The sequence below is a fragment of the Hibiscus syriacus genome, unplaced genomic scaffold (assembly GCF_006381635.1).
Source record: "Hibiscus syriacus cultivar Baekdansim isolate YM2019G1 unplaced genomic scaffold, ASM638163v2 tig00110331_pilon, whole genome shotgun sequence".
NCBI classification, from domain to species: domain Eukaryota; kingdom Viridiplantae; phylum Streptophyta; class Magnoliopsida; order Malvales; family Malvaceae; genus Hibiscus; species Hibiscus syriacus.
The window spans coordinates 661,470-733,558 of NW_024062687.1; the positions used below are offsets into that span (position 1 = coordinate 661,470).

The 72,089-nt window shown below is 33.0% G+C and overlaps 2 protein-coding genes, 1 long non-coding RNA gene and 1 pseudogene across 4 annotated transcripts; 3 read left to right on the forward strand and 1 right to left on the reverse strand.

Moving 5' to 3' along the window:
* Positions 1-14,967: 14,967 nt before the first annotated feature.
* On the forward strand, positions 14,968-15,789 carry LOC120119147. The gene is made up of 2 exons (XR_005515815.1): positions 14,968-15,258; positions 15,571-15,789. It is a non-coding gene; the product is annotated as an uncharacterized LOC120119147 (long non-coding RNA).
* A 16,981-nt stretch (positions 15,790-32,770) lies between these two features.
* Positions 32,771-35,862, forward strand: LOC120119136 (annotated as a pseudogene).
* A 520-nt stretch (positions 35,863-36,382) lies between these two features.
* On the reverse strand, positions 36,383-44,742 carry LOC120119112 (ubiquitin carboxyl-terminal hydrolase 3). 2 transcript variants are annotated; one of them, XM_039138997.1, is made up of 6 exons: positions 44,437-44,727; positions 43,227-43,343; positions 38,213-38,311; positions 37,843-38,031; positions 37,067-37,248; positions 36,383-36,983 (listed from the first exon to the last, which is right to left on the reverse strand). In XM_039138997.1, the coding sequence occupies exons 1-6, from the start codon at positions 44,551-44,553 to the stop codon at positions 36,578-36,580; spliced, it is 1,110 nt and encodes a 369-aa protein (XP_038994928.1). In that variant the 5' UTR covers positions 44,554-44,727; the 3' UTR covers positions 36,383-36,577. The 2 variants fall into 2 exon arrangements, with proteins under 2 accessions (XP_038994928.1, XP_038994929.1); XM_039138998.1 differs by lacking the exon at positions 37,843-38,031 and having other exon boundaries at positions 44,437-44,742.
* Positions 44,743-70,395: 25,653 nt separating this feature from the next.
* Positions 70,396-70,991, forward strand: LOC120119137 (transcription factor MYB53-like). Its single transcript, XM_039139022.1, has 2 exons — positions 70,396-70,784; positions 70,895-70,991. Exons 1-2 carry the CDS (start codon positions 70,396-70,398, stop codon positions 70,989-70,991), a joined length of 486 nt encoding a protein of 161 aa, XP_038994953.1.
* The last annotated feature ends 1,098 nt before the right edge of the window (positions 70,992-72,089 follow it).

A 72,089-nucleotide genomic window follows, 5' to 3' on the forward strand; every position in this document is an offset into this window, starting at 1 on the left:
GTAGGTAAATATGTGGATGTTAAATTATATAGGTCAATGATTGACTCTTTGCTTTATTTAACCGCAAGTAGACCAGACATTATGTTTAGTGTTTGCTTATGTGCTAGATTTCAATCATGTCCTAAGTAATCACATTTACTAGATGTTAAGGGAATCTTTAGATACCTTAAGGACACTCCTAGTTTAGGACTTTGGTATCCTAGAGACTCTAGCTTTTGCTTGCATGCATTTTCTGATGCGGATTATGGAGGATGCAAATTAGATAGGAAAAGCACCTCTGGTACTTGCCAATTCCTTGGAAATATGCTGATTTCTTGGTTTTTAAAGAAACAAAATTGTGTTGCATTATCAACCACTGAAGCGGAATATATTTCAACCGGTAGTTGTTGTGCACAAGTTTTATGGATGAAACAACAACTTTTTGATTATGGAATTGAAGTAAGTACCATTCCTATCAAGTGTTACAATACTAGTACTATTTGTCTCACTAAAAATCCCATCCAACACTCTAGAACTAATCATATTGAAATTAGACATCATTTCATTAGAGATCATGTCACTAAGAAAGATGTAGTTCTAGAATTTGTTGATACTTTGCACCAATTAGCGGATATCTTTACAAAACCTTTAGATAAAGAAAGATTTTGGACACTTAGGAGAGATTTAGGTTTAACTGGCCTATCTTCACTTAGTGTTTAAAATAATCTTGGCACTTTTAATTAGAAATGAAAAATGCCTATGAAAATAATATTTTTGATTGCATTCTTTGCTAATAGTTAGGGGGAGTTTATGATTCTTAGAGAAAATTAATTTTATGTTCAAATGTTGTTTAAAGATAAAATTGTTTGATTGAACATGATTAATTTTCAATATATGAGTTGCCAATACCACTAGAGCAAATTAATTTAGCATTTTGAGTGTTTAAAAATCAGATTTTAGCATTTTGGTGCAGAGGGAATCGATACCCTCATGAAGGGGAACCGATTCCCCCTATAGGGGAATCGATACCCCCTGGGGGTTTTGGATATAACACGGCTAGAACACCCTATTTTCTCAAACCCTCTTCTTCTTCCTTTTGCCACCAATCACTCTTTCTATTTCTCAAATCTCCACTTTGCTTCAAAACATTGATTTCTGGTCGGAATTACTTCAAATATCATCTCCTAAACCTGTTAGAATCATCAAACTAGTGCAAAAATCATCACATACTCACAAAATCTAAAAATCTTCAAGGTATTTTTTTCTAAAACTTATAGTTTATCAATCTTTGAACATATGACTAGTTTTAATTAGTTCTAGATTGAAATAGTGATTGGGCATTGATTGTTTAATGTTTAGAAACTATATTTTACAACTAATTTTATCAAAATCTCACAATTTTTCAATTAATTTTTGAATTTTCGAAATTAAAAAAATTGTTTTCAAATTGTTGTGTTTTGATTTAATTATGTTATTACTATGAAAACTATACGCATATTAATTTCAAAGCTTGTTTTTCAAACATAGTTTTTCAAAACTTTGCCCATAAGGATTGTTTTAGAGAACCTTGAAATATTAAGGACTCAATTGAGTTTTGGGATTGATTATATTGCATACATGTGTTTTAAATTGCAGGTTATTCTTTCCATTCCGATTATTTTAAATCATGTCTCACAAACGTTCTAGACCTTCCTCTAGTCATTCTAACCAACCTCCAAATCCTCCACCTATCCAACAAATTCCTAATCCTAATCCCGATGATCCAAATATGACCATTCGTAATTCGTGCTTTAATGAACCCGATCGTAGACAAAATCTCTACTTTATGTTTTGCCAATACTTTGAGTCTTACAAAATTCGGGAAGATCGAATCCCATCTCTTCAAGCCATGTTAGACATCAATTTTTGACATCTTCCTACCCTACAAGAGTGGAAATTTGATAAACTCTTCGAGCTTGAACCAATAGTTTATCACTAACTCGTTCGTATCTTCTACTCTAATGCCGTTTGTATTCAAAACCGAGATAAAACCGCAACCATAGGAATCTGATCCTATATTCTAGGACGATTCTTTCATCTTGACTCGGAATACATTGACACCACATTAGGATTAGATAATGACAAGTTAGATAATGAAAAACTAACGGTAGGATCTCAGTATAAACGAAGGGATAATACGAGTGTTTTAGATCTTCATGACCGTTTTCTTCATCTAATGATCTCTTGGTGGTTTCGACCATCCGGAGGCCGTTACTCTACTCTTCAAGCCTTAGATCTCTTTTGGCTACATTATGTCCAAAATAATCTCAAAATCAACCTTCCACAAATTATCTTTGTTGAACTTGTCGAAACCATAAATCTTGTTCCCAATAAGAAATTATGTTCATCTTTAGTTTACGGTTGTATTCTAAGTAATCTGTTTAAAAAGGTTGGGCTTAGGGTTAGTCTTGATACCTCATTTCTACTCAAAAACCAAATCAACCTCTTCTCTTTAACTAAATCGGGATGAAAGATCAATGAAGAGACTGGTCTTTGGGTTCGAACTGGTGAGCAACCTCTGGAAGCTGACGAAGCCGAAGAAGAGCCAGAGCAGCACGAGGAACAAGCACAACAAGAAGATCAAGTGCCTCTATACTTCCGATAATTTATGGAGAATCTTGATATGAGGCTCGCATCCATCGATTCTAATATGACTGCTACCAACGAGACGATGAATCGTCATTTCGACTATTTAGACTAGAGGGTCGATGCATTTTCACGTGATGTGATCAATATTTGGAAACATTTATCTCCTCCTGATCTACCGATGGACGATTAGGCCTTGTTTCTTGCTTAGCTTTATTAGATAAAATCTTCAAACTTATTGTTTTCAACATTTTGAATGCTTTTGGATTGTTTGACTTTGATTGTTGGATGTTTGAATTTGTTTGATGATTTATGGATGTTTGAACTTATATTTCTATATATTTGGTTTGGTTAAATTTATTCATTATTGCATCATTTACATCATGTTAGATATATGACCAATTTTGCCATGTAACATTGTTTATGAATATTGCTTATGAAACTAATGGCTAATATTTCTCTTGATTGTGATCTTAGCAGCTTAAATCTTTAAAATCAATTGGCTAATGTTTTTCAAAACCTTGTTTAAAATCATTTAAAGGTCTTTTTGATTTAACAAAAAGGGGGAGAAGTGTTTTAAAGTGGAGAAGTGTTAGAGTAAGGGGGAGTAATTTCAAACTTGATTTCAAAATCTTAAAATTACTAAAATGTTTTGTTATATCAAAAAGGGGGAGATTGTTGAAAACATTTTGATATTTCGATATAACAAATTAAGTTAAATGAATTTTAAGATTTTCCAAAAGATTTTCTAAGTATATTCGATATAATTATTCGAATATCAAAATATTACTCCAAATCTTTCAAATGTCATTTTTAATCCTTACTCAAGTGTAAAATTAAGTTTTAATCTCAAAATAATTTCAAAACAATTTTTAAAAGTATTTCGAACCGTTTCAAAGCCAAAAATTCCAGATTGTCTAGAGGGAACTGATTCCCCCCAAGGGGGTACCAATTCTCCCCCTGAATGGTTTGGCTCCGAGAAAAACAGAATGCTCGGAGGGAACCGATTCCCCTTGTGTAACGGTCGAAATATTTGAATTTTACACTTAGGGAACCGATTCCCTATGAGGGGGTACCGATTCCCCCCACGCTTCAAGCTGTTTTATTAATTGATTTCACACTTAAACGGCTCCATTGACTCCACTAATCATCCCCAACGTTTAGAATCAATTGAAGGAGTATTTAAACAAGCTTAGAATCCATTGATCAACAACAAGAAACAACAATCAACAAGAATCAAGAGAGAATCAAAGAGAAAGCATCAAACCTCAAGTTTGAGCATTTTCAAGCCTATTTCATTCAATATTCATTTTTGCTTTCAAGAACACTTATTGTGCTCAATTGTATTATTCTTGAGTGTTATTACTTTATTCTAGAATTGTGCAAACAATCTACCTTGTGAGGATTTCCTTGTAAGTTTGCAAATTTGTAATCTTCTCTTTGAGAAAGAGTGTTCTCAAGAATTGGGGTATATTCTTGAGGGAGTTGTAAGGTTATCTCTTTGACCTCAAAAGAAATAACAACTGAGTGAATTTGTTGGAAAATCCATAGTGTGGATAGATAAGGTAGTGGACGTAGACTTTGGTTGAGAAAGTTAAACCACTCTAAATCCACTCTAAATCCCTGTGCAATTACTTTCAATTTTCTGCAAAAGCTTCCACCAAAATTTTAATTGCCAATTCACCCCCTCTTGGCCGATTCCATCGATCAATTAACTCAACAAACAAGTTCTTATCATTAGGAACTTTTTCTCCCTTTCGGATGAGTTATTCTCATTTTGAACCCTTCCATTAGAAATGTTGATCCATGTTGCGTGTTGTGAGTACTATAAAATTATAAAAAAAAGTGTGCAAGTATACACAATCGCTCAAGTAATATAATGATGTGTGAGTATCATCTCCACAGGGATTGGTGGAAATTTATGAGTTTAACCAAAGTAAAAAACTACTAAATCTAAGTATAGTTAGTGTGACAATAATAGAGAATGTCAAGCCAATATGTATTAGTATGGATAGAATGATAGTATGATGTGGTAGAAAATGGAGATGTCATGGCAAAATATATTGTGTGTAATGAAATCAAATGAAAACATAAAGATAAAACAAAATATGAAAACGAATAGAATGAAATAACTTGATAATCCTCACACAATAAGCTACTACGGGAATGACTTATAAGAGTAACTAGGAAACTTAAGTCTAACCTCTCAAGATGATCGCATTTCTATGTTTCACTTGCCTGACAAAGTTTACTAAAAGTGCCCTATGTTATCTCTAGTCAAGGGAATCGATAGGTTAAGAATGTTATGGCAATACCTATTGGCGTTAGCATGTGCAGGGATCCATCAGTCTAACAAAATATGTCACGAAAATACCATTCAGTATTCACACTAACATCTACCCTCTCGATTGAGCACTATTCCTTTTAGTCGATTGAAATCATAGTCTTGTTTAAGGTGGATTAGGCTTAGTTACTATCTAAAACCCATTGTTTATGTTGATCCTCCTTTGTTTCTATCGAACACTAAAGATAAGATGCTTAGTTTCTCTCGAACACTAAGTATTTTCCTAAGGAATGACTACTCTCATATCTCCTATAACCTTAAGACATTAAGCACCATAAACAAAACAAATAAAATCGTAGAAAAAAATAATCATCCATTGAAATAAAAACTTAAACATCCATCGTGAACTCCTACCAAATAAAGCTATTTCATGATGGGTTCGAATCATCCGTGAAGTAATTCATAAAAATCATTCGTTCATTTCAACCCAAATCAAATGAAAATTAACAACAAAGGGGAAAGAGGAAAAAACCTTTGACGCGCATTGATGTGGCTCTCATCGACCATCACAAATTGCTTTAGCTTGCTAGCTCCTCTCTGACACCTAGCTCACCACTCTTTAGAGTTCATTAAAGGAGAGACACCACTAGAAAAATGGAGGGAAAAGAAATATGAAAAAGATGAAGGAAATAGAGAATTTTCAGCTGGAGTGTATAACCTCCCTCTCTCTCTTATGAGGTGTCATTTAACAATAAAAATATCTAAGGTATTCGTGGGATTTTTCACTCAAAATACCCATCATACCCCTAGAGTCACTTATTAGGCGTGTTGTCTATCCTCACAACTGCTAGTGGTCCCCAGTAGACGGTTATAACCATTAGACACGTGCCTTGCCAACTTTCTTTACCAGCTATCATTTCGTTAAAAATATCTTTTTATCCTTTTATATGCCAGAAATGCCAAGGCATTTATATATGATTCAACAACGTGTGATGTCATGACATTCCTTCCTAGCTCACCCTTTTGCTTGTTATTTCCTGCACATCACTAAAAACTACTTGTTCCTCCTTATACAATACCTTAACAAAATAAAATAGCACAGCCACCACAAATGCAACTATATGCATCTAAAATAACCCAAATGAACCTTTAAACAAACAATAACTTAAGTGAAAAATACCTTAAAAGTAGAATTTTTACGGAGTTATCAATCCACCTCCTTCTTTAATAGACGAACCAAGGACGAACAAGTTCTTCTCATTAGAAAGTTCTTCTCTCTTTCGGATGTGTTCTTCTCATTATGAACCCTTCCATTGGAAATGTTGATCCACCTTCTTATGTGATGGACGAACGAAGGTCGAACAAGTTCTTCTCATTAGGAATTTCTTCTCCCTCTTGGATGAGTTCTTCTCATTATGAACCATTCAATTAGAAATGTTTAGCCTATTTTTATTTTGAAGAATTTTAAACCTGCAAAAGGTTATCATATGTCATTTATATGTATTTAAAGTACCTAAAGGTAAAAACATGAAGGTTCTTAATTCTTTACTGAGATCCACTTCTTTCAATGGTAAAATTATGGACTGATTCTTTGCTGCAATCCTCTTTTTTGCACGAAGTCATGAAATAAACTTCTTGGTTTTTATTGAATTCCTGTCAGACATTCAAAACTTAATAAAAATGAATGAATGTGCATGCTCCTATTTTGCAAATGCCTAAATATGCATGCATGATGTCTAAATATGCATGCATGATGTCATTTTAGTATTGTGAGCTCCACTGTCTTGTAAATCTTTACTTTATTCTCTTTGCTGAGTCTTTATCTTTGTTTGAGTCTTCATCTCGTGACAAATTTTCTTCTTGTCCTTTAACATTTAATTTCTTTGCGTTAGCTTTTGATTATGAGTTTCTAAGTCTGAACAACCTTTTCCAACTTTCAAGATCTATTACCAATAGAGATTTTCTTGTTTGAAAATGTTTTTATTCCTCTTTTACTTTCTAAAATGCACAAAAGTTCGATGAAGAGGTTTTGAAAAAAATGTCACTTGCTTCGGGCTCACAATTGAAACCAATTATAAAACAAGACTTCATTGAATATCAAATAAGTTAATTACTCTTTTAATCTTTCAAAAATTATAGTCCTTCAAAAAATATCAAGATTAATGCTAATTTTAAGGCTTAAGTTGATTTGGGAAGGTAAAGAGTTTCGTGTTGGCTTCTTTGGTCAAGATCTAGCAGTCTTGATTATGGTGTTTATTGATATGATGAAGTAGTTATTACACTCATCTTCATATTCGAGCATGTATAAGACCACTTACTATGAAACAACTGTATAATCTTCATATACGAGCATCCTTTTAAGGTTTTTAACTTGAATTCTTCTTTGGTTTCAAGACGTCATTTGAAAATTTCTCCTTGAACCCCCTTTATTTTCCCCTATCATGCATTACAGATTTTAGAAAACCATTTACAAAATAAATTTACCCTGTGAGGCGGGATGAAATTTGAGGATAGTATCTCCCATTTAGAAATACATGTATGATTAGAAATGACTTTTAAGGCACATAATGTAGGTCATGACTCACGGTTATGAAATAAATGAATAAATAAGCCCAAGTAAGTGTTTACGGGTAATCAAACTAAGGATTAATTTATTCTGATGCCTTCAATCTTGTCTTGCCCGATTTGAATATGCTCGCAATTTGTCTTCCATTTTCTTTTTTTTAATCCCTCTAAACTGCCCATTTTTAGGTTTTCACCCTAGAGTTCATCTCTATTTTTTAATACCTTTGGTATTCCTCGACCTTCTTGATGAATCTGGATCTTTGGACCAGTTGTACTTGGTCAATCTTGTGGTTGAGGATCATTGAGTCATTTTATTTTGAGAGACTCATTGCTTGTACTTCTTGTCCTCTTCATTGATGAATTTTGAACTTCACTTTGATTTGAACACAATATTCTCTTTATTTGGAGAATGCACAATTTATTTCTTGCACTTGGAACATCTTGTGTTGCTCTGAACTTGCTTTGATATTTGAGCACTTTTTAATTGGTTTACCTTGCAGCGCCTTGTTATTGTTCACTTTATTTCACAAGGACTTGTTCTTGTAATAAAATATGGATTGATGGTATTTACTCATGCGAGCATATTTCCTTCACCTTTCCCCTAGCATGGAGGGTGATCATTGGTTAGGTTTAAATAAAAAAAAATCTAGGTTTAAATGGGGACAACATGGGATATATTTTCTCATTTTGTGAAGGGATAAATGAAAAAAGGCCGCTCATCTTTTCATACACATAAATCCTTGCAAAAGAGGTATCTCTAAGGGGATGAATATTCAAGATTAACTTTTATTCACATAAAAACAATGTAATTAATGCATGATAAAGTTATTTCAATTATTCCCTTTATTTATTCTTCTTTTCTTCATTCTTGGTATGCCCTAATTATTCAGGCTTATCTTCGAAATGTTGATCTAGGATATCCCATCTCCTTTCTCTTATAGGAATGATTCACGTAAAAATGAACATCTTGTACTCAAAGGATTTGGGATGTATTGTGGTTGAAAAATATTGGTTTTGTGTCTAAGAAGATGATGGTATGACTTTGAAGTCATATCTTTGAGGAGAGTTAATGTCATGAAAATGGTTGATTATGTTTGAGAAAGTAAGACTATGGCTTTGATGCCTTAAGGAGAGGTAAAGTCATGATTTGGGTTTTTAGTAGGAACCATGAATTATTTTGGGTAAAAATCGAGTGATTGTACTTTTAGCCATGGATGGGATACGAAAGGTCTAACCTTGTCACATGTCAAAGGTCTATAGTTATTGAAGAATTAAATGAATATTTAACTCATTTGATCCTTAAAGAACTACGATATTAGAACTTATTTTATTGTTCATAACCTTATAAGGTGGCATTTGTTTAATCATCAAACATTTTTACAAATATTTAAGTAAAGAAAGAAAGAAATGATAAAAACATGTTTAAACAAGCTAAAATGCTTTTTCATGCAAGTGCAACAACTTTTCATGATGGATACAATAATTTCTTCTTGATTCGCATAAGAGTGGCCTATTAATCACTACTCCATGCCCCTGAATTAATCAAATTATAAACCTTACACTTTAATGCCCCATAATTCTCATAGTGTTCCCTAAGCTCCCTAGTTGGTAGCTACACATTGCATTAACATCATAGTTTTTAGGAAACATGGGTTCTTTTGGCTTGGATTGCACTGGAGTCACCATGTTCTTTTCAGCTAGTGTTGGGAGTAGTTCCTCATATGTCATGAGAATCAGATAAATATGATTATTTTCACGGTTCTCCTTATGACCTTTGGTCCCATAATTAGCTGAATAAGATCCCACTATATTGATCTTAGTTATTGTCTCAACATTAGCACTACTTGTGCCCCTTATTTTATCGTCCTTGATAGCTCTTTCAATTATTTATCCACACATTACGATGTCAGAGAAACTCTTAGTGGTTACTCATATTATTTGATCAATATATGGGAACTTTAAGGTATTGATGAACATTATGGTAAACTCTCTTTCAGTCACTCGTGGATGCACTTGGGATGCAATGTCCCTCCATTATTGTGTGTACTGTTGAAAGCTTTCGTTATACTTCATCTCTATATTTTGTAGCATTGTTCGATCATGGGCTATATCATTCATGTTCTTATATTAAACTAAGAATATCTAAGCTAAATCTTTTCAATAATATATTTGAGTCTGATTTAGTTGGTTATACCACTTAGAAGTGGGTCAAATCAGACTATCTTGAAAATAGTGGATCATCAACTTATCATTCTCCAAGTGGCCAGCCATTCTCCTGCAGAACATGGTAATGTGGAACAAAGGGTAGGTGGTTTCATCGTACTTCTCGAATTCAGGAACTTGGAACTTCAACGGAAGGAAAAGGTGGGGGACCAAACTTAGCTCTTTGGTGTCAAACCCATAAAATGACTCAACAATCTCACTTAATTTTATTTTCTCCTCCAAATTCTTTAATCACTGGATGAGCTTATTCTTGGTTCTTTCTGTCTCAGATATTTTATTTGGATGCTTGAATCATTATCATAAAAATCACTAGGTTTCACTCGAGACGCAATAGGGCAATTAATACAAAAAGAAGTTTTAGCATGATATTTTGTGCGTTCTCAGTAGCAAAGAAAACATGAGGTCCAAATTCCTGATGCACTAGGGGGGCATATGAATAGGTCTAGATCTCAAGAAATGAGTAAGGTCTTCAGCAACACTCTTCCCAATGATCATATGTTTATTGAACATCTTTTCCATCTTATTCGATAAATCAAGCTGAGAGCTAGCAATATCAACCTCAATTTTAGCCAACCAACCTCTCACCTCTTCTTGCAGTTCTTTTTGCTTTTTCTCAACTTTAGCTAGTTTGTCCTCTGTTTGTTTACTCATCTTTCTTGTATTGTATGGGTAAAGAGAATTCTTGCTATTAGTAAGGGTCAGAATCACTGTGATCGAAAAATTTATCTTATCATTCGATGTTTTATTAAATGAATTAATATTATAATGCTTCAATAAAATAGGTGCATATATATGCAAATGCAGAGATGCAAGGATGTGAATGTAAATGCAAAATGCATATGGAAATGGTGTTGATCCCAGCGATGAATATCATATAAAAGTTTCATTGGAAATCAAAGTCTTCATTTTACCAAATAGTCCATTTTACAGACATACATTCGCTTGGGCTCTTGATCTAAAGTAAGTCAATGTTATGGCTTGGATCTTCGTCCCAAAAATTTATGTCCTTCAAATGCTTTAGGATGTCTTGAACTTGTGTAAAGGCTTCATTCAAAATATGGCTTATCTCAGATGATAGCCTTGTGATGCCCTCAAATCTCGGATTACCTTTTAACGATCAATTTTAATGTATCTTTCTCCTTGAACTTCTCCTTGACATGGTGCATGTTTGAGTATTGGATACTTAATTAATTTTTTTTTCTTCATTCAAAACATTTTCTATTAGATATTCAATTGCAAATCGACACCTTCGCATTATGTCATGATGAAGCAATGCAAAAATGCAAAAAATGACATAAAAACAAAAAATGAGTTAGTACGGGTAAGATAATTGATAAGATAAAATGTTATTCAGAGGTGAATATAATACCTATCCCATCATGGTATCTACCCAACATGCTTTTATTAGATAACAATAATACCTGGACATGCGTTCTACTCGATATGCTTTAATCTACCCAACATGCTTTTATTAGATAACAATAATACCCGGACATGCGTTCTACTCGATATGCTTTAATCAAGAAATTAATCTTAACCGCATAATATCTAGTTCGCATGCTTTCACTCAAAAAAATTATTGTATGAATTTAAAGCAAAGTGTAAAGGTATAGAATTATTCCTCCTTTCTGAACACCTATTTCGATAACTACTAACGGACAAAGGTTCGATAGGGATCTACCTAGGGTGATCAGTGTATGGTTCACTATATGCGTGGTTTCAGTTTTAGGGGAAAGGGTACTCAAATTGTCATTGATGTTGTTGGCCATTTAGGCTACCAAACCCTCGATCCTCACCCATTACAGGCTTCAAATGGAACGAGTTCAATTCAATGAGATCCACTTCTCTATACCCATAGAGAAAATAAATTCCCACGGTACAAGGCATGTATCTCAGAGGTTAGTAACTATAGCTCATACAAGGAATAAATTCACCATAGAAGTATAACGTTCACCCCTACTTAATTGGGATAGAACTTGGGTATAAATATTATTTCATGCGATGCAAGTGAAGTGTGTGAGGTTGAACTTGCAAACCTTTGACAAAGATAAAAACGCTTTCGAAAAGGAAAACTCAATGAAGTTGCAAACATGAATTCAAGCATCAGTAAAACTATTATATAAAGAATGAACAATAAATTAACCAATGTTTAATGAAAATGATCATAAGCTAATCTTGGACTTGAATCCACAATTTTCATCCTAAGGTAACGTATAAACGATTAACGACCTGACTCTCTAACTGTTTCTTAGTGGAGTCGTCAAGCTGTCGACATCATTTTTTATTTTATGAATAATAATATGTACAACTTTTAAGAAATGATGAATTTTGAAAAACAAATAAATCTGAAGTTGCCATCAACCTTTGGGTTAGGTAGGTCGAATACCTGAAAAATATCTTTTAAAATATTTTTAAGAAAAATCATTTTAAGGTAAAATTAGTTTGCGTTAACCAAATATTCATTTTTAAGGCCTTAGGTGTCGGTTATGTGTGGGGAAGGATTAGTAACCACAACAACGCCCAAAATTAGTACTTTATCGCTTATATGTTGATGTAGTGGTGAAATTTGTAGATTCGAGTTGAAATTTAAAATACGATTCTTTTATCGAACATTAGCTAATTTATTTCGAGTTATTTGTTAAAACCTCATATTAAATTAAACAACATACAAAAAAATATATTGTCATTATTTAAACAAAATGATGATTTCATTTTTTTATCAAATCATAATCGATTATTTTCAAGTTTACTTTTTGTTAGAATGTCGTATTGAATCGTGTTGTTTATAACAAGTTGCATTTTTCACGCCCATTCTATAAAAGACGTTCTTGAAAATTCATACGAGTGTGAAATAAGCTTAACAATGATTATTATCAAATATTAATAGTGGTGTACCATTTTAAACAACAATAGGTGGTGTTATACTATACATATAATAATATGAATGCCAAAATAAAAATAAAAATAAGAAAACATGGGTCAAATTCATAAAAGTAAAAAAAATTAAATTAAAAGTCAGATCTACTTTGATGAGAAATTACGGGGGTTGTCTTGCATTTAAACCATTGATAATATGAGAGACTAAAAACTGAAAATTAATAAATAACAGAAATTGGAATATACATCCAAAAGGGAATAAAATAAAATAAAAAGTATATAGACTAATCATGCAAATAAAGTAAATCACATGTAATGGAAATGACATAAAACTCATAAATAGCATGAAAGACTAAAATAAAATAAAATAGAATATGAAGCTCAATTTAAAAACAAGTAGAAAAGTAAGTACTGGAATTTAAAAAGACTGAAATGTAAATATTAAAAATAAAAGGGAAAAAAATAAATTGAAAATTAAAATTCTAAAATGTAAATAATAAGAAATTAAGATTAAGAAATTAATATTTTAATTTTTAATCCGGACTGTAATAAGACAGGTTGTACCCCCGATGAGTCATTGCAAGTTTGTACAATGGTTCGAATGCAAATAATTAAAGGTAGTGGTTAGTGGCATAAAATAAAAAAATAAAAAAAATAAAAGTTAGTGGTTAGAGGTTAGTAGTGTTAGAAAAAAAAGAGTCATGAGTTAGTTCTAGTTATATCAATCAACCAGATAACTGCAAGAAAAGGGGGTGAATTGGTCTTTTTAAGAATTTGGTGGAAGCAGTCAAAAATATTTTTTTTTGCACATCGATTTAGAGTGGTTGGACTTTCTCAAACAAAGTCTACATCCACTACCTTAGCATCCACACTAAGGATTTCTCAAATCCACTAGATTTTCTTACCTTTAAGGACAAGGTGTAACCTTACAAACACTTCAAGGTTTATACCCCAAAACCTTGAATACACACTCTCCCAAAGAGTAAATACAAATAAAGGAAACAAAGAGAAAATCTCACAAGGCAAAATATGTTTGCACAATTTAAGCACTCACCCAATACACACTTGAGCAAAATAAACAATGTAGCTCACAAGTGTGATTACAACAAAGAATTTGACAAAATAAGCACACAAACAAAACTTTATTGTTTGTAGGTTGGTTCAATATGTTTCTTATTGACCTTGGGAACCTTTGATCTCCAATTTATACATTCCCCATTAATTATAGTTGTTGTGGATCATTATAGTTATTACCTACAACAAAAAACAACATTTAATGATAAAAGATCGATCATTTTTCAAATAATTTAGCTGTTGTAAGAAAGGGATCAATCCTTTAAAGGAAGGGATTGATCATTTTCATTGAGGGATTGATCCTTTTGGTAAAGAGGTCGATCCTTTTACTCGAGGGATCGATCCCAAACCTACTATAATCCAAGGGACCGATCCATTGGTCAAAGAGATCAATTCTTTTTTGTAAGGGATCGATCCTTTGAGCTAGAAAAGCTTGGAAACTTAACTTTAAAGCGTGAAAATGATCAAATATATTTTTGAAAAGGCTCGACTAAGTTGAAAAACATTTAAAACATATTTTTCAAGTAAATTTGGACTTTGAATTATTTTTTATAAAATTTTGATCAATTCAATTAAGTGTAAAATCAATTTTACAAATTATTGTTATATCAAAATCTTAATTCAAAAGTTAGTTGTTAGCAATATTAGTATTTTAACCCGTATCCTAATAACGCGGATAATACCCTGGGGTGGGTCACCGCAAGGTTGTATGGTGATTTGAATACAATAAATTAAAAGTTAGATGTTTGTGGTTAGAAGTTAGGAAAGTGAGTAGTTAAAATAATATTAAAAGGGTCCGAATCATAATAATGTGGGTCTTATCCCGAATCGAGTCACTGCAAGATCGAATCAAATATTAATGCAAGTAAATAAAACAACCAACAAGTGATTAAAAAATAAATTAATAAACTAAGAGCACTAGAATCAAAATATACGAAACAAATGACAAAATGGAGACCATTTTGTTAAAACGCAGCTATAGTTCTGGGGGGTTTAATGTGATTTGACCTGACCCTATACTTCGTCATCCAAAACCCAATGGAAACAAAAGTGGAAAATGAAGAATTAAGACCTCAACTCTGCAATAAATAAAAAACACGTGGGATTTGGTGACCATAATGGAAATAAACGCGTAAAGTAGAGGGGCTTAAGCATGGTTTTCTAATTTTGTTAAACATTAAATGTACTAATAAACAAAAAATGCAAAATTATGTAATTGGGACAGAATAATTAAAATAAAAAAATGTACTAATATTTTGGGGACTAAAAGAAAATTAACCATAATTATTTTATATATAATCCTAATTAAACCTACTAAACCTAACCTAAACACTGCTTCCACATCACTTTTATTTCTTCCTCTCCAAAATCCCTTTTCACGGCCGATGCTCATAGACTCAAAACCACCGTAACCTCATTGTAGATCGACGTTTCTCTTTCACTCGTCGACCACCATGAAACCTAATACCGAGACGAAAGGAGGCCAAACACCCCTATTCTTCTTTAAACCCAAAAAACCGAGACTCCTAAACCTAAAAAGACATCTACCTTTCGGATTTATGACTCTGACGACATGCAAGCTCCACTCGACCCCGACGAGACCCTCCGATAACTACTCCGGTGACTCTAAGGTAAGCTACCTTCTTTTCTCTTATCTTTTGTTTCAAAAATAAAAAAGGAAAATAACTATTCTTTACTCGAAACCAGATCTAAAAAACACTACCTTTGAAAACCGAAATAGGCTTTTGTGTTGCTCAATTTCAGAGGAAGAAAATAACCCGTTTTCTATTGTTTTTCAAAATGGAGGGAGCGATTACAACGTTTTTTCTGAAAAAATGAAAAAAAATGGAGAGCCCCTCGATCCTTACAAACTATTCTTTTTTTGTATTTTATCCCGGTTTTCAGATTACAAAAAAAAGGCTCATTTATATAGTTATTTGCAGCAACCTTTATGGTGGGAAGGGTGACTAACAACCGAAGACGACGGAGGGTGATCAGCTAACAACCGATATGGTCAGACGTGGCATTGTAGGCATCAATAACAGAGCCCTTGATTAGGGCAGAGATGGCAGCTATCGAGCATTAAATGCCCGGGATTATGTTTTCCTAACTTTTGTTTTTTTTAATTAAAATAAGAGTAAAATATAGTAATAATTACTGAATTTTTTTATACTTACATTTAGGTTTTAATTTTTAAAATTTACAATATAATTTTTTAACATTTAGTCTATTTATAATATGGTCTCTGACATAATCGATCGTTTGATGTCGTTACACTGCCGTGAGAAGAAGATGACGTGGTAATCTCCTAACATTTAGTCTGTTTGTAATACAGTCATTGAACTTTTCAGACATTTACATTTAAGTTCTTTAATTTTTAAAACTTGCAATACAATCTTTAATTTCATTATAAACATCAAATTCTTTTTCGATCTCGAATTTAGTTTTTTGCTTCTCTCTTTTCATTTCTAGTCCAATTTTTCAATCTGGGATGCATGGAAATTCTAATATTGTTTAGTTAATCGATCAATGGAATTGGCTAAGAGGGGATGAATTGGTAATAAAAAATTTTGGTGAAAGCTTTTGCAGAAAATTGAAAAAATTTGCATAGCGATTTAGAGTGGTTCGACTTTCTCAACCAAATTCTACATCCACTACCTTAGCTATCCACACTAAGGATTTTCCACAAATTCACTAATTTGTCTTTCTTTTGAGGACAAAGAGTAATTTTACAAATCCCTCAAAAATTATACCCCAAATTCTTGAGAATATTCTCTTCCAAAGAGAACAATATAAATTTTGCAAACTTACAAGAAAATCCTCACAAGGAAAGATGTTTGCACAATTCTAGAACAAAGAAAGAACACTCAAGAATAATACAATTGAGTACAATAAGTGTTCTTGAAAGCAAAGATGAATATTGAATGAAATAGGTTTTAAAATGCTCAAACTTGAGGTTTGATGCTTTCTCTTTGATTTCTCTTGATTCTAGTTTCTTATTATTGATCAATGGTTTCTAAGCATGTTTAAATACTCCTTGGATCATTTCTAAACGTTGGGGATCATTAGTAGAGTTAATAGAATCATTAGTGTGTGAAAATAATTAATAAAATCAGTTGGGAGCGTGTGTGCATCGATGCATTGTCAAGGTGCATCGATGCATCAAGTGTAAAATTCAAATATTTCGACAGTTGGAACACTTAGTGCATCGGTGCACACTAAGGGTGCATCGATGCATAAAATGCATTCGATGTTTCAAACAAGTCTGGAGTGTATCGATGCATAAAATGCATTCGATGTTTCCATAAAATTCTGGATGCATAAAATGCATTCGAAATGGGGTGTGCATCGATGCATCAATGAGTGCATCGGTTCATCTTTTCACAAATTTGATTTTTGGCTCGTTTTTGGTTCAACATACTTTGTGAAAATTGTTTCAAAAATATTTTAAGTATAAAACACAATTTTACACTTTAGTAAGGATTGAAATTAAACTTTGAAAGACTTGGAGTAATATTTTGATATTCGAATAATTGTATCGGATATACTTAGAAAATCATTTGTAAAATCTTAAAATTCATTTAACTTACTTTGTTATATCAAAACATCAAAATGTTTTCAACAATCTCCCATTTTTTGATATAACAAAACATTTGAGTAAATTTAAGATTTTCTATGAAAATTATTTTTGAAATCAATTTTATTACTCCCCTTACTATAATACATCTTACTTCTCCCCTTTTTTGTTAAATAAAAAAGACTCTATAAAACGTTTTTAAAGAAGATTTTTGAAAAACATAGCCAATTGATTTTTGTAAATATAGCGTAAGCTGCTAAGATCACAATCAAGAGAAATGTTAGCCATTAGTTTCATAATTAAATATTCATAATAAACGAATGTGAAATGGTAAAATTGGTCATATGCTAAATGATGCAAAAATCTAATAAACCAATATAAGTTCAAAAACCAAATATATAATTATAAGTTCAATCATTCAAATTTAAACATCCAAACAACATAAACAATCCACAAACATTCAAAATGTGAAAACAATAAGTTCTAAATCCATGAAAGCAAAAGCAAGGCAAAGTCTAGTCGTCCATAGGAGGATCGAAAGGAGGATAATATGCTCGCACTTCAAATGTGAGAGCATCCATACGTTCACGCATCTCCCTTTGAAACTCAATCAGTTGAGATTCCATGGAAGCAAACCTTAGATCAAATGACTCCATAAATGATCGAAAATATGGAGAAATTTGTTCATCTTACTATGATGGTTCCGGTGTTGGCTCATTGTCTGGTACGTGATCGTCAATATCTTGCATAAGCTGTTAAAACTCTGGATCATCGTCCGTAGCTAGTGCCAGTGGAGGTGGAGCACGAGAAGAGCTAGGTGCAGGAGGAGCTCGTGAAGAACTAGCTCCCGGAGTTTGCTCAGTGGGTCTATATTCCCATTGACCCGTTACCTTATCTTGTATCCATCCGGCTTTCTTTAAGGAAGTTAGGTTGATTTGGTTTTAGAGAGGCATGGGAATGTCAATCGAGACCTTAAGTCGTAGTCGGATAAATAGATTAGAAAGAAGACACCCGTAAAATAAAGTTTCGATATTTTTGGAAGGAATGACGTTTACGGTATCGACAAGCTCACCAAAGATAATTTGTGGCAAATTAATTTTCTTATTATGTTGGATACAATGTATCCACCATAAATCTATGACTCTAAGTTTGGAGTACCTACCTCCGGATGGTCTAAACTACAAAGAGAACATCAAATGAAGGAAATGATCATGATGAGTTCGTAAGGTACTAACACTATCATTAGACTTATAGGGAGTAGCCAGAAGATCTTTTTCATTATCTATCCCATCATCGTCTAAACCGAAAACATCAGCAATTGTTTTTGAATTGATAAAAATGACTTCTCCTAAGAGATAGGATTGTATGCCTATGGTTGCAGTTTGACTAGCATTTTGAACACAGATCACATTTGAGTAAAAAATGCGAACTAATTGTTGATAGACAATGGGTTGAATTTGGCACAACTTATCAAATTTCCAGGAACGAAGAACAGGAAGATATTTAAAGTTAATATCTTACATTGCTTGAATGGAAGGGATACGTTCCTCTCGAATTTTGTAGGATTGAAAATGACTAACGAACCTATCATATAATTCAACTCTACGATGATCGGGTTGGTTGAAGGAAGAGTTAAGAATGGTTAACTCGGGTTCGTTTGGGTTTGGATTTTGTGGTGGAGGAGGAATAGGAGGGAGGTTTGATCGACTTGAAGAGGACCTAGGTCGTTTAGGGTTTAACATGGTTTACGGATAAGTAACATGCATATTTAAAGCACATGTATGCAATCCAATCAATCCCAAAACTCAATTGAGTCCGTAATATTTTAAGATTCTCTAAACCGAATCCTAATGGGCAAAGTTTTGAAAACTATTTTGAAAACAATGTCTAAAAATTTATAGCATGTATAGTTTTCATGAAAACAACATAATTGAATCAAAAAACATCTAAATTAAATCAATGATTTTAAAAATAATATAATTTTTTTATTTCGAAATTTTCAAAAAAAATTAAAAAAAAATGAGTGTTTTTGACGAAATTAGTTGTAAATTTAGTTTCTAAACACTAAATAATCAATGCCCGATGTAATGTTCATCCTAGAACTAATTAAAACTAGCCATAAGTTTAAAAATCAATCAAACATGGGTTTTAGAAAAATTTACCTTGAAATTTCGGATTGAGAGGAATATGATGTTGTTTTGCACGATTTAATAATGCAAGTATGATTTGGAGTTGAAAAATGATCAAAATCCGACAAGAATACGTTGATTTGAGGCAAAGAAGAGATTTGGAGTGAAAAGAGAGGGAACAGCCGGTTTGAGTAGTTTTAAGGGCTTTGAGAGAATGAAGAAGAAATAGGGTTTTAATACCCAAAACCCAATAGGTGTATCGATGCACTGCTGAGTGCATCGATGCACATTCAAGGAGTGCATCGGTGCACCTTCATGGTGTATCGATGCACATTCATAGGATGCATCGATGCACTGGATAGTGTACCAATGCATTATGCACAAAATATCAAAAATTTGTTTTAAACACTTAAAATGCTAAAATATTTAGCTCTAGTGGTATTGGTAACTCATATATTGAAAATTAATCATGTTCAATCAATCAATTTTATCCTTAAACTACATTTGAACATATAATTAATTATCACCAAAGATCTTAAACTCCCCCTAACTATTAGCATAGAATGCATTAAAAATGTTATTTTATAAGCATTTTCAAATCTAATTTAAAAGTGCTAAAATTATTTTAAACACTAAGTGAAGATAGGTCAGTTAAACCTAATTCTCTTCTAAGTGTCCAAAAACTTTCTTTGTCTAAAGTTTTTGTAAAGATATCCGCTAACTGGTGCAAAGTATCAACAAATTCTAGAACTACATCTTCCTTAGCGACATGGTCTCTAATGAAGTGATGTCTAATTTCAATATGCTTAGTTCTAGAGTGTTGGATGAGATTTTTAGTGAGACAAATAACACTAGTATTGTCACACTTGATAGGTATGATACCTACTTTAATTCCATAATCAAAAAGTTGTTGTTTCATCCATAAAACTTGTGCACAAAAACTATCAACTGAAATGTATTTCGCTTCAGTGGTAGATAATGCAACACAATTTTATTTCTTTGAAAACCAAGAAATCAAGATATTTCCTAGGAATTGACAAGTATCGGATGTACTTTTCCTATCTAATTTGCATCCTCCATAATCAGCAACTGAGAAGGCATGCAAGCTAAAGTAAGAGTCTCTAGGATACCAAAGTCCTAAACTAGGACTGTCCTTAAGGTATCTAAAGATCCTCTTAACGGCTAGTAAATGTGATTCCTTAGGGCATGATTGAAATGTAGCACATAAGCAAACACTAAACATAATGTTAGGTCTACTTACGGTTAGATAGAGCAAAGAACCAATCATTGACCTATACAATTTAACATCCACATATTTACCTCCTTCATCTTTGTCAAGTTTTTTTGATGAGCTCATTGGAGTGGCATGAGGTTTCCCGTTTTATAGTCCAAACTTCTTGAGCATATCCTTGACGTACTTAGCTTGATTGATGAAGATGTCATCTTTTCTTTGCTTGATTTGGAGTCCCAAGAAAAATGAGATCTCCCCCATCATGCTCATCTCAAATTCACTTTGCATTAGCTTAGAAAATTCTTGGCAAAGAGCATCATTACTAGAGCCAAATATTATACATCAACATAAATTTGAACTACTAATAAATCTTTACCTTTATGATTTAAAAACAATGTAGTGACAACCCTCCCTTTTGAAAAACCTTTTTCAATTAAAAAGTTTGACAGTTTTTCATACCAAACTCTAGGAGCTTGTTTTAAACCATAAAATGCTTTTGTCAATTTAAAAACATGATCTGGAAATTTTGAATTTTCAAAACCAGGAGGTTGTTCCACATACACTTATTCTTTTATAAAATCATTTAAAAATGCACTTTGAACATCCATTTTATATAGTTTGAATTCATTGAAACATGCAAATGCTAATAACATTCTAATTGCTTCCATTCTAGCTACGGGAGCGTATGTTTCATCATAATCTATGCCTTCTTCTTGAGTATACCCTTGAGAAACAAGTTTAGCCTTGTTCAACAAGTCTAGCCTTGTTCCTCACTATGTTACCACTTTAATCAAGCTTATTCATAAATACCCATCTAGTACCTACAATAGATTTATTACTAGGCCTTTCAACTAATTTCCATACTCTACTTCTCTCAAATTGATTTAATTCTTCTTGCATAGCCATTATCCAATTTTCATCATTTAATGTTTCTTTAATATTCTTAGGCTCTATGCATGAAATAAATGCAACATATTTACATATATTTCTAAGTGAAGAACGAGTTGTTACCCCTTTGGATGGATCACCTATAATTTCACCATCCTTGACATAGATGTACTCTCTTAGGAAAGATACTTCCCTTTCTTCAATGGTTGGATTCTTGAGGGGATCGTGAGTTTCCTTATCTTTCATTTCTTCCTTTGATGATGGTTCTCCAACGTCATGTCTAACGTCATTTGAATTTACAATAAGTACATCATCATTTATACAAGAATCCTTCCTCGGAAGGGGATTATCATCGAAAACATGTATAGACTCTTCTATTACTAAAGTTCTTTTATTAAATACCTGATAAGCCTTAAAATTTATGGAATAACCCAGAAAAATTCCTTAATCACTTTTAGCATCAAATTTGCCAAGATTATCTTTACCGTTGTTTAAAACAAAACATTTACATCCAAAAGGATGAAAATAGCTAATGTTAGGCTTTTTTATTTTTGAAAATTTCATATGGAGTTTTCTTTAAAATTGGCCTAATCATTACTCGATTTATAATATAACAAGCGGTATTTGTGGCTTCCACCCAAAAATATTTTGGCAAATTGTTTTCACAAAGCCTAGTTCTAGCCATTTCTTCTAAAGTTTGATTTTTCCTATCAACAACTCCATTTTGTTGAGGGGTTCTAGGTGCTGAAAAATTGTGACTAAAACCATTAAAATTACAAAAATCGATAAATCCAAGATTTTCAAATTCAGTGCCATGATCACTCCTAACATTAGTGATGGAGTAACTTTTTTCATTTTGGATTACTTTTGAAAACGTGATGAAATTTTCTAATGCTTCATCTTTAGTACTTAAGAATAGAACCCAAGTATATCTAGAATAGTCATCTACCAAGACAAATACATATTGTTTTCCATCCAAGCTAGTAGTTCTAGTTGGCCCAAAAAGATATATATGGATCAATTGTAATACTATACTAGTTGATACATCATTAATGGACTTAAAGGAAGCTTTAATTTGTTTTCCTTTAGCACAAGCATCACAGATTTTATCTTGATCAAATTTTAGCTTTGGCAACCCTCTTACTAAGTCTCCTTGAATTAGTCGTTACAAAACACTCATACTAGTATGTCCTAGTCTCTTATGCCATAACCAACTATCATGTTAATCCTTAGCAACTAGGCATAAATTTGTCATATCAATGGAATCTAAATGCACCATGTAAATGTTTCCTATTCTATGACCAATAAGCATAATCCGATTACATACAATGTCGATTACTTTACAACCATTAATTTCAAATATGACATTGAATCCCTTATCGCATAATTGACTAATACTTAATATATTATGCTTTAATCCATTCACATATAACACATTTTTAATTTGTATGGAAGATGTATTACCTATACCTTCAATGTAACCATCTGAGTTATCACCAAAGGTCACCACTCCTCCATTTTTGGCATTAAGCTCTATGAACCGACTCTTGTCTCCGGTTAAGTGTCTTGAGTATCCACTATCAAGGTACCACGAGTTTGAATTGGTTTCCTGTGCCTTGTAGAAATGCTCTTTTCCCTACAAACATGGATTAATTTCTAATTTTTGGTACCCAAATTCTTTTGGGTCCATATTCATTAGTACTTAAAATCCTAGTCCCCTTGGGTATTCATTGATGTAGGATATTCTTATCTTTAATAGTAATGAGTTCTTTAGGAACCCATATACTCCTAATAATTTTACCATTTAAGGTTCGTTGAGGACTTCTATGATTGTAGTTTCTAAAACTTTTTCTAACAAAGTTGGATTTTGAATTTTCTCCTTTTTCAAAACGTTTTGTACCAACTTTATTAAAAGAATTTTTAAGATCATCAATTTTTTTTGATGATCATCATGAACTTTTGAAAGTAAGTTATGCAAATCAGTATTTTTCTTTTCAAAATCATCAAGTTTGATTTGCAATTCTTTAATCTTACTTTCAAGCTCATTGTTGGTCTTGGACATAAGCCTATTTTCGTTTTTCAATTTTGAAATATCATTTTTTATTTTGAAAATAAAGTCTTATAATCCGAAGCCAAACCATTATAATCCTCTAATAACTCATCATAAGATAAATCATCTGAATTAAATGAGTTAGAGGTTACCTTATAGTTATCCCCGATGACCATCAAGCACAAGTTTACAACTTCTTGTTCCTCTTCATCGGAACCTTCCTCATCGCTCCATGTAGCCACATGAGCCTTGTGCTTCATCTTGGAATGACCCTTTTTCTTCAATTGAGGGCAATCATATTTGACATGCCCCAACTTTTTGCATTCATAGCAAATAATGGGGTCTTTCTCCTTCGGTTTATTTTTGAAGTCTTCATTCCTTTTGAATTTTCTTCCTCGGTGGGCCTGATCAATTTTCTGAACCGTTTGGCAAATAATGTCATTTCTTCATCATCTTCAATCTCTTAGATTTGAGAGCAACTCCAACATTCTTCTTCTTCCCATTCTCATTTGGTGTCTCGTCAATCTTATCGAGGTCTACCCCATCTTCAAGCATCATTTCATGAGTGAGGAGGGAACCTATTAGTTCTTCAAGGGTTAAGGACTTCAAGTTCTTAGCTTCGATAATTGTCGTCTTCTTTGATTGTCGTATTCTTTTATTGCCATGATTTTAGAAGTGAGTAAACTAATTTCCTCACAAGTTTTTCATTCGGAATGATCTCTCCATATGATTTAAGACCATTAACTATCGTTAAAAATCTATCCGTCATAGCTTTGATATCTTCATTCGGTTTCATCCTGAAATTTTCATAGCTATGAGTTAAAAGACTAATTTTAGATTCTTTTACCTCGTCCGTGCCTTAATGAGTGACTTGTAGTTTATCCCATATCTCCTTGGCTGTTGTACATGATGAAAATCTTCCATATTCATCAGGTCCAAGTGCGTAAAATATGATATGGATGGCTTTAGAGTTGAGCTGGAACATTCTTGTCTCTCCTTCACTCCATAATCTTGGGAGAGTGGAAGGTTTGATGTATCCATCTTCTATGACATTCCATGCTCCTATGTCACTTGCTTAAATAAAGTACATCATTTTATTCTTCCAATAAGCATAGTTAGCTCCATTGATGAAAGGAGGCTTGTTGACGGCCATTGAATCGAGAACGAAGTCAGAGTTTGAAGCGCCGACCATTGATGACTTGAATATCGATGTAACTCTTCCCATATCTACTCAAAAAGCTATTAAATCTTCAAATGAGTCAAGCTCTGATACCAATTGTTGAGTTAATCGATTGATAGAATTGGCCAAGAGGGGGGTGAATTGGCAATAAAAAATTTCGGTGGAAGCTTTTGTAGAAAATTGAAAATATTTACACAACGATTTAGAGTGGTTCGACTTTCTCAACCAAAGTCTACGTCTACTACATTTTTTATCCACACTAAGGATTTTTCACAAATTCACTAATTTGTCTTTCTTTTGAGGATAAAGAGTGACCTTACAAATCCCTCAAGAATTATACCCCAAATTCTTGAGAACACTCTCTCCCAAAGAGAACAATACAAATTTTGCAAACTTACAAGAAAATCCTCACAAGGAAAGATGTTTGCACAATTCTAGAATAAAGAAAGAACACTCAAGAATAATACAATTGAGTACAATAAGTGTTCTTGAAAGAAAAGATGAATATTGAATGAAATAGGCTTTAAAATGCTCAAACTTGAGGTTTGATGCTTTCTCTTTGATTTTCTCTTGATTCTAGTTTCTTGTTATTGATCAATAGCTTCTAAGCTTGTTTAAATACTCCTTGGATCATTTCTGAACGTTGAGGATCATTAGTGGAGTTAATAGAGCCGTTAGAGTGTAAAATAATTAATAAAATAAGTTGGAAGCGTGTGTGCATCAATGCATCAAGTGTAAAATTCAAATATTTTGACCGTTGGAATACTTAGTGCATCAGTGCACTAAGGGTGTATCGATGCATAAAATGCATTCAATGTTTCAAACAAGCCTGGAGTGTGTTGATGCATGGTATGTGCATCGATGCATAAAATGCATTCAATGTTTCCATAAAATTCTGGGTGCATCGATGCATGGCAGTGCATCGATGCATAAAATGCATTCGAAATGAGGTGTGCATCGATGCATCAATGAGTGCATCGGTGCATCTTTTCACAAATTTTGTTTTTGGCTCGTTTTTGGTTCGAAATACTTTGTGAAAATTGTTTCAAAAATATTTTAAGTATAAAACACAATTTTACACTTTAGTAAGGATTGAAATTAAACTTTGAAAGACTTGGAGTAATATTTGGATATTCGAATAAGTGTATCGAACATACTTAGAAAATCATTTGTAAAATCTTAAAATTCATTTAACTTACTTTGTTATATCGAAACATCAAAATGTTTTCAACAAATATAATTTTGAATTATGTGGAGGTCTTGACTTGAAATTGAGAGAAACACGACCAAGGGACTATTGGGACCATCAATGATTCAAGGTGTAAAGCTAGATACATGTAATCTCAGATCAATCATAGATATTCGTTGAAATGCTTGTGAGAAAAAAATAGGGTTAAAAATGCAGAGTTGATAAATATTACTAAGATAAACTAAATATCACTGTTGAAAGTCACCAACAAAGCTATAATTATTTTGTATAAATGACATATAATAATTTATTCAATTAATCCTTGTGGTTAATATTTTCAACTAGATGATCAAATATAATGAAATCCAAAATAGTGCCTTCACTTCTCTGCCTCTTTCGCTCACATGCACTCTCATTTGGTTTTTGTTCTTCAGTTTTCTGTCATGTAAAATTGTAAATCCAAGTAGTGCTTTGTCTTTCAGCTTTTTATTTACAAAGAAAAAATAGAGGAAGAATTGTTGAAACGCAACACCGATTACGTTTATTTCTTAGCCTCTCCCCTCACTTGCAAGAAGATATTTATTTTCTCTTTTGGGCTCTCTGGAAGTAAGCTTTTCTTCTTTCACACTTTCTCATTTTCAGCTCGTATTGTGTGTTTTTTGTTGAAATTTTATGTTTATGGAATTGTATGTCATGATTGTAACACCCATAACCCGTATAATTATACCTATACAGATTATAGATGTCACCTGAATTTCTTAAACCATTTACAATTCAAAAGTGATTTAAAATTTATTTTCTTAAAATGGTAAATGATATTATAAAAATATCATATCATATGAATCATGTTTTGTTATAACAATTTAAGGCAAAAGATTTTTTTATGAATAGTACTGTGAACAGTATCGTGAACAGTGAACAATATACCGATGCACTGCTACAGTAACGTGAACAGTGTACCCAAAACACAAATTTTTTTTCAAGGTGATACTTTAAGAAAAACTTTATCTCCTTCATGAAATTCAATCTCTTTTCGCTTTAAGTCTGCATAAGATTTTTACCGATCAAATGCCATTTTGAGATTATCTTGAATTATCTGTACTTTATCATTAATCTCTTTCAATAAATCTAGGCCAACAAGATTTCAATCTTTTAACTTGAACCAATTTAATGGTGTTTGACATTTTCTCCCATATAAAGTTTCATACTGAGCCATCATGTTTCTCAATTGATAATTGTTATTGTGGGAAAATTCTACTAAAATCAAATACTTTTCTTTTCCCATGATTCCTTTAACTCAATCATATATGCTCTCATCATATATTCTGATATCTTAATAGTACTTTCTGACTTATAATCCGTTTGTGGATAAAGTTGCACTGAAATTCAATCAAGTACCCAAAACTTTATGCAAAGATTTCCAAAATCTTAAAGTGATCTTTGGATCCCTGTCTGATATAATGGATACTGGCACTCCTTGTAATCGAACTATCTCCTTGATATACAACTTTGTATATTTATCCAATGCATAGTCTATTTGCATCGAAATGAAATGTGCCGATTTAGTTAACCGGACATTATCACCCAAATGAAATCCTTTTTATTTGATGTCAAAGGTAACCCTGTAACAAAATCCATAGTGACTCTTTATTATTTCCACTATGGAATAGAAATCAGTTGCAACAATTATGAAAGCACTTTATGCTCATCTTTTACTTGTTGGCATGTCAAACATGTAGCAACAAACTCAATAATGTTTCTTTTCATACTCGGCCACCAAAATAACTCTTTACATCCTGATACATTTTGTTCCCACCTAGATGCATATTCAGTGGACAATAATGTGCCTGAGAAAGAATATATTTCTTCAACTCATCATCATGAGGAATACAAATTCTTCCTCGATAAAATAGACATTCATCAGACTTGACTTCAAAGTCTTTAGTCTCGCATTTTTTTTACAAGTGAAATATTTTTTTAATCATCTCTCATTTTTTTCTCTTTTTTTCTTCTTCTTTTTCTTTTTTTTTCTTATTTTTATTTTTATTCTTATTCTTCTATTTCTTTTTTATATTTTTTTAGCTCTTATGCCATCTTCCGAGATAACATGACTAAGAAAAACAACTTCTGACATCCAAAACTCACACTATGATAGTTTGGCATATAACTTTTTATCCTTAAGTATTTCAAGCACAGTATGAAGATAAGCACCATGCTCTATCTTTATCTTCAAGTATACCAGAATATCATCAATAAAGATCACCACAAACTGATCTAAGTAAGGTTGAAATACTCCATTCATCAAATTCATGAATGATGCCTGAGCATTTGTCAAACCAAACGACATTACTAAGAACTCGTAGTGTTCATACCATTTTCTGAAAACTATCTTTGGAACATCTTTCTCTTCAATATTTAACCAATGATATCCCATTCGAAGATTGATTTTAGAGAAAATTGATGCTCCCTTTAAGCTGATCTAACAAGTCATCAATCTTCAAAATAGGATATTTGTTCTTGACAGTTACTTTGTTTAACTGTAGATAATCTATGCATAATCGCATAGATCCATTTTTTTCACAAACATCACCGGTTCACCCCAAGGTGAAATACTCGGTCTAATGTATCCTCAATCTAGCAACTCTTGCAATTGGTTCTTTATTCTCTTAACTCAATCACAACCATTCAATACAAACCCATAGATACATGATCAATGTCTTAATAACCATTAATATTGAATTTCACCTCTCAATATGGAGGTAACCCAAATAATAAATCTAAAAAGACATATGAAAATTCCAGAGTTATGGAAATATCATATGATCTTACTTCAGATACTTGAGTATATATCACCTTATCTACAAAAGCTATGCATCCTTTTTACATCATCTTAATCATAACCATTGTTGATATCACCTTAGTGATTATTTCACTTTTTCATCAATCATTAACATTTTTAATTTCTCCGCATTTTTCTAAATTAATCACTTCTTGCGATTATTAACCCAACCTTAATACAGAGACAACCAACTCATGATCAAAATGATCTAAAATTCGTTAATGATAATCTCATAAGATTCATTAGGAACATAAACTCCTGAATCTTTATCGGACATTTACTATTTATTCGATTAACACTTGCATCATGACCCATAATTTTTTCCACTATAATATCACTTATTATCAAGTAGAATTGAATATTTATACTTTGGAATTCCTTATTTCATTCTTAAGGAAATCTGTATAATTTTTTCCAGATCCAAAGATAATATTTTCGAACGGTTGAAACATTTTCCATCTCAAATGAAAGTCTAAATGTCCACATCGTTCAATAAGAAAACTTGATAAATTTGTAGCAATAACTTCATAGCAGTTAATGCTAAAATCAAACTATCAAGCAAATTTACTATTTTTCCTCTCACTACGAACCTGACACTTTCAAGTTCTTGAGAATCAATCTCGATCTATACAATAATTCATTGCAACATGGAAGATTAGACAATCCATTTCCGCATATTTACCTTCACAAGGTAACTCTATCCAGTTTTATGGACTTGATATCTATTCTCAATCCAACTCATAACCATTTGATTCACTATAACTCAACTATATTTAAACTTTTAACGGACAACTTATTACCGCTTATTTATTTCCTCTTGCTCAAATCAACAATGCTTTAAACAATTTAATGCTTAGCTTAAATATTTCTCACTTATTTAAGTTTACTTGGAGAAACCTCATAATCATCACTAGATTTAGAAATCTCCTCTGGATCCTCATCCGATTCGACTTTTATTATAAGTCGTTCAACCTTTTTAATCGATTCTTCCAATTTATAAACTTAATTGAAAGCTGGAGCATTTTTTCCACAAAATGGAGAAAAAATCCCTTACAACATCCACCCTTCTAAGGTATTTTATATAAGTCATGTCGGGTTCCTTTGGGTCGATTTCAATCTCGAGCTTCTTTTCAACATTTCCAAATTTCTTACATTTGTCTTTAATTTTTGACATCTGAACATAGTCGGAATCATCATATATTAGTAAAGAGTAACTTTACTCCCAATAAGCATCATCACAGTATATATACAATTATCAGTAACTTTTGACATCCTAGTGGTATGTATACACTTTTTAACTCAAAACAAACTCAGTTTAGTCCTAGAATGGACTAAACCTGTAGCTCTGATACCAATAAATATAACACCCATAACCCGTATAATTATACCTATATAGATTATATATATCACCTGAATTTCTTAAACCATTTCCAATTCAAAAGTGATTTAAAATTTATTTTCTTAAAATGATAAATGATATTATAAAAATATCATATCATATGAATCATGTTTCGTTATAACAATTTAAGGCAAAAGATTTTTTTATGAATAATACTGTTAACAGTAATGAACAGTACGATTCACTGCTACAGTACATCGATGCACTGCTACAATAATTTCAACAAAATATATAAAACTCATAAAAACTTAACTTTTCACCAATATAAAGTTACAATTTTGTTTCCAAATATGTTCAACAAAACAAATCGAACATTAATAATTACATGCCACTATCTATGTCAAAATTCCATCATAGGATGTCTTACTGATATTATAGTGTATTCATGGATTCTCGGAGTTCCTTGTATTCTTTACTCTATCCTTGGATTTTTACCTACGCGTGAAAATCATCACACGCTAAGTATATACGTAGTGAGGCAATTAAAACAATAAACAGTGTAATACAACTCATGCATGAATTTCAATGTCAAAAATAAATTCCATAAGATCATGTTACATGCATGTCCAATATTTTACCATGATCAAAATAATACAAAATTTCTTACCAATATATTTACCATTTATCCCATAAGCTCGTAAGCTTATTTTACCAATATACTTACCATTTATCCCATAAGCTCGTAAGCTTATTTTACCAATATACTTACCATTTATCACATAAGCTCGTAAGCTTATTTTACCAATATACTTACCATTTATTCCAATAAACCATAACCAAAAGTATAACTGTATGAGGAACCCGGTATAGGAGTCAAATATTGCACCGAAGTGCTGAGGTCGAGCTTTGCTCACCTAATAATGCACCGTAGTGCTAAGATCGGGTTTTACCCACCTTGTACACCGTAGTGTTTTGTACCGTATCTTCACTAGACACTTTGAGGCTTGCACTATGTGCCTTCCTAGACACTCTAGTGCTACCTAATATGCAGTTTCTAGACTCTATGACATGCCATTAATACCAGTGATCCTCAATAACATACTTGGGCATATAGTCAATTTTATTAGATCCATATATGGCAAAGTAAATTATCATAATTTAACAATGGGTCAGTTCATACCCAAAATAACATTCATGGTAAAATATCACATTATTCATGATCAATGCATTATAATTTCACACTATGACATATCAATGTCATATCGAAGTTATAAAAATGATATAAAATCATGTTGATATAAACAAGGTCGACTTATCGCAAGTCTTCCTGATGATGTATAAAACATCAATGTATAATTTCATGCATGTATTGCACTCACCTTGACACTTTATATCTTTCAAAATATGTGCCTCACTATTGTCCACAGTAAACACTTTCTATACTTGACTTGCTTCACTCGCAAATCAATCATGATCTGTATAAATCACAAATTCATAATGATACATATGTTAGTATTGTACTAACATAAACATATCCCAAAATAACTCCATAATATACTTGAAACTCATTTTCTATCAAAATACTCAATACTCAATAATTATTTTTAATATTGGAACCAACTTTTCCAGTTTATATAAAATGGTTCTTCTCAATTTTACCACTTAAAATTTCAATACAAAAATTCCAGTATTGAAAGTATTATCAACCAAATACCCATACAAAGACATAATTACAATAAACACTACCAACAATTCGAAATTTGCATTACAATCACCAAACTTTCTAAACTTCCCAAAATAATCAAATTTCACATTCTTAACACTCATTTTAATTCCCAAACAATAATTTCCAGCATAGTACACCAATTATATAACACTTACACAATAACCCATCAAATTTCCAAAATTGTCGAATTGATCCCTAACTGTTCAAAAATTACAAAATGGTCCCCAAATTTTTCTAAGGCTTGTAGAATACTTCCTTAATCATTTCCAACCCTTATATAAATTTTCCATAATATTTCTCACTCAAACAATCCATGGCCGAAACTTAAAGAACAAGTTTTAGAAAGATTAAACATGTTCTAATCATCATACATGCTTGAATATGAATCTACTAGCTCAAGATTGTATTATTCTTAGAGATGTTTTTTTATAGTTGGTTATGACTTAGAGATAAGTATGAGTCAATATCTTTTTAATGATCTCGACTTATTTGAAAATTTAAAGTTTTTATTTGAATTAAATATTTTATGATTTTTTTAACAAATTTGAGTTCAATTTAAATTTTATAATTAAAATCTGTCTTATATCCTAATCTAAAATAAATATTTTTCTCTATTTTTATTAAACAATTAGATAACAAAAACAAATATAAAAAGAGAGATTTACATTTCAACAAAAAAAATAATTAATGCAAGAAATATATACCAAGATGTTATAGAGCATTGTCATTTCTATGTCAAATATCATTATTTTAACTAGCACATATATCTCAAAATGTAATTTATAAACTATATATATTATGCAAATAAGAAATCTAACAACACACAACTAAGAAATAATGAAAAATAGTTTGCTCAGTTTTCGACACATTTTAAATATTTTAAAAAATGAGGGAAATTAAAGAAAGCACGTGTAGTATCATGCAGTATATTTCACCAAACTGAGAAACAGTTGAGCTCGTGGGTGGGGTGATCGCTTGTTCTAAACCCAGAGTACATGGCAAGCTTAAAGAACAAAGAAAACAAGTCAGGTTCTCGATGAAAGCAAAGTGAGTGCCAACCTCGATTATGGAGCGCAGAGTCGGAAAATCAAATCCTCTTCACCATCTTTCTCCTTATTGCCATCATTCCATTTCCCCTATTCTTCTTCACGCCTCCCTTTTCCTTTTGAAACCCACTTCTTCTCACTCCTCGCTTAATTTAATTTGAGCTTCTTATATCTTTTTCCTTCCTGTTTTTTTTCCCTGCAGTGTACTGTCCGGATCGCTGCTTGTTCATTCAATCGGTCATGGTTTCACAGCAGTTGAATCCTGATCGTCCGTTTCTTCAGGCTGGCTTGTTTCTCAACGACAAAACAGTTCCTCCCTCGTTTGTTTCATCCATTTCACTAAAGACCCAGAAATGTTTTGTTGATAAAAACGACAATGTGTGTTTTGTGTCTTGTGTTTTGGGTGGTCGGAAGATTTTTCAAACTCTGTGTGGTGGCGGCGGCAAAGGGGGCTGGTTTTTATCGGTGAGTTTGTCGAGGTAGGAAGGGTATGTTGGGGAATCAGGAGAAGATGATGAGAATTTGGAATCAGCGAAAATAGTTGAAGAGGAGAAAGAGAAAGAGAAGAAGGGATCAGGTGCTTTGAATACCACCAAACATCTCTGGGCTGGTGCTGTTGCTGCTATGGTTTCAAGGTTTTGGCTCCCCCTCTCTTTTTTTTCCTATTCATATTTGAGTTTTTATTTTGTTACTTGGAAAAGATATGCGATTATGAAGAAAATAATGGACGATTTGTTTGTGTCTTCAGATGGAACATTAAATGACAAAATTTTGATGGCAAATCTTCACTTTCTTAGACTTTTTTCTGTTTTGATATGTTTATTTTTGCTAAGTATGAAACAGTATGACCTGATTACTGTGAAATCAGAACTCTGAATTATAAGTGTTGAAATCATACAACAGATTGAGAATTGTTATAGCTGGAAGAAAGGAATACAAGTTCTTATTTCTGGGAAAATTATTTAGAAGAAAACGAGTTGATAATCTGATATTGTTTCAAAGAGCATATTCATTTTCAATTTTAATGTTGAATCCAAAGCATTACCGAGCACAACTAGTACATGATGGTGCAGAAATGGATTGATGGTTTTACTTATATGTTGTACTTTTGCATCTCCTATGTTTCAAAGATTGTACCTTAACTGCTTGCTATGTGGTTCTGATTGCTGAATTATTATCTATCGAATCACAGTTTGTAGCTCAAAAAGTTGCTTGCTTTTGTAACAGGACTTTCATTGCTCCGTTGGAGCGATTGAAATTGGAATACATAGTTCGTGGTGAAAAGAAAAAAAAAATCTTTTCAAACTTATTAAATGGCTTGCAGCCACAGAAGGGTTGAAAGGTTTTTGGAAAGGGAATTTCCTCAATATTCTTTGCACTTCCCCTTTTAAGGCTATCAATTTCTATGCTTATGATATTTACAGAAGTCAACTATTGAAATTGTCTAGAAATGAGGAAGCCACAAATTCCGAGAGGTTTCTTGCTGGTGCAGCAGATGGGATTACTGCAACTTTGCTCTGCTTACCAATGGATACTGTATGTGACAACTTCAGACTTAGTTATTTGATTACATATTATCCTTCCCTTTTTTGTATTGTGTGTGTAGTTTGATTCGGGTTTGGGGAATTTTGTGGATTTTGATATTCTTGTTTTGAATGATTCTTAGTGTGTGTTTTAGATTTGGCTGCATGATCTGATGTGAAGCAAGGATGTGACTGAAAGTAGCATACTTCATTGAGTTTACTCTACTTGCCCTTATAAGTAGCGTTTGTACAGGAGAAGGTCCTCCTCTCGATAGGTCCCACGGATTCATTACGGCTTAATTTTCGTTGTATTTTACAGTGATATCCTTTTCTGAGATTTCATATGACTCCATGATTAAGCCGTCCATCTCTTCTTTCATACATAGGTGCACTTTTAAAGAAGTCCATATACTTTATTTTGCATAGTAACACACTTGTTTTAGGCACATATTCAGAACAAAGTAATAGTACGACTTTGCTGATTTTAGTTTTACTGCCAACTTCTTCACAAAAGTTATTGTAGATGCAAGTGGGCGGCAGGTTTAGTTTTGTAAATACTGTCCGCGCATAACACATCTGATGAAATTGTTACGATCGTGTCTCATTTCTTCAACTGATTTCAGTTGTATTAGATTCTTTCCACTTTGACGTTGTATGCCTTATTGAGATTTTCTTTCTTCTACTATCCCACGTGTTTCGGAAAAATAGATCTTCTATGTGTACCCTCGTAACTCCCTTTCCGATACACTTGGTTACGATTGAGATGCTATTCAATTAGGGGCTCGTCTGGAGTAATTTTTATTTGTCAATCTAGGTTGTGCTGTTAGAATTTTTTTCTTTCTTGATTATGGTATGCGGAACTGCTGTCCTGTTAAAAATATTGCTAAGCGACTCTGTATTTGCTAATTACAGATAAGGACAGTAATGGTAGCTCCAGGTGGGGAAGCTTTGGGTGGGTTGATCGGTGCTTTTCGGCATATGATTCAGACTGAAGGGTTCTTTTCTCTTTATGAGGGACTAGTCCCCTCGATAATTAGCATGGCACCTTCAAGTGCACTCTTCTATGGTGTCTATGATATATTGAAGTCGACCTATCTTCGCTCACTTGAAGGGAGAAAAAGGATTCAAAACATGAAACAAGGTGGTCAAGAACTGAATGCATTTGTACAATTAGAATTGGGACCCCTTTTTCTCATATGTATGGGGTAAGGGGGAGGCAAGATAGTAGGCTACCCCCAACACCAGATTGAGAGCAGCTTCCGTAAGAGACCTCCGAATTATGAAATGTCCTCCGTGGGACTCGATCCCACGACCTCAAAGTTAAGAACCTTGTGTTTTACCAACTGAGCTGGATGGTCATTTCTGTGTATATATATATTGGTTCAAATATTTTCTATGTATAGTAAATCACCCTTGATTCACCAATTCATTTCAGGTATAACCATCAGCTGCCATAAGTTACTTGGTTTACGAGTTCATGAAGATAGTTCTAAAGGTGGAGCCGGCATAGACATTTGATCTGCTCGACCTTTTTCGGATTGGGTGCGACTTTGTTATCGATTAAGGCTGGGGATGTTCGGATTGGGTGCGAATTTGTTATTGATCAAGGCTGGGGATGTTCTCTTTCTTTTTGGGGGGGGTAAAATGAATGCCTAAGGCATCTTCAGATTTACCTATTCCATCCTACAGAGACAATAGATGGACGATAACCAATCTTATTTCTTAAAGTTAATTGAACATGATTTTGTTCAAACTAACCATATTTGGATTAATTATGGAATCAACTTTTGTTATGCTTAAGGTAAACATTGTGTTGTTGCGGCTATATGTTTTTATATAATCAAGGATTGTAAAAGGATAATTGAACAAACCATTCTTCAGAGGAAAAAAGGAAGGAATTTTTCAGATATATATTCTGAATGTGGAAATGTAAGCCCACAAAATTACATTAGAGGGTTTCCGAAAGAGCAGTCAGCTCTACTACCATATCAAAATATGTGAAAGTCTCCAATGAATGTACCAAAATGTATAGGTCAAACTCTCCTAAGACCTACATTGTAATTACAGGACATTCAAAGCTGCTAAACACAACTTATCTATCTCCTCATTTGCAAAATAGCCTTCTTATTTCACATTTAATGATTCTAACATATATGCACAGCTTGTCTATTTGATTCCTTTTCAACTGTTTCTAAACAGTAACTCATGGTAAAAAGAAAATCAAAACCTCTTCTCAACTATTCTTGTTTGCACCAAGACTTTCGTAGAATAAGATATACCCATGATCTGTATTGCTTGAATACTCCTGGGCAGACCCAAAAAATGTCTGAATTGCTGACTCATCGATCATCTCAACATTTTCATCATCAAAAAATAACCAGTGGTTATGACTTTTCACCAGGCTAACATAGTGCCCGTGGTTAGGTCCACTTCCCACATGAACAACCACAGCAAACAGAGAATATTCTGAATCTGCATCTTCCACAGTATTGCTCAGCTTCAGCTCAAGCGGGAAAACCACACGATAAGAGAGCTTCTTGTACCGGCCGAGCTGCTCAATGTACTTGAATCGCTTTAAATGGATGACCAGGATGTGAGGAGGCTTCTTTATCTTCATTCTCTTCTGTGCTTCTTGCAAGCTGCAACCAAAAAAATAAACCTGATCTGAAACTGAAACACATCAACTGATGCCAAAAAAAAAAAAGATATAAAGTTAAATTACCTGCAGCACTTGTCACAGAAAAATTTGTCCTCGGCGTTCAATGTCTCAGTAGAACTAAAATTTTTCAAACAGCTAGTTATTGAGCTGTTTTGTTCAATGTCAAGGCTCAAGTCAAAGAAAGTTTCGTCTCTTGCTGTCACTGTCTCACATCGCAAGCACCTAGTCTCATTGGTAAGTATTCCCTGATTCAAGTTGGCCCATGAGAAAATGAGGTTCTTCCATGTCAATGAATAAATTGGCAATTAAACAGCATTCATGCTCTACAAAGCATAGTCAACAAATAAACAATTAAAGTGAAAAACCTGATGATAGCCACCATTTCCTTGTTATCTTATGGTTTGCACTTTACAGTTTACAGATGACAGATCATAATTGAAAGAAAAGGAAAGCAGTACTGAAAGTATCAATAGAAGATGCAGTGTAGATAAAAGGACACACAAAAGAGGTTTACCAATGATGCAATGTCCTGCAGCATTTCTAGATAGTATTAGTAATGCTTCTATTTAATTTTCTGTCATTGCACAGATTAGTTTAATTTTTCAACAACATACAGATGCTTTGTAGACCTAGTATTTTTCTTACAATTATAGAAATGTCACTTATCCAAAAAGGATTTTAGATATGCCGCTTTGATTTCCAGTTACATTGTAGCTTAAATATAACCTGAGCAAAGAAATACTTGATTTCATCTATATTTCATGCCAAGCAAAGTAAGTAAAGAAAAAAACAAGAATGATTAAGAATAATGGAATACAGTACAAGACTAGCAAAAACACCTGAAAATTCTTATGTACCCATGTAACCAGAGGCTCTTTTTGAACACCTTTTGCCTGAGGATTCTTTGGACCATTTGCAGTCTTTTCAGGTTGTGATGAAGTTTCAGCCTCATTTTTTGCTGTTCGAGCCTCTTTCTCCAATATGTCGACAAGTTCATTCAGCAAAAAGTTCAAGAACTCGTGAGCATCCTACCAAGAAAGAGAGAGAGAGAGAGAGTTATTCTCCTCCGCATTTTCCATTGAAGAAAATAAAGTCAATATTTGGTTGACATTATAGGAAAAGGCTACTACATTACAGTAATTGAAACCTTGAATAAGCCAAGGAGATGGTGAATTTAGAGGAAGAAATAAGGTAATTGATGTCTAATACCTGGTGCATATAACTACGGAAAAGCTCATTTTGTTTCTTCAATCTCTGTACAAAGCGCTTTGGAGCAATGACTCCTGTTTTCTTCTTCTGCGAACTTATCTAAACATTATGAACAACCAATAGTTAGTCACAGTAGTAATCAAGTACAGACCACATATGTGACACAGGTACCTATAGGAGAAGGTGAAAGATTCACTAGTCCAACTATAACATTAGCTAGAAATAGAAAAAGCATCATCTTCCCAAGTCCCAACAAATTTAGACCCCAAAAATATTCAAGCAAAACACTTTTCTGGGATCTAAGCAGTTTCCTAAATGCAATTATAGGAGTATCAAACGATACCCTTCAAAAAAAGGAAAGAAAAGAAATAGAAAAGAGATATGAGTGATATTTTGCATAGGAACAAACACAGATCATACATAAAAATGCACACATTTTTCTTTCTTCTATGAAACCAGTAACTCATGCAAATTTTGATTGGAACTTCTAGTAATAAGCTAGTTAACAACAATATTAATCTTCATTTCCAATCACGTCCTAAGTCATCATGAAGATTGTAGGAATTATAGAAATGAGCTGTCAAGAGATTCTGTAATTATTTTCTATTTTTCAAATCCCTTATTTCAAGGGATTACATCTCCTAGGATTAGTATATTTCCTAACTTAGAGTTTCTTAGTTTAGAGGCATAATTTGTATATAAATATGTAATATGTTTCTATTGAAAGTATGCAAGAGTAAAATAATAGACTTGACTGTTTCCTACAGTCTGTTTTCTTTCTATAGTCTGATTTCTACATGGTATCAGGTTAGAGCGATCAATCCGATTTCCGCTTCTCTTTAAATCAATTCCTGTTCAACTCTATTTCTTTTCATGGCTAATCGGGATCCCTCATCCGAAATCACTTCCCAGACCAGCCCATCTCAAACTGTTTTTTCAGATTTCAGATTTTCAGTGCAGCAGAGGCAAAATCGCCTCTGGTGTGAACATTGTAAGAAACCAGGCCATATGATAGACCAATGTTGGAAGCTGCACGAAAAACCAGCCGACTGGCAGCCCACACGGTCCAGGTTTCAAAAGGAGGCCCATATTCCCTCTCAAGATGATTCCTCAAGCAGTTTTAGCAAGAAACAGATAAAGGAGCTGCAGCAGATTTTGAGCAGTATGACAGCCAAGCCTACCAATGTGACTTATACTGCTATTGATGGAAATAATCCATATGCTTTCTCGGTACAATAGATAATAACTCGGGTGCATCAGATCATATGACGGGAAATATTGATCTCTTGGAGGAATATAATGAAAGCAGCTTACCAGCTTCTATCAAAATAGCAGATGGCTCTCTCACTACAGTCAAAGGGAGTGGTTCTGTTACATTAAACAAAAATCTAATACTTCATAATGTCCTCTATGTTCCTAGACTTGCATGCAATCAGCTGTCAGTCAGCAAATTAATTAAAGATTCTGGTTGTAATGTTGTGTTTGGTATTGGTGGTTGCATTTTTCAGGCACAAGACTTGAAGAGGGTGATTGGCAGTGCTAGGCTGGGCAAAGGATTGTACACCCTTGGAGGAAAAACATCTCATAATCATGCCTTATCCAGTGCTCTTAGGAAACCAATTTTATCTTCTGATCTCAATACCGATAAAATTATGTTATGGCACTCTAGATTAGGTCATCCTAATTTTTACTCTCTTTCCAAAATGTTACCGAACTTATTTATAAATAAAGATCCATCTTTGTTTTCCTGTGAAATTTGTCAAATAGCCAAACACACCAGAAAACCATATATTGCAGCCAAATTCGAACCATTGTCCATCATCCATAGTGACATTTGGGGTCCTTCTGTCAAAAGTATTTCTGGGTATAAGTGGTTTGTGTCTTTTATAGATGATTACTCTAGGACAACATGGGTATTCTTAACGAGAGAAAAGTCTGAGGTTGAGTCTCTTTTTAAAAGTTTTTTATCAAAAAGTTGAAACCCAATTTGACACAAAAAATAAAAATTCTGAGGAGTGACAATGGGAGTGAGCATTTGAATAAAACTCTTGGGTATTTCTTTAAGGAAAAAGGCATTGTTCACCTTACGTCTTGTGTCAACACACCTCAACAAAACGGGGTAGCAGAAAGGAAAAATAAACATCTTCTAGAGGTTACTAGGTCTCTTCTGTTTGCTGCTAATGCTCCTAAGTATATTTGGGGGAAAGCTCTTCTTACAGCCACGTACCTCATCAATAGAATGTCAAGTAAGACTTTAGATTTCAAAATTCCTACTAAGGTTCTGTTTCAACTTTTTCCCCATTTTAAACATTTAAACTCAAGTATTTCTCCTCGGGTGTTTGGGTGTACAGCCTTTGTTCATATCCACAACAGAGGAAAATTAGATCCTAGGTCCATAAAGTGTGTGTTCTTGGGCTATTCTTCGAGTCAGAAGGGTTACAAGTGTTACTCACCTTCCACAAAAAAGACATATGTCTCCTTTGATGTTACATTTTTTGAAAACCAACCTTATTTTTTGGGAACAAAATTCAGGGGGAGAGTTACAAGGAATTTCAGTCTGTTCAAACCAATAGTTCTTTACAGCCTATCATTTCTTTACCTATTACTGTCTCTCCAAAGCCGGCTAGCATAGTTCCAGTTTCTAGTGAGGGTGATGGGAATAACCTAAATAACTTTGATGAATTACCTTTCTTCTTACCTCAGAACTCTAGTCCGTGCAAAACCCCTTCCACCACTATAAAAAATGCACCTAACAATGACCCTGAAACCATAACTCCCCATCCGAAACAACTCAGTGTTTACTCAAGAAGAAGGAAAGATGTTGCTGAAGAAATCAGTCAGCCTAGCATTCGCCAAGAACCAAATTCGGATCCTGTTGCATCTGAAACAGAAGGTAATGATGGTTACCAAGAGGCTACTACTGTTGATCTTGATGACTTTCCTATTGCTATTAGGAATGGGGTAAGAAAATGCACTGCTTATCCCATAAATATGTTGCATATGGGAAATTACAGCATAATTTCAAGGCCTTCACTGTCAGCATTAACAGTGTGAAAATCCCAAGAAATGTGACAGAAGCATTTCAATCTCCTGAGTGGAAAAAGGTTGTGGAAGAGGAGATAAAAGCGTTGCAAAAGAATAAGACATGGAGTTTGACAGATTTGCCAGAAGGGAAGAGAGCTGTTGGATGTAGGTGGATATTCAAAGTCAAATATCATTCGGATGGGAGTGTGGAAAGATACAAGGCAAGGCTGGTTGCTAAAGGTTTTTCTCAGTCCTATGGCATTGACTAACAGGAGACTTTTGCACCGGTTGCAAAATTGAATACCATCAGAATATTGTTATCAGCAGCTGTTAACATGGACTGGAAATTGCATCAGCTGGACATAAAGAATGCTTTTCTGAATGGGAACCTTGAAGAAGAAGTATACATGGAGGTCCCCCCGGATTAAAAGGAAAGGTCACTAAGAAAACTGTGTGCAAGCTCAATAAATCCTTATATGGCTTAAAACAGTCTCCCATGGCTTGGTTTGATCGATTTGCTAAGGCTATGACACAAAATGGTTTCAAACAAAGCCAAGCGGATCACACATTATTCAGAAAAATTACACCGAGTGGTAAGATAACCCTCCTAATTGTCTATGTAGATGATATGATTATAACTGGCAGTTATATAGAAGAAATAGAAAAGCTAAAGATGAATCTTGCAAAGGAGTTTGAAACCAAGGATTTAGGGAGTATGAGGTATTTCCTGGGTATGGAAGTTTCAAGGTCCGAAGAAGGGCTGGTCATAAACCAACGTAAGTATGTTTTGGATCTTCTTGCAGAAACAAGGATACTCGACTGCAAACCAGTTGAAACTCCAATGGAGCCAGGCTTGAAATTTTGCAAGGACCAGACTGGAAATCCAGTAAACAAGGAAACCTACCAAAGGTTAGTTGGGAAGTTGATCTACCTTTCACTGACCAGGCCTGATATTGCATACTCAGTAAGCATTGTCAGCCAACATATGAGTGATCCTCGAGAAGAACATTTGGAAGCTATTAACAGAATTATAAGGTTCTTGAAGTTTACCCCAGGAGCTGGACTTATATTTAGAAAAAAATCAAGACAGAACATTGAAGGTTTATACGGATGCAAGCTGGGGAGGTGAATTAACTGATAGAAGGTCAGTTAGTGGCTACTGTGCTTACGTTTGGGGTAATTTGGTGACTTGGAGAAGTAAGAAGTGCTGAGTCAGAGTTTAGAGCAAGCTGGGGAGGTGAATTAACTGATAGAAGGTCAGTTAGTGGCTACTGTGCTTACATTTTATTTACGAGAAGGTCAACAATGGAGTTGCACAACTGCAGTACATTCCGACGAAGAAACAGCTTGCAGATATCTTCACCAAAGCCCTTCCACGAGTAAATTTGATGAGCTGTCATTCAAACTGGGTATATACAACATATATACACCAGTTTGAGGGGGAGTGTAGGAATTATAGAAATGAGCTGTCAAGAGATTCTGTAATTATTTTCTGTTTTTCAAATCCCTTATTTCAAGGGATTACATCTCCTAGGATTAGTATCTTTCCTAACTTAGAGTTTCCTAGTTTAGAGGCATAATTTGCATATAAATATGTAATATGTTTCTATTGAAAGTATGCAAGAATAAAATAACAGACTTGATTGTTTCCTACCGTCTGTTTTCTTTCTATAGTCTGATTTCTACAAAGATGATGTGTTGAGTTTTCATACTTCTAACCATTGGGCTCATAGTGTTTTCAATAAGTGGATCATTCTTGAAAACCAAGATCAAAACATGACATTGCAACTTATGTCCAATATTTTCATAAAAAAGAAACTAATGCTGATATTTGATCTGGACATCATTCAAAAAATGCTTTTAATTTTTGAAAACACACATGGCAACACCACTGGCTAAGACAAAATACCACCTTGGCAGGAAAAAGCAACCTGCTGACTCTAAAGAACAATTGCTCGTCAATAACACTACATTTTTAGCAGAGTTTTACCTGTGTAAACAGATCAGCCAAGCATATCAGTAGATTGTCTTCAGTATCAGCACCATTTTTATAATTTGAATAATATTCGAGCAGCTGTTCACGAAACGGGACACAAAAGTAAAGTGCCTGAAAAAAATGAGAAAATGAAATAAGACATTGGTTGAAGCTGAGCAGGAATTGTTTCCCATAAATTTTAAATACAAACATTCAACACTCAACAATATATCATAAAACGTTTAGAATTACCAAATGCTACTACTTCCCAACTCGAGCAAAATTAATTAGAATGAAGTGTCACCAAGGATCTCAGATTACCAAAGAACAAATGACAAAAGAAATGTTCACAGGGACTAAAGAATTTGGTAATGAAAAGTTGCAGTTGCATTCATTCAGATATGATTGTTCAGACAATTCAATGTTGGGTGATCCAAGTAAACCTATCAACCCTGCATAAAACTTCAATATCTAATAGCTATCATACCAACATAAGTTAACCTAATCAATAAATTTCACAACGCTTGCCTTTGCAACAATCAACCAGCTTAAACGAATAGAGGAATAAAAGCAATATTAAAAGTATTAAACATGAGCATGTATAATGAAATCTGAATTACAGAAGCAGTTATGATGAATAACATAATCATTTAGTTTAGCATTGACATCGAAATTCCAAACACAGGACAGCTTTCCTTTTGAAATATTAGTTGATAGCTGTCATGACCAACATTAGGTCCACACCATCTCAGCAAGCTTATCTAAAATGTAAACCTTGCAATTTCAAACTACATTGTTGTATGCCAACTGAATGCATATACAATATGCAATTACACAATAAATTAACAGCTAAACGGGAAAGAGAGAGAATCAGATACATGCAATTCACTTCAGGGTTTCTTGACAAATTGACTTGCTTCCAACAGCTATCACAGAGTCAAACGCATTAGTCAAAAAGGTACACGAATATATAAATGCTGCAGCAATCAAAATGTGGAAACATTCATACTTGCAAAGAAAATAATAAGAAACATGTACCGTGACATATTTGCATAATGTACGAATAATAAAAAATTGTTCAATGCTTAAAATTAAAAACCAATCAAATTCAAAGTATTGGAACTAACATAAACGAATGGATTCAGCATGATTTTCAGAGTAAGAGAAAGACAAATCGAATTAGATTCAAAAATGAATTGTAAATGAAAAAATATATATAAAGAACCTGCAACACGCTGTTGCAATAACAAGTGTTGCCAAAGTTTTCAAGGCCAAAATATCTTTCGCCTTCAGGAAACTGGTCGCCCAAAGCTTTCTCAAGTTTTGAACCCGCTGCACCCATTTAATAAAATTAAGTCTGTTTACAACCTCGAAATCGGATCTTGCTCCGACCGATTCAACTCAATGATTCTCTCTCAGTTAACGAGTGGCTCTATCTCTGTTGCGTTTGATTAGAACAATGGAATCGTTTTAGGGTTTGGTCGGCTGAAGGATGGTTTTTTTTATTCCCGTTTGAAGAAGTGAAAATGAGGCAAAGAAAATTAGTTTTATTTTCTTTCTCTCCTATTTTTAGAGAATTTATTAGAGAAGATAGATCATATTCATAGAGGGAGAAAACAAAGCGGAAGCAATGATGGCACTGCCACCGGCATAGATTTTGTTTTACACACTAATATAAATAATAGGGTAAAGTATATAAATGGTCACTAAACGTTTCAGATTCTTGCATATATGTCTCAAAACTTTTAAAACTTATACAGTCACCAAATATTTAGTTCGTTTGCATTCTGGTTCCCGACGTAACGGACGTTTCAATGCCGTTAGGGTAAATTACATAAATAGTCAATGAACTTTTCAGGCGCTTGCATTTAGGTCCCCCAACTTTTAAAACTTGCAACACAATCATCAATTACATTCTAAACCCAAAATCCAAAATGCTTCAATTACATTCTAAACCTCAAATTTAAAATACTTCAATTATATGCCCAACCCCAAATTCATAATCCATTATCAAAATCTACCATAACAAACCTAGCTTGAATTAGTAGCCCTAAACCCTTAAAACATAATTATTTTGAAAAAAATTAACCAACTATAAGTAAATAATAAGTGATTATGTTGGGTTTAGGGTTATATTGGACCTAAATACTCAATTCAGTTTATAAAATAGTTGACTCAAAATTTTTTCGATATGAGTTTATAAAATTTAAATTAAATCGAATTGAATTGAATTTTCAAGTTTCTGTTTAAATTTAATTATAAATATTTATCATATTATAATATTATTTGATTCTAACTCTATTGGGATTCTAAAGAGGCTCAATTGAACAACCGAAAAAGTAAAAGAGGTTAATTGATAAAATTTGTTTAGGGAGTAAGGAGAGAAAAATATAAGATAATGAACACAATGATTTATAGTGGTTCGGCTTCTCAAATAAGTCTACCTCCAATACATTAGCTCCTCAATAAGGATTTTCTAACAAATTCACTAATTTGTTCTTTCTTTTTACAAGATCAAAAGATAACCTTTACACTCCCTAGTTTTTCAATGGCTAAACTAAAACCAACCCCCTTTTACAAAAGGAAAGATAGTGTAAACAAGAAAACCCTTACAAGGTAGGTATTTACAAATTTAAGCTCACTAAAACACAATATTTACAAGAGAAATGAAAATAAGAATGGAAAACTCTTCTCTTGTGTTTGAAGGCTTGGATAGGTGTTCTGACCTTTCTTAAAGTATCCTCAACTTGTATTTATGTGTTGGAATGTTGTTGTGGTTGTTTCTAGCTGTTGGAGGTGGTTTAGAGATGTTGGGGATTAATTTTCGTGCAAAATAAAGTTGCTCAGAATAGAGGGTACCGATACTCCTAAAGGAAGTATCGGTACTACCTTTGTTATATTTAAATCAACTAGCCATTACTAGCCGTTGGGGCCTGATGGTATCAATACTACTATATAGAGTAGTATCGGTACTCCTTTGGGTATCGGTTCTATTTTTACATTATGGAATTTGAGCAATACTGGTAGTATCGGTACTACATAGTGAGTATCAATACTTCTCTTACCTTTGGTATCAGTATCATATGAACAATATCAATACTACTTGTCCAGAAAATCATTTTGTGCTCAATTCCACTTTTAAATGGACTTTGAATAAATTAAATTCAATTCCAAAAACATTTTGCCTTAAATTATTATATCAAAATATAGTTCAACAATCTCCTCCTTTTAGATATAACAAAACATTTGAAAAATTGTTTTTGGCAAAACTCTCTCTTAATAAAATGTTTAATGAAAAAGATATCAATTGTTGGAAATAAAAATGAAAATGTTCAGCTCCCCTTTTTCATTAAGAAATTGAATTTTTCAAACCTATACTTCTCCCCCTTTTTGTTAGATCAAAAAGAATTCAACTTTAAAGTTCTAAAATAACATTGGAGAGTAAGAAATAAACTTGTCATTAAAAACATTTGAAAAATCAAAGCTCCCCCTCAAAAAGTGCATTCCAAACAAAAATTGACTTTAAAAGCTTCACACTTAAACAAAATTGAATTTCAACAAAGAACAACAAACATGTTAGTAGTACATGAAATTCAATATATCCAAGTCTAAAATACTTTATGCAATGTCAATAATTGAAATTAAGTACATGTTCATAAAGCTTTCAAAAATGTTATGCATTTGAAGAATTTGTTATCAATTGTTAGAGAGATATCTTTAACATTTAAAGCACATGCATAAACATTTAAATTTAGGTCAAAAATTTAAAATTTGTAAAAACAAAGCATTTGAAAAGTTGATATCAATTGTTAGAGAGATATCATTTGCATTGAAAATCAATTTTGACCAAAATTCATCATGATGAACTAAAAATTATGAAAGAATCATTAAAAATTTAAAATGTTCATCATAAAACATTTTTCAACATAAATGAGATTAAAAACGATGCATAATCATTTAAAATCCAAAACTCATGCATGCATAAAGCTAAATGAGCAACCAAATAATCAAAATAAAAAACATTAAGCATAGAGGTTACCCATTCCTTTTCAAGTGTGGCTAGAGCATTTGATTATCTTCATCACCATTCCTCCCACACACCTACAAGAGACATTTAAGTAGATTTCAGTATCCAAATTGCTTTGGATCCTTGAACATTAGTTTTAATGCCCCTTGTTCCCTTGGGAACCCATATTTATCTAATTTTAAAACATTTTTTTTTCAAAGGACAAGTATGTTCCTTGTGACCATGATAATGACAATGTGAGAATTTTGTCATTATGAAACTAGATGAATTATTTAAAATGATTTCTTTTTCTTTCGTTAAGCATTCAAGCTTAACTTTTAAATCAAAATATTCTTTTTCAAAACTTTCAATTTTTCATTTTTGAAAGCTCTAAATCCTTTTTCAAAATTTCATTTTGGTTTTCAAAATCCATTTTAGCTTTCAAAAGAAAATCATTTTCAACTTTAAAAATTAGAAATCAATCTCTTGTATTTGGAGTTCATAGTCTCAAACTCCAAAAATAATTCATCGTATGCATCTTGTAACTCATTAAAAGAATATGAACTATGAACTCCAAGAATAATGAGTTACTTATTTCTTGTATTTGAAGTAAATAAAGGAGTTTCTTCTTGTTCAAGTGCCAAGGAGCTTTGGAATAAGCTCGAAAAGCTTCATGGAAACAAGAAATAAGAACCAACAAAGGTGGTGTTCTTAATGGCTCGTGAAGAGCCCGAGGTATCTTCTAACTCAAATGAATTAAATTCATATTCTTTTAATGAGTTACAAGATGCATACGATGAATTATTTTCGGAGTTTGAGACTATGAACTATGAACAATGGCTCAGATTGTTCTTTGTTGGGGAATCCAACGGAACACAGTTGTGATACCAAATATATCAAAGTTTGAGAGATTGCAAGATAATTTCAAAGATAGGGGTTTGAATTGTCCAAAGAAGACATGGACTAAATCAAAATTGTCGACAAGAACTATCAGACTATTGAAGTAAGTAAGATGTTTCATCAGTTTACTTATAGAGTGAAGTAGCAATTGCCTCGTTGAGTTAGGTAGCAGTTAAGCTTTGTTGCTGAGTGTAACTGTATGCAATCTCATGTAAACCCTATGTATAAAACCTCTTGTACTCAAGGTGTTAATCAATCAAGAAGTATGTTCTTTCAGTTTGTTTTCTCTAGTTTGTTTTCTTAAGATGGTATCATTCGCCGGAATCTTGAGGCTTGATACAAAGCAATGAAGCTTTCACTGTTATTCGCTTGATTTCTCCGTGGATCAAAGTGCTAGCTTCTGAGTTGCATCAGTTGAGTTAAAAAAAACAAAGGTTTCTATTTTAGTCTACAATAGAGGCAGAATATCGAAGTCTTGCTAATGCACCTCTGAAGTTCTATGGGTGAATGCTCTTGCATGACATGAATGTTTGTCTTTCTCAAGCACATATGATTTGGTGCAATAATACTAGAACGATTGATATTGTAACTTCCTAATCCAATACAATCCCAAGACCGATATATTAATATGCTACACAGGACCACTGAAGTGGCTGACCCAAACATTTTCTTTTTTAAAAAAATCATAAGACCATATAAAAATATCCATACGATCATAAAAAAGAAATAAGGTATTTAAATTTACAAATCGGGGCCCCCAAAATTCAACCAAACCAATTTGAAAAGGTATTTCAAAATACAGTTACGACTCGAATACCAAAGGTCCATATACAATATATGCCCTCTAAAAATATACTCAAGATGTACTCAAAAGATGATGCTGGTCTGGAATGCGAACTGCATGATAAGCTCCTCGAATGCTCCTTATAGGAACCTGCACATAGAAACAAATTTCAAACGTTGAACTCACAAGCTTAATATGACATTAATAACCAAACTATACTATATGCGTTCATCTACATGCACATGCTAGTAAACATAAATCTTAGCATACAAAGATGATAAACTTAGCATATATACAAAAGTAGGCATCATGGTGTGTTCGGAGGGTTTCGTTACATCTCTGAGACATATACCCCTCTAGCCTACCTAGGGTGAGGTCCGAAATTTCTACATCAGAAACATTCACTCGGCCAACCAACTGCTTACGAGTACTTGGGGCATCTACGCCTGGTTGGCAAAAAGTACCTTATGCACTAATTGAGACTTGTCTGGACATTAACATACAAATGTTTATTCTACTAATAGAGTGACTCGGGTGTCCTATTGTTTCCTGAGCATCATACAATGCTAGTTTTATGATTTCCTAATTTATATCGTTTCTAGATGTAATTACAGTTGTTAATGTTGTTCTCACTTGAAATCTTATTTATGGAGTTTAGATAGCCTTTGATCTATAACCAAAAATACTTGAGATGTTACATGTTTCTTACCCAAATCATGACGAGGGTACTGATACTCTTAATTGGAGTATTGATATTGGCATACTACGATATCGATACTACTCTTAGTATCAATACCAAATTATGGTTGAATATGTGGAAATTTTCCTTAGTATCGATACTCCTATATGAAATATCAAAACTTGTGGAGTATTGATACTCCTATGAGTATCGATACTAAAATTGTCTACTAGAATCTGCTAAGTACACTCGGTATTGATACTACCCTGCGAGTATCGAACCCACAATATTGATACTCTATGATAAGTATCAGTACTTACCCTTCTAAAGCTCCCTTATTTCAAGCTAGCTGATGAACGGTGTCGGTACTATTCTTCCAATACCGATACTCGAACCCAGAAATGTCCTATTTTGGGCTCGAAAATACAACCTAATCCTACCCATTTATCCCCTTAAGGTCATTAGTTTATGTTTAAGTCTTATGTAAGTTTGTAGAGGTCATAAGAGGTCATTTTTCATGCTTAAAAACACTTCAAACTAGAATTTACCATAAATATGCTCAAGTATTTCATAAACTAGTGCTAGTTAAGAAAATGCTCTTAATGACCCACAAATGATATATGAAAGTTAGAAATATGTTACCTTGGCCTTGGTTTTAGAAACTTCTTCAATCTCCATCGCTAGCATAACATGTGATATGGGTTACTAACTTGTTTATGAGACTAAAATGAGGCGAAGAACACTTTCCTAAACTCAAATCTACAAAAAACGAGCTAGAATTCCCTAGGCCCTAAACCCCCACTAAAACCCCCATCTATGGTCATTATGGCCAAACTATGAGATTATGAGCTTAAATGAAAGCTTGAGGTAAGGGGATTATGATTATGATTTTTATCTTGGAAATTTCAAAATGAGCTTGTAGAGTTACCAAGTTTTTACCTTTACAGTTTGTTTGGGGAAAGAAAAATTATGAAAATAAAAGGTGGGAAGAAGAGATAATGAATGATGAAAACGGGGTTAATAGAGGGAGTAATTTAGCCATTTACATCATCCCTAATTAAAACAAGTCAACTTTTGGAAATAAAATGGTCTAATACCACTCAACTAATAAAAATACCCATTTTCTATCATTTGGGCCTAACCCAAGCCAAATCCATCTTTAAATTGGTTCAAGCTATTCTATAAGTCTAGTGGGCTTGTTTACCTCCTCTCAGGTTAGCACGAAAGTACTAAACCGAGTTTCAGATATGACACCTAATCCAGTTTTACATGCAAAAATCAAGCATGTAGACCTTGAAGTTCACTTTGTTCGTGAAAATATTAGCAGCGGAATGCTTGAAGTGAATTATGTTCCTGCTAGGTTTCAAGTTGTCGATGTTCTAACTAAACCCTTACATGCTGCTCGGTTTCAAGAGTTAAGACAAATTCTAAAGGTTGTTCCTTTAGGAATGGAACTTGTAGTAAACCAGGACCAAGAAGAGTTGAAGAAGCAGAGTGAACGTTAAGAAGAGGTTGCAAGCTGGTGGTTGTTTTGGGTGAAAGCAGAATTGGTTATTTTGTTATTTTGTCGGGCCCTAATGGGCCCTTTCATTCTCTTTGGCACTCCATCTGCCGCGAATATTCATCATTTTGTGAATATCGTTTATTCTATCTTCCTCTTTATTTGCTGTTGTTTCTTTGTATTGTTTATATCTGATGAAGTTACTTGTCTTTTGAACACAGTCATGCTTAATTTGGATGTTCAAGAACTCTAAACTTAAAGGTGCACGTCAGTTGCTAAAATTTGGCTCGTTTCATTTTTTTTAATAATTTAGAATGATTCTAAAATAGTATATATTCATATTCTTTTAGATTATTAACAATGCAAATCATCACACTATAGATATATCCTTTAGAAAGAATAATATTATCTTTTACTAGATAATCTTTTTAACAAAAAAATATATCCTTATTAATAAATTGATTTTGAAATCAGAATATCTCAAAGTTGGATCCAATCTTTGCTTCCAGTACCAATATTTCCCATTGATAGATGCAGGTAATGAACCTTTCTATCGCATGTGTTTGGTTTAAGGTAGATAAATGGAAACAACACTTAAATTTCGACTGGGACATTGGCATTTTGCGCACCAACAGTTTATCTGTTGTTCCCTTTGAGATCCATTCTAAAGATATAGGCACTTTTTCGCTGTCCCCTGTATCGGCACTCTCTTCTACGTGAGTTGTTTCTTATTTCTAACTTGTTGATTCTACAAGCACCATGTGATTTCATACAACCAAAAGATTGTTGATACTTTTGTCTTCATGGTCGGTTCACATAATTAAAGATAAGGGGTGTTTTACCATTTCCCCTGCAGTCAATTCAAATTAAAGAATTTGGTGCTTGGAAATACAGTTCCCTTTTCTGAAAGACTTTATTAAAGATTTTTCTAAGATATGGTAAGTCATGGATACTAATATATTAAGGTTTGGGTGTGAAACCCTGGTTTTTGTCAAAGATTACAGTTATGTTTTGTTTGATCATTGTCAAGCTCGGTTGGCAACTGGCACTTATTGTATGCAATTAGAGTTTCAAACTCTAAAAAGAATAACCTTTTGATCTTACACCTTTTTCAAAGCCTCTCTTTCATAAATATTAATATATGATTGTCAGCACGGCGCTAGCACTTACCAGTTAGTGATCAGTTCTTATTTTTAACAGGAATAAAGTTCCTTTTTCTGTCTTTATGAAACAAATATTTCTGCTTTTAACAATAAAGTTCGAGCTTTTATGTGTATATATGGGTCATGTTGTGGCTCTTTACAAGCTGAACTGGTTCCTTGATGCTTTGCCTGTGTTAGTTGGATTCGGATGTAAGTGTTCGATATGAGTATGCATTCAGTATGGTTTTGGTTAGTTTCTTTTGAAGTTTTTTCATATATATAAAGAATCTTTGAAAGTGATATTTTCATATTTATGTGTTAAACATACATACATAAATAAAACCTGAAGAGTCATATTCAATGAATAGAATAATCATATGCTTCCTTACCAACTCCCACCATGTGATCTCCATGCACCTTTTCTCCTCCACAGCTTTAACATGATTTACAGTACTTATCTGTTGGATATTTGATAAAGCTTTATTTACATTTCCTGCTCAAACCATGTGATGACCTGCCATGCAACGTATTATGTTAACTTTTGCTTAGATTCTCTTTTACTTTATCTTATCTACTCAGATTTCATGAACCAACCTCTCTGACTTTTGCAGATTTCATATCTTGTTATTTATATGCCACATTTGCTGTTTTCTCATACAATTAGTTCCATTTTCTTCCATCTCACTGCCGGTCTTATGCTTTCTCAAATTCATGGTGTTTTGGAGACTACAATTCTCTGAGGTATGTATGTTTGGACTTTTCTTTCATATTAAAAGCACTGATTGTTGAAGAGTAAGCTTAAGGGTATGTTGTTTTAGCTTAATGGCTGTATTTGGATTGTTGGGTGCATGTATGCATCTTGTGATGGAAGTGTTTTAAATAATCTATAAAATTGAAGTAGAAAAAAGATATAAAATTCAAGCTGAGATCACTAGCATGAAAATGATAGGGGTCTATATTAATAAATTAACGGATCATGTTGTCACCGACCTTTGACTGTATATGTATTTTAGCATTGCAGTAATTGCTTAATATTTATACCTATATATCAAAGGAATCCTTAAGGGGTTTCCTGTGGGAGTCTTCTTCTTCTTCCTATATATCAAAGGAATCCTTAAGGGGTTTCCTGTGAGACTCTTCTTCTTCTTCTTCTCATTTCAAGTTTAAGAAAAGTACTACCTAGTTTACGTGGTAAAAGTATTTAATAGAAGTCATAATATCAGGGGTTGCACTTATGCGCACTGGCTTTCTTTATTTGATTTTCTTGGTCAAATTGTGATATTAGCCCCTCTAATATATGTAAGTTATGGATTTAATCCCTATACTGTTTGAATTTTAAAATATCAGTTATGAACCAAACAATAGTAGTTAATTTTATTATGTTAAATTCAATCTATTAGTCACATGCTATGTGTAAATTATAGATTTGTCCATGTTCTCCAATTTTATTATTTTTAGTCCTTATATATATTTTTTTAATTTTGAAATTCAATTTCTGACTAAAGTCAAATAAATTAACTGAATTAATGTTATTTTTTGAAGTATAATGTGAAAAATTTAAGTTAGCATTACATGTGATAATATGTTTACTATATAAGATTTTGGAGATAGCAAAATTTATCTTAATGAATTCAAATAATTAACATATGAAATTTCAGAATTCAAAGAGATTATTTAATAAAAATGATCATATTAAAGTACGATAATTAAATCTATCATGTATATATAATATAAAGAAAGTTTTTTTTTTCTTTCTGCTTTCAAAGCTTAATAAAATTATCATTTAATAAAAATATTTATAATATTACGTTATTATAATAGATAATCTATAAAAATAATCTCAACGATTATCTATTGCATTGGGGAGAAAAATCAATAGAAACAATTGATCAATTGAACTTCATAAAGAAACCCAAGAAAGTGGATTCTAATTAATTAAAAAATAAACTTAAGTTTTTATTTTTTTTCATTAATTTCTTACTTTAATTAAAAAATAAATTTTTTATTTTTTCCAATTTTTATTTGTTTAAAATTATAAAAATAAATATATTACCCTTTGAACAAATAGATAAATATATTGATCTTAGGTTAAATATTATTTTTATTGGTACTACTATGATATAAATTTGTGAATGGGAGACACTTAGGACATGGGCTACGGTTAATCCAATATAAATTTGGGTGTGGGTCATGAACCAATCTTGCTATTTCATTGAAAGGACTCAATGTGGGGATAATTAAGTTTAATCATATCAAGCTTCTTCCATTTATAAGAGCTATAGGCCCAGAATGAAATGAGTTGAAAGTTAAACTCAGATTTCTTCCTTAAGCATCAGTTCTAATTAATTACAGAAATAAAGAGGGGTAAATAACTAGAAACAAAAATTAAGGAAATAAAGGCTTTGGAATTACCTCCAAGATCGTTTCTTTTAACATCTGTTTAAAAAGCAGGAAAAGATTACTCAGTCTTTTTTATATATTTCTAGGAACAAAATTTCATTCTCCCAGATATTCCAAAGCTTAGTTTTCCCTGGGTACCATCTTATAATTCCCAACACATTCATTGTCCGACTACTATTGCAACTTGCAACTGCTTCTTTAGCATGCTAGAATAGATTGTTTCACCCGTTTTGCGTGGCCTTCTTTCAGAATTTCTTGAAAGAGTACTAAAAATGCAGGAGAAACTTTTTTGCTAATAATGTGTTTTTTTTAAACTAAAAACCAAAAGACTACAGTACCAGCATAAAGCTGGTGAGGCAATGAGCAAAGCTCAACACACCTAAACACCAATCTTAAATAAGCTCCTCACATAGAAACACCGAAAATATGTAACACCGTAAAACTGACACCCTAAAAGCAATGTAAAACTCTCAGGAGTTGATATTAATGCACACTATAAGCTTGTTTAAAGGGCTTTTTCCCCAGGTGTTTTTTGTGTTGTTGATGTCATCGTACTGTTTGGTTTTGGTCTTAAATGTTGTGTGAGTTGTGGTGTTTGCTCCCCACAACACCTTTTAATTCTTATAAAATTACTTTTGCAGAGAAAAAAGAATAGAATTGTATAATATAATTGGAAAGAGAGATGCATTTTTACCCATTTTTTGTAATCAAACCTACGTGATTCCCCACATAATGGTTTCTAAAACAGCCGTTCCGGGATGGATTATTGTTTATAAGTGCAGCACAGTCAAGGAAGATGGCTATAGTTATCCTTTTGCTGAATTTGTATACAGTTATGTAAACTTTAAACAATCTTCAACCATTACACTTACTACTACTTTTTAGTGTTCTTTAAAACTTAACTTCTTAAAGACGATCCTTTTGCTTTACACTCGGTGTTTATATGTTATTCAAATTTGAATGTGGATTACTGTTACCTTAATCTGATGCATGGAGATCCGAGACAGATGATGCTGAGTTGTCAGATTGCACATTGATGGCGCTGAGATACCATGAGTTGGTAGATCAGCGCAAAGACGAGAGTTAAGTGTGATATATTATTCATTGGGACCGTTTTGAGTGCGTTTCAGTCTTTTGGCCATAACTTTGGCTACGGGTGTCGGAATCGCGTATAAGACCCCAATTCGGAAAGTCCCTTTCGACGCGCACGCTGTCCACATCGAGCATGGCTCCATGTGACCTTTTTTTTGACCTCAAATTCTGCCGTTTTCCCCTCCGAATCACTAATTTTATTTATTTTTTACTATTTATGGTAATATTTCGCTTGTCAGTTAGGAAGTCATTTTAAATCTGATTTGGGTGGATTTTTTGCAGATTGCTTAATTTATTTCGAATTTCAATTTAGAGTGATTTCCGAGATTTTGCTATTTTTGACAAAATTCGGATAAAGACGATTTTTGGCTATAACAATCCGGCTTGTGGACTGATTTTCACATTGTTTGATTTTATATTATTCCATTCAACCCTAGAGACTTTTTCTCTGGTTTTTGGGATAATTGCTATTTTGTCCGGTCGTAAACCCTAAATCCTACTTTTTAAATTAACTTGCTAAAACTTAAAATCTTTGTGTTAGACTAATGTCCATAACAGAAAGCTAGCCGTTGTTGACAGTTAAGCTATTCTTACTAGAAGCAGCAGACTTAGGTAACTTGCCTGCACACTCAGTAGCCTCCCTAGGAACATAACAACCTTCCAACAGATAAGATACTGAAAACACGCAGAAATAGAGCAAACACACACAAAACCTCCATGACACAGAGGCACCAGGCTTGAACCAATATGGTAGTCCGATCCACTTGGAATCCAGAAAAAAAAAGGTGGTGACTTCTTTTACAGGCAGCAACTCATCAAGAACAGGATCAGATAGTTTTAGCGGCCATAGAGAAACGAGCAAACACTTCCCAACGCCATCTTGCAGAATACTGAGAATTCAATGAAGTCTTTGCCTCAGAAAAAGGAATTGTAAAAGTACTGATACATTCTTTCAATTCTTTAATTAACAAGCTAAACCCTATGTTTTCCACTAATTTTTAGAACTTAAACCCTATTTCTCAAGTTACATACAGGCACAAATAATCTGGATTTAGATAGAACAAACAAAATGAAATCATGTTGCTTGTTTTGCTATATTATGCTAACCTTATTTGGCATTATTTTCATCGCATATCATATGTATGTAAGTATATAACCTCAACTTTAGATGCTTGAATATAGAGTTCCTTGTCCTTGGTTTTGTAACCCTAGCACTATAAGGTAGATTAATTAAGCTTGCTTGCTTACTTTTACTGCATCTTCATGCTAGTTAACGCGTTCCCTAAACCCTAAATGCCAAGTAGAAGTTGATTAATGGGTGGAATCACTTGAATAAGCAACAAATTTAAATTATTCTTACAAAGTTGGTATGTTTTATTGTGTTTTTATAATATGCCATTTTCAGTCCCACTTTCTTTCACTGTCCTTAGCTGTTAATCTGATGTCATTGCCGATGAGAGTTGAGCCAACAAACACTACATAGTAGTTGACAGCTAACACTGATATTATGATCCCTAATTTTACAAAATTCTATCAATCAAACATTATCATAAATATTTGAGCTAACAGTGATATTCATCATTTTACAATTACTTGAATTTTCCCGTCATTGAGCATAAAAGTTGAGAAACCTAAATCCAACAGTAACAATGAAAGCAAGGAGCATGTAATCAAGAACCTTTAAAAACTTTGATTGAAATATGACCCTTAGTGTCATTCCAGTAGAGATCAAACTCTAAAATGGTCTTTCTCATAGATCAACACAAAAATCCTTATATATTAGCAATAACTGTGAGTACACTTGGATACAAGGCCAATAGGATAGAATGCATGAATGTCTTAGGGAAAGTGACCCCCCCCCCCACAAGTAATTATCATTCAAATTGTGAAAGATATGATGAAATTAGCATAGATTTTCAGACCCCACTTCATAACTTTTGTCTGATTTCCATTAGGTGTGTTGGGTTATGAATGGTTGAAAAGGGTGCAGTTGGTGAGCCATGAACGCTCGCAAGTACAATTCACTGTACTGTATTCTTATTAACTCTTTATGGTGACCACTCTATATTGCTATTCTTTTAATTGTTTAATACACCTCAGAATTAACAATGTGGAGTAAACAACATGATGCTTTTAGCCTTTTACTGCAGATACGAAAGCTTTGACCAATATATCCGTTGGTGTTGGGAATTTGAAGAGGAAATGCGCTGCTGATGGAAGATGCTGGACGGACCTCCATGGAAGGTTTCATGAATTAGGTCGATGGAAGCTTTTTGAAAGCTTGGGGTGTGTTTTCTAAGTCAACCTTGGTAAATTAAGATTAAATTAAAGTGACTTTCCCTTCCAACAATACCATCTCTAAGATTAGAGACTCTTTTTTAGAAGTAAAACCTTTACCTTTACTCATAAACCTTATTGATAACTGTTAAATGTATTTTAAGGGATTGTTTCATTTCTTCATTGGAGATGGAAATTAGGACCCAGAGAGATGTAAATGTGGTAGATGAAGTGTAGAAAGTCTTGAGTTTAGATGTATTGGGTAGGAGCTTAACTGGGTTAGCAAATCAGTTGATTAGTTGGCACTTCAACCTTGGTTTTTAATAATATGAAAGAATTAAAAAAAAAAAACTGTTTAGGTAACATCAGTTAACTCTCCAAATTCTTTATTTTAAACCCTTGTTCTATTTTATTTGAGTAGATGGTCCACCCGACTAGGAACCCTAGTTGAAGAAGTAATCTCTGTGTTTTTTCCTCTTAAAAAAGTAAAAATCTTGGGCAATCTTTCTTCATGAATCTGTTAATTATATGTTTTCCCGTTTCCATGAACAAAAGCTTTGTATGTCTATTTAATTGGTAAAAGTTTTTTGATGACAGAAGAAAGAGGTAAGTGAAGAAAAAAGGGTGAGATATAGAAGACATATTGGGTGTGCTTCATTCTCTTTGTTGTTAGGGTTTGACTTGGAGGCCATTGATGTGATGCTATATAACGAGCTTAGGTTAGAAAAAATGGTAACTTATCAGGTAAGAAAGTAGAGATTTTGGACAAACAACACCCTTGAATTATTGTCTGTATACGCGGAGCAGCCATTGATGTTAATAGCATCTGCAAGAATATCTATAATTCAACAGTTTTGGTTGAGTGTCTGTGTGTGTGTCTGTATATGTTCATATATAAGTGACTTACTCAGCTTTCTTTCTTTCCTCTTATTATTATAATGTAGTGATCAAAATTGCGTGCAACTAAGTACATTATAAACACGTATACATACTATAATGTCCCTCTCTGATCCTGACTTAGGTTACTTTGACCTTTCATTTTTTTATTGGCATGATTCAATTTATACTTCAGTTTTGCATTTAATTAATATATTTTAAAATTTAAAGAATGAAATTAGAATTTGATCAGTAACCTAGAAACCTATGATGTAATTAATGTATAGGTGAATCTTTAATATACATTATATAATAATATATCATCAAAGATTAATTTAATTTTAAAATTCTATGATATACATTAACGTTTAGTTTAGTAAAGATAGAATTATACACTCAAATTAGTAACACAAATTAGTAACAGACGCAAGAATTTATGTCAGGTGTAAACTTAAGAAGTTATATTAAAATTTATAGGGAGTGTGAAATTATAAAATTTTAAGAGCTGTAAAATTAGATAATACAAAATACAAAGAAAGAACTTATAATATAAGATAATTTAAAATTTCTAATACAAGCACACCCCAACACCCATTCCATCCGTCCCTGAAATAAATTACAATTGCTTTAATTCTGTGATGTATTTTTTTAGTTGATCTTTTTATTAAAAAAACATTGTAGGTTATAGTATACATTGTAGCTTGAGTATAAAATACTTTTCATATAAAAGATGGTAAAGTACATAAATGGCTCTATGACTATTGGGGTACTATTTTACTAAGACTCTCAGCTATTAAAAGTTACAAAATGATCATTCGATTATACAATGTTGTTTTGTTGAGTCCATCGATTATTAAAAAGTTACAAAATGGTCACCAAACTATTCATTATGTTCCAAACTCATTCTTTTTGTGTGTGGATAATTCTGATTTTATTACCCAAAAAATAACCAATCACCAACAAAAACCTATGAACAAACTACTTACAAAATCAATTGATTGGTTAGATTATACCTCATACATTACAAAGGTTAAAATTAACACTATCTAGTCTATTAATATTTCCCCCCTTAATTGGATTCCTATAATATCCTTAATAACTTTGAGAATCTCTTCAGCTGTTCTGGAGCAGCCTTGGAACATTCTTCGGTTTCTTTCCTCCCCTAGGGTATAGATATAAGCACACCAAGTAAGCTTCAAAATAGTTATCAGGAGTGACTTACCTTTCCATGCACTACGTGCCCATGATACCATATCCTCCCATGACAAAGAGATACTCCTCAACCCGTTAAGGAGCAAAATGGATTCCCATAAAGAAACAACCAAGGAGAAGTGAAAGAATAAGTGGTCCCTTGTCTCTAGTGCTTTGATGCAAATAACACAATTACCATCAGTTATAATCCCTAGTCTTTGAAGTATGTCCCTTGTTGGTAGTCTATCCAAGAGAGCCATCCAAACAATCATGCTATGTTTCGAAATGTGTAGGGGAAACCAAATCAGTTTCTGCCATGGTACTTTTTCTTCTTTCACCCGAACCTCTTCCCAGATATCCCTAATCTGCTTTGCTCTAGTAGAAATGATAGGATAAGCTTCAGTTCTCAATTTTTAAATTCTTTTTAAGCACCAGCTTGCATTTGCTCCGATTTTCAAATGCCGGAAGTCTTTCTCCTTAAAAACAATGCTTTTAAGCCAAGCTACCCATAAAGAACCATCACCCGTGAGGATTTTTCTAATAAGATTCATAAGACAAGCTTTGTTCAAGGATTTAATATTCTTCGTTCCTAGCCCTTCTTCTGATTTTGGAAGATAGATTTTCTCCTAGCTTACTCTGGCTTCTGCATCAGCTTTATCTACTCCTTTCCAGAAAAATTGGGAACATAGTTGATCAATCTTGTTGATGATAGATTGGGGCAGAATTAACTGTATGCACCAATAATTAGCAACACTAAACAGAAAAAATCGAATAAGTTCAAGTCTGTCTGCATAACTCAGATTCTTTCTTGACCAATGATGGAGCCTTTCTTTGATTTTATCAATTAAAACCTCACAATCCTTCTCAGATAGCTTTCGAGTGACTAAAGGGACTCCTAAGTATATCACAGGCCAGCAACCATGTTTGAATCCTGTAATCTTCTTGATATCCTTAATAATACTAAAAGAGATTCCAGCAGCAAAAAACTCACATTTAGTAGCATTGAGTTTGAGTCTAGACAATTCATAGAATTGATCTAAGACACTTATGACTCCGATAACAGATTCAACATTACCTTTGGAAAAAATCATCAAATCATCAGCAAAGGTTAAGTGAGTAAGACCAATCTTCTTGCATTTAGGGTGATAACGAAACATACCTCTAGTAACCGCCATGTTAAGCATTATAGAGAACACATTCATTGAAAGGATAAATAAGAAGGGGGAAAGAGGGTCTCCATATCTTATTCCCCTAGCTCATTTGAAGTAGCCAATTAAACTCACATTGAATGATATGGAGTATCTTGCTTGAGTAAAACAAGCTTCAATCCAACCAATGAAACTCCTAGAAAGGTAAAGAGCCTTAAGAATTGCTGAAATGAACCCCCAGTGAAGAGAATCAAAAGCCTTATGGAGATCAATTTTCAAGGAACATCTTGGAGAGATAGATTTCCTTCCATAGCCTTTTACCATTTCTTGAGCAAGAAGAGTGTTGTTAACTATACTCATTCCTTTAATAAAAGCAGACTGATTTAAAGTTATCATCTCAAGAAGAAGAATAGTAAATCTTTTAACCAATATCTTGTAATAGTCTTGTAGATCACTGAACAACAGGAGATTGGCTGAAAGTCTTTAACCGAACTGGGGTTAGGAACTTTAGGAACCAATGCAATGATAGTAGCATTGAAGGTTGGCAGAAGAAGGGACTTTTGGAAGAAATATTTAACAATAACCACCACATCATCACATACAATAGACCACGTTTTCTTAAAAAAATAGGGGTGAAACCATCTGGACCAGGAACTTTATCATTACCTTAACAGAAAATGGCATCCTGGATCTCCTCTCTAGTAACTTCCTTGACAAGGCTAGAAGAATCTTCTAAAGGCAAAGAAAATTGGAGCAATTCTTTCAGAAGATTTGGATCAGTTTCTTTGACCCTGGGATCTATTGTAGCAATCAGATTTGAGAAGAAATCTGTCACTTCAGTAGCCATAACATCAAAAGATTCAAGTATGTTACCTCGTTCATCAACAAGCACCCGGATAGTATCCCTCTTGTTTTTAATTGTGACAATGGAATGGAAGAATTTAGAACTTTTATCTCCATCCTTTATCCACTGCACTTTGTCCTTTTGTTTAAGGAACATTGCCTCTGCTTCTTCAAGAGTTTTTAACTCATTTTGTAAGATTAGCTCCTTATCGATTACTTCCTCTCCTTTTAAGGTCAGAAGTTACTGTTGTTCCAACTCACTTCTCTTTTGCCTTACCCGAGCTGAGAGATCACTATAACTAACTTTATTTAAGTTCTTTAGGCAGGCTTTGAGTCGCTTTAATTTTATAAAGAGAACCTTCATTGGGTTGCCTTGAATAGTACCTAGCTATGATTGCCTTACCTCATTCAAGAAATTAGGGTGAAGGGTCCAAAAGTTGAAGAATTTGAATGGCTTTGGTCTATTAGCTGGAACCTCTTTGGATAGTCAAACAAGAGCCATACAATGGTTAGAAATGCCTGAAGCAAGGAATTCAACAAAAGATTGTTGGAAAGAATTTGCCCAGTTGGGGTTAATTAGAACCCTGTCGAGTTTCCTTGCCAGAAAAGATTTTTGTTGCTTGTTGCTCCATGTGAAATAAGGCCCATAATATTATGAGCTGAATGTTAACTTATAGACTATGATATGATCACAGAATCTCAAAAGACTATCATATCTTAGCCATCATGTTAACATCCTTCTTAGACAAGTGCCAATTTTTTAGCGGAAAATGATGAGTTTGGAATATAATAAATAGTTGGGTGACCATTTTGTAACTCTTAATAGTCGAGGGACTTAACAAAGTAACATTCTATAATCGAAGGACTATTTTATAACTTTTAATAGTCAAGGGACTTGACAAAATAATATCCTATAGTCGGGACCATTTATTTATATATTTAGGAGAAAGTTTAAAGGGTTTAGGTCTTAGTTTTGAAATTTAAAAGAGTTTACTGCAACGGTGCAACCCCTGCTCTAACCATCAATCTGTTGGGTCAAACAGGTCACCATCGCTTCTAGCTTTTGTTTTAATTTTTTTTCTTCTTCTTAAACCACCAGAGGCTTTTCATGGCTAATTCTAAATCAATTTTGGTTAAGATTAAAATATATATTGATAGTGCAACGTGGAAAGTGAACCTTAACGGAGATCAACATCATAATGCAATACAAACGAACAATTAAGACAATGTTATTCAGATGCCCTAGACCCTTACTTACATCATCTTGTTGAATCTTAACCTAGCCATCAAGTAATGGTATTTTCGGAATTCACACCACCTACAAATTATTATAATATTTTTTAGTGGGTAAATTAATAATTTGCATGACTAATTAAATGCATTCACAAGACGTATTATACTTTATTTAAAAAATTATGTTTGTTGAAAAAATACAAATTTCAATATAGATACTAAAATAGACGTGAAAGCTACTTATAAATTATATCATTAATTTATGTATAAGGTTCATATTTTAACATTATAATTAAAGTAAAAGTAAATTGTGTTAGAAGAATTATCTTCATAATAAACTTTTACAATAATTAATTTAGATTAATTGACTAATAAATTGTATATTAATGATTATAATTCAATGATATACATTATTTATATTATATAATATTGTAAAAAATGCTTTTATGAATTTTAATATAATTTCATGTAAGAATCAAACGGTCTCAGTGATTATTGAATTGCTGTTATCTATTGAGGTTTTAGATTCGAGCATGGTGTCCACAGGGGTGTATGAGCCCTCATTATTAGGGATGACAATGGGTCGGGTTAGGATCGTGTTTTTGGTTAACCCAACCCGACCCAATCCGAAAAATATATATTCTCCACCTGACTCTGTCCCGATCCAAATTTTTAGAGTATAAATCCAACCTGATCCGATACAAATAAGGATTTAATTAAAAATAATAATAATAATTTTTAAAATAAATTACATTATTATCCTCAGGTCAAGTCCGATTAGAGTTTTTTTCACCCTCCACCCGAACCCAACCTCACCCTTAAAAATTATATATCCTCCATCCGACTCCGAATCGATTCAAATTTTTAGAGTATAACTTCGACCCGACACTAATAAGGATTTAATTAAAATTAATAATATTTTTAAAAGAAAATTACATTAGTATCCTCGAGTTGGGTAGGATCAGCTTTTTTACCCTCCACCTGAACCTGACCCAACACTACCTCACCCCTTAAAAAATCTAATTGACCTGACCTGAACCCTTTTTTTAAAAATCCAATCCTATCTAGTCAAACCGAGTCAGAACCCGTCGTATTCGGGTTAAATTAACATTTCTACTCATTATCAAATGATTAATAGTCTTTCAAATAGATATCATGTTGTATTCACCGTAGACTAATAAAAAAAGAATGATAAAATATTTAAATATATTAATTTTTTTTCTTTAGAATTTATCAAACTTTTTTTTATTGAATTATAAGTTTGAAAGTAAAATGAGTTTTCAATTTAAATGTCAAAGTTAAATATGATTTATTTGGATTATCAAAATATTATTTTTATATTTTAATTATAATTTTTTTAATATTTGGTAAGACCATAATTTTTTTAAATATTATTATATTTTTCATTACATTTTTAATACTTAAATTTTTATAATATATTTATTTAATACTTATAATATAAAAAAGTTACGTGACATTTCATGATAGTTAAGTTAGAGTTAGATTTCAGATTTGTTTTCTAGAAAATGAATACATATATAAATAACAACCCAAAATATTTTATCCATAGCTGAACATAAATAAAATCTTAAAATAAATATAATTAATAAATAATATAACATAAATTTAAATTTTAAAGTGAACACTTTTTTAAATATAACATGAATCCGCCCAGGTATTCATAAACATTAAAACCGGACTAATACGAATGTACATGTTTTCAAGAGATAAAATTCAAATATTTGATAATTTGATTAATTAATTCCGATGCTTTAGGGTTGACATAACAATCACTATTGCAATCACAAAACGAATCAGTGAACACGTGGATGGCCTCAATGACCTAAAAAAGATCCTATATTCATAATACTGATTAACTAATGTTAATACGTGAAATTGTATAATAATGATCCCTGCAATAATCAATGACGAAATAAAAAAAAAGGATGAGTTGCGTGCATGGGATGGGTTTCAAAGATCATTGGTGACGCCCCACCTCTTTGATCTTATGCCCACCACTGGCTGTTCCACGTAAAGCCCTTGCTTATTTAGATTTTGATTAATTGTTTATTCCATCAAATATAGGAGTAGTTGATTACTATTTTTTTTATTAATTTATGATAATTATAAGATAATATATTTTCGAAGGAATCTATTATTTGATCATAAATACATATCCTAACTAAAATACATGCATCAAATGATATAAATTATAGAGAGCAAGAACGATGAAGAGCATGCAAGAAGAACAACCAAACCTTCTTTAATCTCAGGAATCTTTGATTAAAATATATAATATTGTGTAAATAAATTTTATATAATTTGTGCACCAAATAAAATGTAATTTTTATACTAATTCAATTTATAAAGTATAATATTAAGTAATAATTTATCTTATATTTTACATATTTTATCATACTAATTCAATTTATAAAAAATGCATATTGAATTCATATTATTCTTTCGTATAAGGGAAGCTCTACAAACTTTAGATTTTTTTTAGGCATAATGTCAAAAATAGCCTCTCAATGTTTATCAAAATGATTGTTTTGGTTCTTATTCTTTATTTTGGAGTATCCCCCTAACATTTCACTTTGGGGCAAAAAAGCTCTCTCTCTCTCTCTCTCTCTATATATATATATATATATATATATGAAAACAATTAGTTTTTTTTTGAAATATGGTACTTTGTATTACGAACATTTACAAAGTAAATCACCTCGAGGACCTTATTAAAAAAAACCCCTAATCCTAAATGGGGAAAAAGAGTGTGCCTTGAGGTGGTAGGGGTGTTAAGATTCAATAACCACAAAGCTGAACAACACACAAATCCAAACCTAACCCTACTACAAACCCTAAATCCCTTCCAAGACAGTCAACACAAACAAACTACTAAAATGAACTTAGAACTAAAACAAGATCGAACACCGACTGCATATCCAAAGTAACGAGCCAACACCTCAAACACAACATCACCCACCAGAGCTTGAACAAAGAGAAGCCCTGAGTCATGGAGAACTACACTTTCTGAAAACTAGCTTCCAACAAACTCGTCCAAGGACCGAAACATATCACCAGAGATCAAAGACTGTACGAGCCTACCCCATTAACCCAAATAATAATAAAAATATCCACAAAAATAAGATTGAAAACAGAAGCTTCAATCGAGACCACCCGCACTAAAGAAAGAAAACATCAAATAGAATAAAATAAGTGCCAAAATCCCACCACTTTCATTGATCAATGGACCAACAAAATAAAAACTAGAAACATCATGCATAACCCCCTCAACCGCAGCCCTCCTTTCCACCTCACAATCACTAGCCCCATACTCACAGTCTCCCTTTCATTGACAATGACGCTCCTCTGGAAGAACGAAGCATGCGAAATAACCAAAAAAATCGAAGGAACTTCACCCGCTTCCCCAACGACTGCGCACCACGCTCCGCCCCCCACCGGAGAACCTTCCTCACCAACACAGTTGAAGCTCAAACTACATCTGGCTGCCAATAGTCTCAAACAAAAATATAAAACCAAATAACCAGAGAACTAAAACTTTTGAATCCAACCCAGGTGACCCAATACGTCTCTTGTAAACGCAAAACAATCAAAACACAAACACCCAAACCATGGAAACCTAAGCATCTGCTCTGCCTCCCCATTTCAAGACCCAACTACAAGAGCAGCAAGCACATAACACCCATCTTCCCAAACTATAGACGACACCAACTAAACTAGACAAAGCTAACACAAAACATCTGCAGCAACAACACCCATTCACATGCGACAGACCCCCAATGCACAAGGCAGACACATCCCACTAACGCATGGCCACTTAACCACCACAACCAACAAAATAGTAAACGGAGAAAAGAAGAAAACCCCCAAATAACAGCTTGGCATCATCAAAAAAAACCCCACGAACAAACATCTCAAGACCAAAACCTAAACCCTCACAACCCCTGACAATCACACACCAATCTCACACATATCTGAAGACTCTAGAACCATGAGAACTACACATACAGGACAAACATAAAAATGAATCCAACCTAGAGCCTATTCAACTCTTCTTCTTTGGAAAGAACACTTACAGAAACTCACCATAACGACCCACGTTCTACCATAAACCTTTTAGTATCTAAAAAACTATGAAACTAATTTCAACTTAAACCAAATCTCATGCATGAAATAGTAATCGAAGAAACATAAATAAAATTACAACGTGTAGAGATAGAAACGATCTCACCAAGCTAAAAGAAAACACCCAAACAGTCGAGGCAAAGTTCGAGATGAAAGCCATTAAGAACCCTATTTCCCAAAACACTCCAAAGTGAGCCGACCAAAACCCTTGTTCAGAGAACAAAAAAAGGATTCAACGTCACTATGAAAGCTTTTGAAAACTTGAGAGAAGCAGTCGAGGGAAGGAGGAAAACAACAAGCAAAAACAATGGTGGAGGTGGCCACCGCTTCGTTGAAAGGAACTTTGGAGGATGAACTTGAGAGAAGCATTTTTCAATTAGTTAATACGCTATTAACACTCCAAAATAGGAGTCTTTTTTAACTTAAAATTAAACTTTGAGGGCTAAAATATCCCAAAAAATAAAGGCCAAAGTGATTATTCTATCAAATATTAGGGGCCTCTTTGCTCTAAAATGAAATATTGGGACCAAAATACTCCAAAAAAATAGGGGCAAAATTATCATTTTAATAAACGTTGGGGCTAATTTTTGCATTATGTTTTTTTTACAAACTCTGCGATTCTTTCTAGGTATGTTTTTAGTACGTTTCATATTTGGCTTAATTATAAAATAAGTTCCTAAACTATACCGGTTTTTTCAAATATGTGCATAATTTTTTTAATCATCCAGGTGCCTAACGTTACAAACGTTACCATTTTAGGTGCCTGAGAGATAATTATTGTTAAAAAGATTTCATTAAGTGAAATGTGTCAAGCTCTGGTAGTTTTGACTTTTTTAAAAAATATTAATTTATTAAAAAACCCTATTTTTCTAATATTATAAAAAAGTCACAAATCCCTAGAAATCTCAATTCTCTAACTCTAACCCTAACCCTAACCCTAACCTCTCTTGCAAGCCATGGCCATCGACGCCAACATCGTTCTTACCATCTCTCTAGTCGGTTGTCGTCTCCCTTGCCATCGTACGCATTGTTGGATCGTATAAGTGTCACGAATTTGGAGGTTTCTAATCACTGGAGATGCGATTTTGGGTCATGATTTTACCGTTTCCTTCATTGAAAATACGACGTTAATGTTCAGGTTCGGCTTGTCATATGGTAGTGGTCCGATCGACGTCAAATAGTGATGATCGATGTTGGTTTAGAGATTGAATTTAGAGGTTTTAAAGTTTTGATGTATTTTTTAGTTTTTTGAAAATTTTTGGGGTTTATTTATAAAATATATAACTTTATTTTTTATCTTAAATAATTTTTTTTAAAAGTATCATAACATGACACGTGTCACTTAACTGTGGAATTTAACGACCATTAAGTCTCAGACATCTAAAGTGGTAACGTTTGTAACGTTAGACACATGGATAATTCAAAGAAAAGTTTGAGCACCTATATAAAAAAAGGTGATATAATTTGGGCATTTATTTTATAATTAACCATTCATATTTTTGTCATGTGCATATAATGCTTTGGGACATAATGTATTTAAATTATTTTTATCATATTTTAAATTATTTTATATTTCGCATTCTTTGTCATAGTATTTTAGTTTTATTTATTTAGAACCAGTTAAGGTGACATCAGTTATAGAAGGAAAGATTATTATTTTTAGAGGTCTTTAGTTCGAGCGGTTATGTCTGTAAGTGTGTGTATGTTGTTAATAAGTTAAAAAAATTCTTAACAGATACTACCATGTAATCACTTCAATCTACTAAAAAATAGTTTTATTTATTTAAAAATATCAAAATAGTATTTATTTAAAAATTGAATCATTAAAACTGGAATATATTTACATATAATATAGGTTTAATTATAAAATAAGTGTACAAACTATACATCTTGTCCCAAATAGGTGCTAATTTTTTTTTGAATAATCCAGGTGTCTAATATTACAAACCTACCACTTTAGGTGTCCGAGCTATAACTGTCGTTTTCCTTAAGTTACATGTTTCATGTTCTGGTAATTTTAAAATTTTTATTTTTTTTAAATTTAAAATATTATTATATTTATAAAAAAACCCTAATTTTTCTTAAATTACAAAAAACCCTAATTTTTCTTAAATTATAAAAAACCCTAATTTTTCTTAAATTACAAAAAACCCTAAATATCTAAAAATCCTAAATCTCTAACCCTAAACCATCAACATCATCCTTTTCGACACGACCACCATTGTCGACACCGACCTTACCATCTTCCTAACCATACACTGCCATTCTTGCTATTGATTAGCCATCGAGATCACATAGGGTCACAATTTGCAACGTAGGGTTCGTCGAGGTACACATGTCGATTGATCGTAATTTCATAGAGTTATCGATTGTCGAGTGGAATTTCGTGGACAACAAAGGGCATCCATCGGTGTTGGTTTATGGTTTGAAATTTTTGAATTTTTTAAATATAATTTTAATTTTTTATTTTAAATAAAAATTTAAATTACCATAACATGATAGTGTCCTTTAATGGAAGAATTTAACGATTGTTATAACCGAGAAACTTAAAGTGCTATTGTTTGTAACATTAGGCATCTGGATGATTCAAGAAAATAAATAAATTGGACACCTATTTGAGACATGAGGTATAGTTTGGACACTTATTTTATAATTAAGCCTATAATACATTAGATTTAAAATTTTAATTTTTTATGTAAAATGAGTGTATATCCTAGTTGTTTTAATTTTCTTTTCTTACCCAACAAATAAAAATTAATAAAGACTGCAAATGAGATGCTTTACGTCATGGATTACTATAAAACAGACAAGCATTTATAATTTCTGTCGGAACTTATTTCACTTGCTTATTTATTGTGAGTTATAATTTACAATTAGATCATTAAATCTTATTAAACAAATTAGTATAAATTATAGATGTTACATTAAAGAACTTTTGGAACATTCATTTGAAGAAGAAACTCATCCAAATGGGGATCGATCCCATGACTCATAGGCCTCGAACTGATATGCTCTCCAGTTTGCCTTATCTCATAGCTTTGGCTAACCTAAAAGAGCTTATGGATCAGCACCCATGGGAGGAACAGGCTTTAAAGCTTAAAGCTGAAGCTGTTCAAATGGATAAGCTTCAAAGTTTGCAATATCTTCTTCAACTAAACTCAGCTTCCATTTCATGTAGTTCCAATAGCATTAATATGCACAATACTTTCAATTCTAACGTGGACGCCATTAATCTTTTAAACCCAGCTTCTCCAATCAAGGATCCATCTCTGCTAGATATAGCAGCAGCAGCGGCTTCTCTTCAAGGTCTCCGTGATTCAACTATCCCTTTCCCTCGTTTACCAGACCTACAAGTCCCGTTCGGCATCGACCATCAACGAAAAACGATATCAACAAGCTCAATAACCCATCTGTAACTACTTTTCCATCCGTTGGAGTGAATTTGACACACAATTTGGGGGTTGCTAGCTGTTCTTCAAGTTATAATGGAGAAGCTGATATTTCGGTTTGGCCTCATGATGATCATCTCATCTTCGAAGACCCTTTGTTCCATGAGCTTTCCTAGCTAGCTTAATCTTTTGAATATGTTGATTTGAAATCTCAGGTTTGCGGTTCTCATTTTTCAGTGCATCTGTTTCTACACATAGAGTGTTAAATTATGTGTGTGTGTGAATAATCCTTTCTAAAACATCAAAAACATTAATTAATGTATCATTACATATCTATAAGATTGAGTTTCATGTTTTTCTTACATACATACATAGACATCCTTGTATGCATGCATGTTCGGAGACATTATCTTTGTTTCTTTTAGCTAATTTCAACAATGGAAAAAAAATGTTCCTTTCTGTTCTCCCTCTTGTCGTTTTTGCCTTTCTTCTGCAAACGCGAACAATAACTTTATCCTACAGGTTCAAGCTGTACAGAAAAGTTAATTACTATGTATATTGGAAGTGAACCTTGATTCTATGCTATAACAAAAAACTGTCTAAGATGACTCGACATCGGATCGGAGTCGGACTGTTCCGGCAATGTAACTCCGGTATGTCTGATTGTTTTCCATCGAATTAACTCAAGTGTTTAGTCGGTTCAACCACTAAAGTGACATTAATAGCTGCTAGTTCATGTTCATATTTGCTTAAAGTAGCTTGTAGATCTCTCTCCTTTCCTCCCTTATTTTTGTAATGTTTTGGTAAGTGTTTTCTTAGAATTTATAAACTTATTGACATTAAACATACTTTTTTCACTTATCGGTTTCATTGATTGAAATAGCTGAGTTTTATATGGTAAAAAAGGTTCTAATTTAATGTTCCGGAACATTTTAAAGAGTGGTATTTCAACGTTTAAAACAATTGTTTTTGACTTCATGTGAACAAAGGGAAATGCAAATGAAAATACAAGGAAGAAAACCTACAAAACTATTTACTTTTTAGGTTTGGACACGATGAGCTCGTAAATACTCCTGCTGTTCACATACATACATACATATATATTACTTTATAAATGTAAGTAATTAATTACTATATAACTGAGGGTAAGTTAGATCAAGACGTCGACCCAACCTTACTATCCAACCACTCTACAAGAAATACTTAAATGAAAATATTCCTTTGATTTTTTGTATTCGAAGTTGGAGCATGAAATAAGAAAACAGAGGCAAATA

Coding starts and splice junctions, on each gene's coding strand:
- LOC120119112 (XM_039138997.1), bottom strand. CDS start 44,553: ATGGGTGCAGCGGGTTCAAAACTTGAGAAAGCTTTGGGCGACCAGTTT. Junction 38,312..43,226: donor TGGCTGATCTGTTTACACAG/GTAAAACTCTGC, acceptor CATAATGTTTAG/ATAAGTTCGCAGAAGAAGAA. Junction 38,032..38,212: donor TCCGTAGTTATATGCACCAG/GTATTAGACATC, acceptor CTTTCTTGGTAG/GATGCTCACGAGTTCTTGAA.
- LOC120119137 (XM_039139022.1), top strand. CDS start 70,396: ATGGGGATCGATCCCATGACTCATAGGCCTCGAACTGATATGCTCTCC. Junction 70,785..70,894: donor TTACCAGACCTACAAGTCCC/GTTCGGCATCGA, acceptor GGGGGTTGCTAG/CTGTTCTTCAAGTTATAATG.